This window comes from Nicotiana sylvestris, chromosome 9, assembly GCF_000393655.2.
Source record: "Nicotiana sylvestris chromosome 9, ASM39365v2, whole genome shotgun sequence".
Lineage (NCBI taxonomy): Eukaryota > Viridiplantae > Streptophyta > Magnoliopsida > Solanales > Solanaceae > Nicotiana > Nicotiana sylvestris.
The window spans coordinates 66,655,633-66,727,721 of NC_091065.1; the positions used below are offsets into that span (position 1 = coordinate 66,655,633).

General features: G+C 39.3%; 3 protein-coding genes across 4 annotated transcripts; all 3 read right to left on the reverse strand.

Moving 5' to 3' along the window:
- Positions 1–19,481: 19,481 nt before the first annotated feature.
- Positions 19,482–29,304, reverse strand: LOC104225283 (epoxide hydrolase 1-like). Its single transcript, XM_009777051.2, is given in 5 exon segments — positions 19,482–19,903; positions 19,906–19,979; positions 20,176–20,225; positions 20,227–20,421; positions 21,553–29,304. Coding segments are annotated over 5 exon segments (954 nt in total). The 5' UTR covers positions 22,018–29,304; the 3' UTR covers positions 19,482–19,733.
- On the reverse strand, positions 20,334–31,292 carry LOC104225282 (large ribosomal subunit protein eL18y). 2 transcript variants are annotated; one of them, XM_070155782.1, is made up of 6 exons: positions 31,205–31,292; positions 31,025–31,114; positions 30,797–30,925; positions 30,127–30,267; positions 29,614–29,817; positions 20,334–20,421 (listed from the first exon to the last, which is right to left on the reverse strand). In XM_070155782.1, exons 1-5 carry the CDS (start codon positions 31,205–31,207, stop codon positions 29,659–29,661), a joined length of 522 nt encoding a protein of 173 aa, XP_070011883.1. In that variant the 5' UTR covers positions 31,208–31,292; the 3' UTR covers positions 20,334–20,421; positions 29,614–29,658. The 2 variants fall into 2 exon arrangements, with proteins under 2 accessions (XP_070011883.1, XP_009775352.1); XM_009777050.2 differs by lacking the exon at positions 20,334–20,421 and having other exon boundaries at positions 29,407–29,817.
- A 24,066-nt stretch (positions 31,293–55,358) lies between these two features.
- Positions 55,359–56,587, reverse strand: LOC138877699 (uncharacterized). The gene is made up of 4 exons (XM_070157327.1): positions 56,423–56,587; positions 56,144–56,300; positions 55,929–56,059; positions 55,359–55,790 (listed from the first exon to the last, which is right to left on the reverse strand). The coding sequence occupies exons 1-4, from the start codon at positions 56,585–56,587 to the stop codon at positions 55,359–55,361; spliced, it is 885 nt and encodes a 294-aa protein (XP_070013428.1).
- Positions 56,588–72,089: the final 15,502 nt, after the last annotated feature.

The following is a 72,089-nucleotide window of genomic DNA, read 5'->3' on the forward strand; positions in this document are numbered from 1 at the left end:
ATGACATCAATGTCAGGCTAGCCAACACTAATTAGTTAATTAAATTCTCTTTTTATATATTTTTAAATGATAAAGTTTTCTTCAATTCCACTAGTAACAGATGAACTTTATCAAATAAATAATAATATTTTTCGATTTCAACACTGAATAACCCATAATCACCCCAGAACCCGGTGTCACAAGTGCATGAGCAATCACTAGAAAATAAAATGAAGTACAATAACTGTCTGAAATACAAATTTGGACAAAAAAGGAAAATACAATACTCTAAAGGAGACTCTGTTGGTTGCGGGTCGTCTCGAGAGATGCAACTCACCTAAGTCTTCGTATCAACTATGTCACTGCGTCCACTAGGCCACTAGACATACATGTGCCTGTGCAATAAAAATGCACAGCAAGTATAGTATGAGTACGAAAACAACGCGTACTCAGTAAGTATCCAGTCTAAGCTCGAAAAAGTAGTGACAAGAGGTCGACTTCGACACTTACTAGTGGTCCACTAATATCAAATATAGTAAAGAAGTGAATAAATATGAAACAAAGTAAATATATGAAGTAAGCATGCATAAAATATATGGTACAATTCTCCTATTTACAATTTTAATCAAGCTCTCAACTAGCAAGTTCCCTCCGTAATCAGAGCATATATATACATATATATATATATATATATATATATATATATATATATATCATCAAGAGGTTGTCATAATTCAAATCAGGGAAAAACCCTCAGATATACTAGCTTCTAGCCAAATATTACGCACGATTCCATGAGAATTATATATATATAGGAACTGCCGAGGCGTACGACCCGATCCAACATAAAAGCAAACTGCGCACTGCCGAGGGTCGAATGACGCGAACCATAGATGCATTTATTAACTTGCCGAGGCGAATGACCCGCTCCCATGAGAGTGTGGCACATAAATCCTGCCGAGGCGAATGACCCGATCCCATAAGAGTAGTAGAAGGAAATACCCCGCTAGCAAATCATACGTATGATGCGGTCAAATATAAATTTAAGAAATCGCCCCGCTCGTGGATCATACTTGCGACGCGGTCAAATATAAATTTAACATTTAAAATCATATCTCTTTCTTGATTCTTTTCAAAATAAGGGAAATTCAGTTTGTAGCTTTTTAAGGAAATTACCCCGCTCGCGAAATATACATGCGACGCGGTTACACGTAGATTTCTTAAACTATTATAATATTTCTCAATTCCTATCGAAATTACGAAATTCAAATGAAACCTTTTAAATCTTATATCTTTCAATTTCACTCCTTCAAAACATTTAATAATCAAACTCAATTTCGCTCCCTCTCAAGGCAAGCAATAAACATAAATCAATAACAACATCAACCAGACATGATATGAGCCTAAAACTACCAGAACATAGGCATAACTAGTAGCTATATACGGACTCTCGTCACCTCGTGCGTAGTAGCCCCCACAAATAGAAGCACATAATAATTTAGTTCACATATGGGGTAATTTCCTCTTACAAGGTTAGAAAGGAGACTTACCTCGCTCCGAAGTTCCATAACTGGCTCCAACGCCACTCTAACACATCAAACCAATTCCCAACGCTCCAAAGCTAACCAAAATATGTGCAAACCAATGAAAATATACTCTAATACTCATAACAATTCAATTTACAACAATTCCCAACTCCGCTTGAAAAGTCGATAAAAATCACCCTCGGGCCCATGTGGCCGGATTTCGAAATTTTTTGAAGATAAACTTTACCCATAATCTCACGAGCTCAATTATTCCCAATTCAGTGCCCAAATTCGTGGCCAAAATCCAAAAATATCAATTTCTAGGTTTTCTTCCAAATCCCATAATTTCTACAAATTTTCACGTCTAAATCCATATATAGACTACGTAATTAACTCACAATGAGAAGAAATCACTTACCCCATAGAAGATGCTGGAAATGACACTCCAAAATTACTCAAAAATCACCTCCCATGGAAGAAATGAAGTGAAAATGAGCCAAATCCCCGATTTTAAAAGAACACTGCCCAGGCGACCCTCCTTCGCGAACGCAGAAAACCCTCGCATTTGCGAAGGCCAAACTTGCACTACCTTTAATTTTCCTCTTCGCGTTTGCGAAGGCTACAGGATCTACTGCTTCGCATTTGCGGCCGGAGCTCCGCGTTCACGAAGGCTAAATGACTCCAGGCCCAGCTCCTCCTTTCCTTCTACGCGTTCGCGATTGGCCCTTTGCGTTCGCATAGGTCCCTCAGGCAACCTATTCGCGTTTGCGACCTCCACATCTCGTTCGCAAAGACCAGAACTCAGCAGCCTCAAACTTTCCTCTTCGCAAACGCGGGACACCCTTCGCGTTCGCGATGAAGGAAACTAGATACCAGTAACAGCAATCCAAAACAGCCCGAAATGATCTGGCACCATCCCGAAACACACCCGAGACCCTCGGGACCCCGTCCAATCACACAAACCAGTCCTACAACATAACATGGACATGCTCGAGGCCTCAAATTGCATCAAAAAACATCAAAAACATGAATCACACCCCGATTCGAACTTAATGAACTTTAGAACTTCAAACTTCTACATTCGATGCCGAAACTTATCAAATCACGTCCGATTGACCTCAAATTTTGCACACAAGTCACATTCGACATTACAGATCTACTCCAATTTTCGAAATCGAAATCCGACCCCGATATCATAAAGTCCACTCCCAGACAAACTTCTCAAAAACCTTCAAATTTCTAACTTTTGACAAACGGTTCCGAAATGACCTATGAACCTCCAAACCCACATCCGGACATGCTTCCAACACCAAAATCACCATACGGAGCTATTCTCAGACTCAGAATCTTAAACGAACATCGATAACATTGAAATGCACTTCAACCTAAATTTATGAATTTCTTCCCAAATGCCAACTTCCACAATAGACATCGAAATGCTCTCGGTTCATCCAAAACCCGATCCAAATATACGCCCAAGTCCAAAATCATCATACGAACCTACTGGAACCTTCAAATCTCGATTTCGAGGTTATTTACTCAAAAATCCAACCTTAGTCAATTCTTCCAACTTAAAGCTTTCGAAATGAGAATTCTCTTCCAAATCAACTCTGAACTTCCGAAATTCCAACTCCGATCACGCGCATAAGTCACGATGCCTGAAGTGAAGTTACTCAAGGCCTCAAACCACCGAACGACACGCTAGAGCTTAAAATGACCGGTCGAATCATTATATTCTCTCCCACTTAAATATACATTCGTCCTCGAACGTGCTAAGAACTGCTCTAGAGATGTCTGAAATCATTGTTTAACACCTTGTGCACCTACTCGTGCTACCACAACTCAGCTGAGCGCATTTGCTCGAGTAAATCTAAAGATTCCACTTTTTTTAGTCTATTTAGCCTTAGAGAAATATTCTAACATCTGAAATTCTCTACCAGACCTGTTTCCAACATACGAACACCGCATCAATCACTACATGGTGCACCAATACATGACTGCATACCTTTGCTGAATCCGCACTATGTGCTGCATAACCCACATGATCATAATAACATCATCTGATAATAATAGCCAAAATTCCACGAATCTGATGCTCACAACACATCTCATGAAACATATAAGTCTCGTTCCCACTCTTGCAATACTGTCGCGACGTAAAAGGTGTGTAGAAACTCATAACCAACTGCCGAGTCAACAAATCATGGAGTCATTTCTCCTGACAAGAACCATTACTTCATTCTGAACCACACAACGATAATTGTTCTTTAATATTCTTCATATAAACCCGATTGCACTAATCCCATGTCTGATAATCTCGTTTTCACCCAGTATAAGCTACCCAATCTCATATAATGCTGCAATGTGCCAACAAGCTACAAACTCGAATGTGATCCATAATGAAATGAACTCTGGAAAGGACTACTTAATCCGCGTAACTAATTAGACAACAGAAAATATATTATGGACCTTCCTTAGAATATGGGAAACAAAACACATAAGAATAGATATGGGAAATTGTTAACTAACATCACACTGTTGTAGCGTGCAACCTGATCCAACCATGATACTCATGGCGGCGTGCCACCCGATCCACACATAATAATCTATAAAGGAATTACTTATCGAGCTAAAATGCTCATACCTATGAAATACTCTAATCTCAACCACAAGCACGCAAAATGCATAATGAAATTCCTTGGGAGACAGATAGCATCGTACGCTACAAAACTCAAGCACGACTAAGGTGCAATAAACGACCTGCATCTCGAGAGTCATCATGCTCACATAACATCATCGCTTCGCAGAACCTCAATACATATGAAATTTATTAAGTTGTTTCACAACTCACACGTCACCATATAGTATTACATGAAATAGCCGACGATAAAGTATCGTCTAACGTCCGAATACTTCTCCATAAGGAGCGCTATGCTGAGATACACACCCGGCTTGATATAGAGCCCATATTCACATTTAGATCCATCCACGAACCTCAAGTTGATTCTAAACATACCACACTGGGCTAACCACCTTTCAAGGATTCACAATAACCCTTTTTCCCCATAACACACAAGAACAACCATCATAATCGGAACAAACTTCCACAATCCACAACCAAATGAACTGAGCACCCTCCAGGCACAAATTCCCAACTTAGCGATATTACCACAATCTTCATACTTTGTTTCAATTCTTCAATCAATCAAGCAACTACATATCACACTTATACAATCTTCCCGTGGGATACACTCCCATGACCTTCCGTACCAGGTAACAAGTCTGTACATTCATACCATAGGTCGCACTAATGTTGTAAAGCGAATCAAGAATCCACAAATCAATACACAAAGCCTCTTATACAAGACACCAATCTTGGTAACGCTGAAGATAACACCAGCTTACTCTAAATATCTAAATCCTTTTCCTGCTCATCCGAGCTCGTGACATACTTGCCAATATCGAACCACAACCTTGATCCTCAACTTCTAATTCCCATGCTACTCACTGCACCTAATCATGCCAATACACAAGAGTACAAAAATTTCATCTTAACTCTTGAGCCACTAATAGGGAAAACACTTCATCTTATAGAAACCTTTCGCTTAACTCCTTTCAAAAGAATCATTGCAATACATGACAGGATTCCCACAACTACAGAAAAATAGAATCCTCTAGTAGTGACCTAAGCCACCATAACTCTCCCAGAATCCATCTACACTTAACCATCCATAATACTCAAGTGTCTCTAATAACTACAGATTCTAGCCTATCTTATGCTCTCTTTTGCTTAGGTTTTAGATAAAAAATGTGTAAAAGTATTTCCAAAACTAACTTATTGTGCTTGTTGCAGGGTTTGGTCAAAATGAGGCAAGAAAGCCATAACCAACTCATAAAGGAGTTAAAATTGCACAAGTTCAAAGTTGAGACAAAAGCGCTGACAGTGAAGGAAAAGGGCGGCCGCAGAAGGTCCACCACTGAAGCGATCACAATTACGCGGTCCGCAGAATCAAGATTCAGAGAAGGTGTTTTGGGATGCAACAGAGACCGCTGACCGCGATGAAATAGCGCGGCAGGGAATACTTCACGCGGCCGCGATGCAAATTCCGCTGAGGGCGAAATAGAGAATCAGAGGCCTGGAAATTTGAGCTCAAATGAAGAGCACGGTCCGCGAACATTTTATGCGGCCATGGTTGAAGACAACACTAAGGCGGTCTCATTTACGCTCCCAGCGAAATCAAGCCCAGTCCCAGTACAAAATGGAAGAAACGTGGTCCGCGCTTGCTTTTGCGCGGTCTTGAAAGTCCAAGCGTTGAGGCGCTCAATATTGCGCTGACAACGGAACCTCCATAGGGGTATTTTTGTCCAGTAATTTCAGCTGTGTATAAATAGATCTTTTTCAGATTTTTAGGTCATCTTTTGTATCAAGGAGCTCGTGAACAGTCGTATTTTACTACTTTGAGTAATCTTAGAGTAGCTTTAGCTTAATTTCTTAGATTTTATTCTTGTAATCAACTTTTATGGCTTATATTTCATCTCCATCTTTGATTTCTACCTTTATTATGAGTAGCTAACTCCATTAGCTAGGGTTGTGACCCAACCCTAGTGTGGGTATTTAATGGCTCTTCTATTTTAGGGCTTAATTGTTTATGGGTTAGTGATATTTAGCTTGATTCATGTTTTAATTTTAGAATTGGTGGTTGAAAATACTGATTCACGCCTTTATAACTTAAACTCTTCTTGAGAAAGATGAACTAAGTCTAGGAAAATTAGGCTAACAAGAAATTGGGGTGCACTCAAGAGATTGATAGCCCCAATTAAAGAGTTAAACCTAGAGATAGTAATATCCGACTTGAGCCAATTTTACTTATCTTGTTTGAACACTCAATTGGGCTTGAGAAAGCCAATTAGGGCAAAGTCGCTCAAACTACCGAGAGGTATAGAGTGAGTAATTATGTGTAATGGTTATATCACGACCCCAAATATAACAAGCTTGTCCTAAATTTTAGATCTCATTAGATACTCGCCTAGGTGTAAATCACTTCCCTAATGCTTTTTATTACTTGAGAAAACTTTACAAAAATATTGTACTTAGTTATTTTCAGCAATCAATAGCATTAAAAGTAGTATAGAACAAATTCAAATATGGTTAGAAGTGCAATTAAAAGCAACACGCATAGCTAGATTAGATAGAAACCCAACTTCTAACCAATATTAACTCCTTGTGGAAATCAATCCCGACCTTAAGGGTAAAAGCTGCATCGACCACTCCTTGCCATTATATAGTGGTGTAGGGTTGGAGCCGATCAGCCTCCAAATATAAATCAATTTCGGCGGCCGTCAAGCCTCGCACGTACCGCCACAAATCATATGCATAACTCAACGCGCTGAAGGAACTAATCATTGTCACCATCATGCCTATTCAACCATTTCTAGCCGATTCGACTTCTTCTAATTTACTCTGGACTTGCATCAGGAATAATAATAGCTCCATTCAAAACATAACGAACCCAAATCCGCACTCATTTTGAGTGACCTTATTCCACGAGACCACGTTGTCTCAAAACCCACGAACCATCTCATACCCTCCTTGTGCGCATATTCGCGCCTTTAACTAATACACCTATTCTGATAATTTCTTCATGCATCTGAAATCATTTTCCCTCATTCCTCCAAATGCCACACTACAAACCGAAGATAACGTAGGACACTCCAAGCCCCTTCTTCATAATCCACTGCAAAATCTCAATACTCAACCATATTATGGACTCGAATTCCCCAGGCACCACACTTCAACTTTTGAATCCACTAGGACCGTTGTTGAGAGTCACCCACTCTGACTTGGTCCTGAATAGAATCAAACTCCAAGGCTCTTCTAGCACATAAACACCCTCTCAAAGAGGCACTTGGCTGAATCACTTCCCTTGTAAATCACCTCTACACGAAGCATAAATCCTAAATCTTCCCAAAGCCTGAACATGAATTGATTAAGGATTCCTCAAATCCTTTGCTCAAATCACCATTGATATTCTCTTTTCTTAGTCGTAATAACCCATCAATGTGCCTATCACCAGAAACCTCACAAGTAGATAACCATAAAATCCAATCGTAGGCAGTGTGACGCTCCCACTTAGCTTGAAACTACCATTGCATAAACCTGGAACCCACCAAGATTCTTCCTTAGTCGTTGCACTAGGTACAATTACTGCAAAATTAGTAACCATCCTGAGCCCGCACTTATTCGCCAGTCATATGAGTCCATTCACTTCTAATGGACATCAACTAAAAGGTGTGACAGTACACTTCAATCCAAAGTCATGTTGTACCCTTCTTCATATCAAGCAGCTTTTTTATGTAGTATCCAACATCTCCTGTATAATAGTCACTATTCTAAATCAAGTCCGTATACCTAGTCACTGTCCACCATGAATTCCAAATTGCTCTAACCTCTTCTCAAGGCGTATAGTCATCCTACCACAAAATCCATATGCTACTCTGCCAGAAAGGCGAATTGAAGAAAACCATAATATCAACGAACTTAACGTATTCAACAAGGACAATGACATCACATCACGAATGAAAATTCCACCACGCTCAAAAATACCAATCTCGTTACTCCATCAACCCAAACCTGAACATTTATAGCCCGACTACCTTTCTTCCAGAAGTTGAATACTGAATCTTTGAATCATGCACTGAGTATACCTCCTTTGAAGTCATTCACTACCTCGACACATAGACAAACATCCTACCATCACCAATACTATGCGATAGCAATGCACGAATCGTCATAACAATCAATACCAAATCTCAAAGCCTTAAGTAATTCTGATACTAAGCTGAAATGACAGAACGACCTTCCGCAAGGCGACAACAGTAGCCTAATCAAGTACGCCGGGAGAAACATCATGCACCACATCTATAGTACCATTACAATTCCTCAATTCGATCGATATCAAGTGTTTCACGTCGCATAAGATTGAGTAGGAAGGAAACACAGGCATAAGCCTCAAAGGAATCAAACCGCACGACGAGGAATCAAGAAGGGAAGTGCTCCTAACACCCATGTAGCCTCTCGAAGGTAAGTACAGACATCTCCGTACCGATATGCATGACTCTACTAGACTCGCTCATGACTCGTGAGACGTAAGTGAACCTGGCTCTGATACCATGTTGTCACTACCCAAAATTCATTAAGGGTCGTGATGGCACTGGACACCACTGTCACGCTAGCCAACACTAATTAGTTAATTAAATTCTTTTTTTATATTTTTGAAATCATAACGTTTTATTCAAATCCACCAGTAACAGATGAACTTTATAAAATAAATAATAATATTTTCTGATTTCAATACTGAATATCCCATAATCACCCCAAAACCCGGTGTCACAAGTGCATGAGAAATAACTAGGAAATAAAATGAAGTACAATAACTGTTCGGAATATAAATTTGGATAAAAAAGAAAAATACAATACTCTGAAGGATACTCTGTTGGCTGCGGGTTGTCTCGAGAGATGTAGCTCACCTAAGTCTCCGTATCAACGATGCAGCTGCATCCACTAGGCCATTAGACATACATGTGCAACAAATATACACAACAAGTGTAGTATGAGTACAAAAATAATGCGTACCCAGTAAGTATCCAGTCTAACCTCGAAGAAGTAGTGACGAGAGCTCGACTTCGAACTTACAAGTGGCCCAATAGTATCAGATACAGTAAAGAAGTGAATAAATATGAAACAAAGTAAATATATGAAGTAAACATGTATAAAATACGTGGTACAATTCCTCTCTTTATAATTTTACTCAAGCTCTCAACTAGCAAGTTCCCTCCGTAACCGGAGCATATATATATATATATAGTAGATGTCATCAAGAGGTTGTCAAAATTCAAATCAGGGAAAAATCCTCAGATACACTGGCTTCTAGCCAAATGTAATACATGATTCCATGAGAATAATATATATATATATATATATATATATATAGGAAATGCCGAGGCGTACGGCCCGATCCAACATAAAAGTAAATTGTGCATTGCCGAGGGTCGAACGACGCGAACCAAAGATGCATCTATTAACTTGCTGAGGCGAACGACCCGCTCCCATGAGAGTGTGGTACATAAATCTTACCGAGGAGAACGGCCCGATCCCATAAGAGTAGTAGAAGAAAATACCCCGCTCGCGAATCATACGTGCGATGCAGTCAAATATAAATTTAAGGAATTGCCCCCCTTGCGGATCATACTTGTGACGTGGTCAAATATAAATTTAACATTTAAAATCATATCTCTTTCTTGATTCTTTTCAAAATAAGGAAAATTCAGCTTGTAGCTTTTTAAGAAAATTACCCCGCTCGCGAAACATACATGCGATGCGGTTACACGTAGATTTCTTAAACTATTATAATATTCCTCAATTCCTATCGAAATTACGAAGTTCAAATGAAACCTTTTAAATCTTATATCCTTCAATTTCTCTCCTTTCAAAACATTTAATAAGCAAACTCAATCTCTCTCCCTCTCAAGGCAAACAATAAACATAAATCAATAACAACATCAACCAGACATGATGCGAGCCTAAAACTACCCGGACATAGGCATAACTAGTAGCTACATACGGACTCTTGTCACCTCGTGCGTACGTATCCCCCACAAATAGAAGCACATAATAATTTAGTTCACCTATGAGGTAATTCCCTCTTACAAGGTTAGAAAGAAGACTTACCTCGCTCCGAAGTTCCATAACCGGCTCCAACGCTACTCTAACACCTCAAACCGATGCCCAACGCTCCAAAGCTAACCAAACAATGCACAAACCAATGAAAATATACTCTAATACTCATAACAATTCAATTTGCAACAATTCCCAACTCCGCTTGAAAAGTCGATAAAATCACCCTCGGGCCCACGTGCCCGGATTCGAATGTTTTTAAGATAAAATTTACCCATAACCCCATGAGCTCAAATATATAATTTATTCCCAATTCCATGCCCAAATTCGTGGCCAAAATCAAAAATATCAATTTCTAGGTTTTCTTCTAAATCTCACAATTTCTACAAATTTTCACGTCTAAATTCATATATAGACCATGTATTTAACTCACAATGAGAAGAAATCACTTATCCCGTAAAAGATGCTGGAAATGACACACCAAAATTGCTCTAAAATTGCCTCTCATGGAAGAAATAAAGAGAAAATGAGTCAAATCCTCGATTTTAAAAGAACACTGCCCAGACGACCCTCCTTCGCGAACGAGGAAAACCCCTCGCGTTCGCGGAGGCCAAACTTGCATTGCCTTCAATTTTCCTCTTCGCGTTCGCGATCAAAGCCTCACGTTCGCGAAGACTCCACTTCTTCGCGTTCGCGAAGGCTAAATGACTCCAGGCCCAACTCCCCCTTTCCTTCTACGCGTTTGCGATTGGCCCTTTGCGTTCGCATAGGTCCTCAGGCAACCCCTTCGCGTTCACGACCTCCACGTCAGAATTCTGCAGCCTCAAACTTTGCTCTTCGTGTACGCGGGACACCATTCGCGTTAGCGATAAAGGAAACCAGATACCAGCAACAGTAGTCCAAAATAGCCCGAAATGATCCGGCACCATCCCAAAACACACTCGAGGCCCTCGGGACCCCGTCCAATTACACAAACCGGTTTCACAACATAACACGGACCTGCTCGAGGCCTCAAATCGCATCAAATAACATCAAAATCATGAATCACACCCCGTTTCAAACTTAATGAACTTTAGAACTTCAAACTTCTACATTCCATGCCTAAACCTATCAAACCACGTCCGATTTACCTCAAATTTTGCACACAAGTCACATTCGACATTACAGACCTACTTCAATTTCCGGTATCAGAATCAGACCCCGCTATCAAAAAGTCTACTCTCGGTCAAACTTCTCAAAAACTTTTAAATTTCTAACTTTTGACAAACGACTCCAAAATGACCTACGAACCTCCAAATCCACATCCGGACGCGTTCCCAATGCCAGAATCACCATACGGAGCTATTCCCAGACTCAAAATCCCAAACGGACTTCGATAACATTGAAATGCACTTCAACCCAAATTTATGAATTTCTTTCAAAATGCCAACTTCTACAATAGACGCCGAAACACTCTATGTCATCCAAAATTCGAACATACGCCCAAGTTCGAAATCATCATACGAACCTGCTGGAATCTTCAAATCCCGATTCTGAGGTTATTTACTAAAAAATCCAACCTTAGTCAATTCTTCCAACTTAAAGCTTCCGAAATGAGAATTCTCTTTCCAAATCAACTCTGAACTTCCGAAATTCCGGTTCCGACCATGCGCATAAGTCATAATGTCTGAAGTGAAGCTGCTCAAGGCCTTAAATCACCGAACGACGTGCTAGAGCTCAAAACGATGCGCTAATTTTATTCACACTAGGTTAGCTTAGACCAGTGAAAAATATTGGTTTTTAAGGAGAGAGAATTTTGTAAAAAGAAAGAACTAATCCAAATAAAGAAAGAGATGGATTTAACGAAAAGTTATAAATTGCACTAATATAATGAAGTTAAGGAGAGTGAAAAAGGTAACGGAAATGGGTCTGGAGTTACGGGTATGTATACTAGGTTAAAAAAGAAAAATGGGCCTGGACACTTAAAAGCTACCACGTGTAAGCAGGGCACGACGCCATTAGATGTGGGGGCAGAAATATCAAAATGGGAACGACAGGGGTAGATCATGAAAGGATAATATAACAGGGGATACTGATAACTAATTTTCAATAGTACATGGACATATCTAGCCCTTTTCCATAAATAATATATGATACTTATATTTATAATAGTAAACCAAATATTTCATTTTCGGCCAAAGGAAATTTACGTTCAATAATTAACTATCCAAGAATTACGTCCAATTATTGTTCCAAGAATCTCTCTGAAGAATCATGAATTGAGTAAAAATACACTCCCAAGAATTCCTTTCCTTCTAGGGAGTCTCTATTTTTTTAAGGCAAGAAAATAAAGATTTCTCTCAAAAACTCTACAAAACTCTAAAAATATTAGTAGTATGTATGTATGTATGTATGTATGTATGTATGTATGTATGTATGTATGTATGTATGTATGTATGTATGTATTTTATGTGCATTACATGTATATTTATATATTATTCCAAAAATATATGTAGTATATAATGTGTATCTTAAGCACATTACATGTATTTTTATATACTATACTTAAAATATTTAGTAATATATAATGTGTATAAAGAACTAAAGTATTTAGTATCCAGAGATTTAAAATATTCGAAAAAGAATAATAAGAAGATGAATCCTCAAAGAGTTTTTTTTTGGTTTTCTACTCAGTATCCCCTACCCGCATTCGAGCCCGATTATATCCGGATTAATACCGCGTAGGACCCCATTCGGGGGGAAGTGTTCCTTACCAAGGATTTTTCCATACCCAGGGCTCGAACTCGAGACCTTTGGTTAAGGGAGGATAGGGGCAGAGCCACAATACTGTTTGTGGGTTCGGCCGAACCCAATAGCTTTTGTTCAAACCCTGTATTTGTATTAAGAAATCTAATGAATATGTACAAATTATTAATTAAGAACCCAATAACTTAAAAGGATTATTATATCGAACCCATAAGGTTCAAATTCTAGCTCCGCCTCTGAGGAAGGAGCAGTCCCATCCACGCACCACATCCTTTGGTGGTAATCCTGAAAGAGTTGAGAGATGGTAGAATTGGAATTGTTTTTGAAAAATTACGATAACTTTACGAAGGAGAGAAGGTACCAAATTAATAACATTGACATAAGAGAGAACTTCATTTATAGCCCATCGGGCAAAACAAATATCATCCGGTAGCCCACAGATTGACCCATACAAGTCATAGCCTAAAAATAATGACAAGTGCTGGCCGGAAACTTCACTGAACGAATTCCCTCGCTGGAAAATCTTAGATCTCAGAAGATCTGAACTTTTACCCGTTAAAACAACAGCAAAACGCCGAAAAATCCTAGAATCGACCAGATCTAAGAAGATCTGAACTTTTACCCGTTAAATCAACATCAAAACAAAAGGAAAAGGGGTGTGTGCAAGCATCTGTTACCAGCAGCTAAAAAACAAAAAGCAAAAAGCAAAATAATTGTAAAAATGGAGAAAGAAAAGGTGTCCTTGGAGTTGAATAGGTTCCTGTACATCAACATATTTCAGTAGCAGCAACATATAGGGAAGAGGAGGAAAGCGAGAGGAGCAGTGTGTAGCAACGAGAGAGACAACCTTGTCTTTTTTCTCTAATTTTCTCTTATAGTTTCTGTAAATATGTAGATAATATTTTGAAGATGTTTGACTAAAAATTTAAAACTCCGGCGATCTTGTTACCATTTTCAGCAACTGTAAGGCCATGGACGTCGGTGGCTGGTTTCTCAATAAGAGGAAGAACAGAGGAGATGACTATGAAAAAAGTTAAAATATCTACAAAATAGACTGGTATTATACAAAAATTATACAAAATAGACTGTCACTATACAATTTATATACAAATAGACTGTCACTATACAATTTATATACAAATAGAGTGTTACTATACAAAATATATACAATAATAGAATGTCATTATACAAAAAATATACTAAATAGACTGCCATTATACAAAATATGTATAAAATAGACTATCACTATATAAAAATATACTAAATAGACTACCACTATACAATTTATATACAATTAGCTCTCACTATACAAAATATATACAAAATAGACTGTCACTATACAAAATAGACTGTTACTATACAAAAAATATACAAAATAGGCTGTCACTATACAAATAGACTATTAATATACAAAAAATATACAAAATAGACTATCACTATGCAAAAAATATAGTACAAAAATAGTCTGTTATTATACAAAAAATATACAAAAATAGACTGTTATTATACAAAAAATATACAAAAATAGACATTTCGTATATGACCTGCATTACATATTTCATTCAACTGTTAGCTAATACTTATCAGATCCAGAAGTACATTCAAAAAGGCAAAAAAGGGTTGCTCTATCGCGCCAGGTGAGGGTCAAACCTGTGACCTTCAACTTAGGAAACAAGCGCTCTAACCACTGAGCTACAGGCGCTTGTGTTGTCATGTTTATTCCTTTCGGCTACTATATGCAATACGTTTGGGCCGAAGGGCCATCTTTTGTAAGTAGGACAAAACATGGGCTATTAAAATTTTGAGGGACTATAGAGGGTAGTTTTCTCTTGACATAATTAATGCAAGGAAAGAAACAGATTGCTTATTTTGTGGGGCAGTAAATTTTTTAAATAACCACATAATCTTTCAATTCTGCTAAAAAGGTTTTTTTTTTTAAAAAAAAAACTTTCAAATTTAAAATAAACAAAGAGTACTTTTATTTATGAAAATAATCTTTAAATAGGAACAATCGTGTAAAAATCTCTTTTAAAAAAGAAAGGGCCTGCTTTATTTGCAATTGATATATAGGCTGTTAGTCCTTGGACTTTCTAAGGTCCATGTGCTTTGTTATATTTTCCCTTTTCAAAAGATTCATGTGATTTGTTGGGAGATCTGCACAGATAGGATTATTTCAGACTTTTATTTAAACGTTGTCCTGGTTTAAGTAAGTTTTTGCAAAAATATATTGACGTGGCATAACTTGCTCAAAGTTGTGTGTGTGTGGGGGGGGGGGGGGGGGGATAGCTTGGAACAAGCGCTGGGCATAATTTGCTTGCCACTTTGGTCTAATATCTGCAAACTTTTAAAAACAAAGACGAGGTTTAAATACCAAATCTCAAAATATCTTTTTGTGCAAAGTTTTGTAATTTGTTTACCGTAAAAAAAGAACATGCAAAAGACAATTGCAGTTTGGCTCTTCGCTAAACTGAAAGGTCTTATTTTAAGTCTTTTTTTTCTTTAAAATATATGGTATCTTCAAATTGATGAAATTTTTAGAATTCTCTCTTGCTATTTAAAATTTATTTTCTTTTTAGGTTAATCAATACAATATGTTATTCAAAATACTAAAAAGGCAGAAAAAAATAATTCTAAGCGCCAGAATTGCGACGTGGCTGACAACATGTTTTGTAATGGACAAGCATTTTTAAATGGAAAAATATATAAATGACCCATTTAAGTTGTCTCCAATGACCTACTGAACACCTCAACTATCTCCGACCAAAAAAAGGTACAAAATAACTCCTCACAAGGGATTATGTTGCGGAAGAAATCATCTTGTGGTTTGTATTTGAGTCCTGGTCTCTAAGGTTTGCGCCCACTTTTGATCACTAGGCCAGACCCTTGGATGCAAAAATTTGTAACTGTGGGAATTGATTTAGTAGGCTATTCTGAGTTGATGATAAAGCTACTCCTTCCACTAAACAACCTCCTACAACTTATAACCATCTTCTTGAACCCACCATGGCATATACTCCATGCGATGTAAGCTCCCAGTTTCTACATCTTTTAGGATTTGATGAGAAAGTTATGACTACTAATTTATCTTATCGTCCAATGTTCTGACCTGATTCATCAATCAATGGCTAAAACCAAAAAAAATCAGTAAAACTAGCACGAGTGCAACTTATTAGCAATTCCTGAATATTCCAACTGATACCCACAATATACGGAAGTTAACAAACATAAATATTTAGTGGTCTAGATTGCAAATCGCGAGCGCTTCAGTTCTCCAGCGAGCCTCTGCTAGAATTCCTCAGCATCAGTAGTATCTGAACAACCAAAGACTGAAACCTTACAAGGAGGAAATGGATCGCCATTCTTATTAGGAAATCCTTTCAAAATTCTGGCTGTCTACATGCAATGTAATCCCATTTCTACTTCCCCAGATTTCGTAGTGGAAAAGAGCTATTGCCACATACTCTGATACAAGGTAAAAAAAGTTTACATTTGCAAAGCAAGACATAATACTAGGTCGACATTCCACATTATATAATCTTCACATAATATACAAGTGCCATGTAATGTGGCTGTAGCTAGCAGAGAAGAAGGGAAAATCTTAAAATTGTCTCAAAGGGTTTATAGGCTGAGAGGGTAATACATGGATTTGTTGTATACTATCAGACACGTCTGATATATGTGAACCAGTTACACTATGGATTGAGTGACTACCTTATTTAACGCCTCAAACTTTTAGACAAGGTACATTTTTATTTACCTAATTATACCTTCAATGCACCCCTCATTGTCATTTGACGCATACTGATTCTTTTTCATAGGTCAAGCACGTGAATGACGGTAAGACTTTGAACTCACAACTTCTGCTTGCTCTGATACTGTGTTAAATTGTGTAAAGATGTGTCTAGAGCCATGTTAATGACTCAACACACTAAATTGAGAGATAGACCAAAAGCAGCTCAATAAACTAACTTGCGAGAGGAAGCCGACTTTCCTACGAGCACGAGAATGGTTGTACCAAAAGTTGTCTTGATACCATGTTGAACTCCATGTACCACCTAAAAGTTTTAAGTCTTTAAAGAAGCACACTTTTATTTACTTTCTTGTATCTTCAACATAGACTTCCTTATATATATTTCTCAAGGAGCAGCAAAGGGAGAAGCAAGGTACAATGCCTAAAGAACTGCACTAAATCACAAGAGTTTGTAACAACAGTATTTAGGTCCATTTTTCATATTTGAAATAACTGATGGATTTTATGGTCAAATGTCCATAAATGATTGGTTCTCTTTCAAAGGCTAAATAAGTTGATCTCTCATTTGATAAAATTTCTGTCTTCTTATCCAATGGACAAACTATTTCAAGGCAAAGAATACAAAGGAAGAGCAAAGCAACAAAATTTGAAAGAAAAAAAGAAGAAGAAGAAGAGAGTGAAATTCGGTTAATCCCAGTATTGGGCAGAGCACTGGTAATAGAGCTAGCCATGATTTTTCATTAATAGGAGGATTCCGATACAAGCAGCAAGAGAAATACAATTACCATCTTCACAAGCCTTCAAGAGTGTACTGCATTTTCAAGAATGAAGAAAATAAAAAGAACAAAAAAGCAGCTGAAAGAAAATGAATCCATCTTTTATGAGGATTTGGAAATGAGGGACATGAATTCTATCATGGGTTTTAAGTTATTAGGGCAGAAGAGGGAAGGAAATGTACCTGATCTACAAACACAATATTTGTCGCCAAATAATATCTCTGACATGGAATCCAGAGGTTTTTTGTGAGGGACTTATTGGACTCAAGACCATGCTGAGGTTGATCCAGTCGGAATGGAAGCAGAAAGACCAAGTAATGGTGGCTGCCTGATCATGCTCGTCCAAGGACTACCACTCCAGACCTAGTTATGTGGAAGATCGTGTAGCTGGTGGCACCTGGTGACAGGCTGGTGAATCCCTGGTTTATGGAGGTCCTGGGTGATGGCTCGGAACCCTTTATAGGAAAGTTACAGCACTAGGCAGTGCCAGAACTAAAGGAACCAACGTAGAAATAGATCCACAGAGCCTTCACCAATTTATAATTGCTTATCAAAAAAGACTGCGATTAGTATTTTTGGGGCTACTAACATCTTAGTAGCCAGAGCAAAAGAGAGTAATAATATCGCAAGTAATAAGCCAAACATACGAAGGACGGGCTAATCTACCTTCATGCAGACATAGCTCCATTCCTTGTCACAAACTAAAAACTTAGTGTAAAATGTGGTTTTCCCACACATGAAAGCAGGATATTCTTGGAAATACATTTTGGTGAGCAACAGGTTTCCTGCTGTAGATTTGTGTTCAACTAAGAGAATAGTGACCTCCAAGCAAGAGGAAAGTCATGAACAATCCACTGCTTTCACTTCCATCAATTTATAAGTCCTGAACTGTAATCTTGTGCACCTCTATTCGATTTCTCACCAATACCATTTTAACCTTTTGCTAAATTCAAACACATTTTCTCTCCTTGCCAAAAAAGTCGGATTGTTAAATAAAATACTCATCATATTACTTGAATTCTTACATTGTATTGTATCGCTCCTCCTGATCTATTTATGTATATCAAAATCCAACTTAGCAGGCAACAGCTTTTGGATTCTCCATTCTAATCCCAAGCCGGTCCTGGATCTCACATCAAATCATGCTTTACATGCTTACATCTAGGTAAAAATTGAGCAATCTCATCAGTCGTTACTTTACTACTCAGACAAGTATACAGCACATTCTAGGAAAGGTCTAAACATTTCAAGCCTTAGATAAAGGCTGGCAGTGTTTGTAGATTTTGTTGATTTACCATTGAGAGGAAACAGTAATCAATATGGTACTCTGCCAGGACTGCAGGTAGAAATCATGGCCACCTCGGCCAAGGTGGCATACATATTAGAGAGAAACCAGCAGTGTAACGTAGTACTGAAGAAAGCAATGATAACTCAAGAGGAAAAAAGAATGAGAACAGAGATAAGCAACAGCTTTAAACTCAGTAGATATCGTGGGGGATCACAAAACTATTTCCACTGCCCCACCCAAGTCCTATACTAAATGAGTTTTCATCCATCTTGATGACAGATTCAAAAAAACTAAAAGAAGGATTTAATGGTATTGGGAGGGAATGCTTGTGAGTATTGGATAAAAAATGTATATTTTAACCAGTCAAGATCGATACTGCAGTGTACCAATGACATTAGCACTTCTTCGCCATAATCTGTTGGAGCTAACTCATATTTTATCGATAAGGGATTCTTTCTTCCCTCAAATTGGAAAAGAAATCAAGGAAATAAAGATTTTCTTTGGATTATCATGGTTTTGCTTGCCACTTTTTCTAATCTGTTGGATAACATGACAAAGACCAGGCAATAATTTTTCATATTCTTTTAGTCTGTATTTCTTCTGCTGGTGTGTGGGGGAGTGAAAAAGGCAGAGAACATCCCAAATAAAGAAAGTATTGTGAGAAGAGAAACAAACCCCTCTAATTTCCATTATCTTCTTTATAGTGAAAAAATGCATGTCATAGCAGGACTTATAAACAGAGTGGAAAATACCATCTCTCCACCAATCAAGTTTTCAATTCAGGCACATAATCTGATTGGATATCTTATTTTGTCACAAACTTCAACAAGTACGCCTCAAATTCTGCCAAAAACTCCAGTAATTTATAGAAAGGTAAAATGCAGTATCAATCATAGATACATTCAAGTGGTAGCATTACAGTGTATACTGTGTCATTGCGTATTCCAAGTGATGAAGTCGCAGTAACCTGGAAGACAAAGAGGGCATTTGTTGATTAAAACCTCTGAATAAAATCATAAATGTGGGAATTTATTTCATCAGGCTTTTCTTGGTTGATGAAGTGACCTACTCCCTCCATTACAACAACCTCCTGCAAATTAGGCACTTCTTTCTTGAAACCACCATTGTGTATATACTCCTTGGTTCCAGGAACATGATACGTGTGTCCAGATCACCAACCACAAACTTAGTAGGAACTTGAATTTTGCATCCACTAAATGGTGCTGTAAGCTCCCAGTTTCTGCATTTAAAGAACAGATTTAAGAAAATTTGAGCGTACAATTATTTCCACTCTCAATGTACTACGACTAGAATCATTACATAACGGCTAAAATAAGGAAAATCAGTAAAGACACAAGCAGCTGAGTAAGTAATAGGAACACGAGAAATCCATGGATTCTCTGGTTGATCCTAGAACAGTTAAATGGTATACGTACTTGTCCAGATTTCGGTAGTAGTTCAATCCTCCAGTGAAGCCTGTTTCTTTTTAATTTTTCAGCAAAATAATGCACATCTTCTTCTGTTATCCATGAGGGTAATGTCGCTGGTGACTTAGCTAAGGCCTGATGAAAGCCTATCTCCTTAGGAATGCAAGGTGGGCGTGGATCACGTGAAGAAAGAAATCCCTTAACGACTGTTGCAGTATCAACAGAAGCAAACTCCTCTTCCACTTCCCCAGGTTTCTAAATATAATAGCAGCATCAGTAAAACCAGAAAAGCTTACTACTGTGAATTCAAACACAATCTGCGTTGATCGAATTGCATTGCAGTATTTTCACATTAACAAATTACAATTACGTGAAAATTAGTGGCACTTGATGTTATTGTAGGAAATATTAAATCTCTTAAAAAGGGTTTTACTAGCCAAGTGAAGAAATGAAGTTTGATCAAATATATGCAGCCTCTAAATCTTCTAAGTGTGCATCTGTCATATTTCCTTTGTTTAACCACTCTATTCAAGGAAAGGCATAGAAAGAAAAGTAAAGCAGCCATACGAAGGGTAATAGCAATCAGAAAAGGTCCAATAAGCATCAGAGAAATATGCTGAACTCTAGCAAGCACCAACCATAAAATTTAAGAATGAAACTGTATTTTACTTCACCAGGAAACATTGAAAAACCCTCTAATCACAGAAAGACCATCCAAGAGGAAACCAGGAACAAAAGTAAACGTGACTCTTAAAACTAAGATGAGCTTCAAAAATGTCATTCAACTGCTTTCCCTCTTCACTTGGAAAAGATAAAGTGGCCACTATCTTGAAAACGAGAGCTGTCAAAAATCACTAAAGAAGAATTTACAAACTCAGGGTAGAAGAACTCATCAAACAAATCATGTTAAGGAGCCCTAGTATCAATATCATAACTAAAATCCAAATACAATTTTAGGGAATAGGATTCATCTGCTTTCCATAATTGAAATAACTGACCAAATTGACTAGATATAGTTGTTCATCAACGTTCCTATTTCTGGATCCAAGTATTTATTTATGCAAATAATTTACCAGGGAACCACATCACTTATTCCTGTTTGGCTTGTATACCGGATTCAACTTTAGCTACTAAAAGAAAAAGAATTGCACAAGTGACCAAAGATTTTGCAGAACTGAGGAGACCGATAGCATATATCCATCACACTAGCTTAACTTCAACACAAATAAAAGTTCCACTTTTTCTTTCCCGACTAAATAAACTGCCAAGAAGAAGTAACCAAAAAAATAAACCGCTGCTTAATAAATCAACTACGGCTTAACCCTGAACCAATTGAGCTAAAATCTGCAATTACGAAAAAAACAATGAAGAAGAAAGCAATTATACCTGAAATCTGCACACATAATAGTCATCACCAAACAACTCTCGCAAGCTATCCACCGGTTTTCGTGAAGGGTGTCTTGGACGGAACACAACACTTAGATTAACCAAAGCCTTAATTCGATCAGGACGAAACAAGCTGAAATACCAAGCAATTAGAGCACCCCAATCATGTCCTACTAAGAACACTTGGTCTAGACCCAGAACATCCAAAAGAGCAACTAAGTCTCCAACAATATGAAAAGCAGTGTAATGTGTAGCATCTGGTGGAGAATCAGTGTCACCATAGCCACGAAGATCAGGAGCCATGGCTCTGTAACCTTTTTTAGAAAGGTACAACATTTGGTGGCGCCATGAGTACCATAGTTCAGGGAAGCCATGTACAAATACAACTGCTGGGCCTTCACCTATTTCTGCTACGTGCATGTTTATACCATTAACGGATACGTATTTGTGCTGTATTTTCTCCATTTTCTCTTGCTTTCCTTGTTGCTGCTACTTTCCCAATCTTTTTCTCCGAGTATCAGTATATTTAAGCTTTTCAGAATGAGTTTAACTTGCGCACCAGTTAAAAGATGATAGATTGTTATAATCATTGATAAATATAAATATATTTTACTGACAAGCATTAATATGATGCTAGTTATAAATCTTTATCTAGTTATTACTAAATTGCCTTTATGACGATTTATCTATAATTAAGTTATAAGTTGTCTTATGTGTGAATATATTCTATATCATCCTTTAAACTCCTAAAATAATTACACATACGGTTCATAAGATAAATAATTTAAAAAATAAGACAAATAATCTAATATAACCAGTTAAGATATAATGATAGAGAAAAAGTTCATACTCTATCATTATATATAGTTAAAGATACTTCTAGAATTAGTGGTTTCCAATGTTGTAAAGCGATTTTGATTAATATTTTGAGGGTTACTTAACTACAACTATGAATTAAGATATAATGGTATAAAGAGTTACTATTATTTTAGTAAATTCCATTTCCTAGATGCTAGATGCCAAATTAGGAACGAGTTAGTTAGGAACTACATACACGCTATGTTTGTGAAATTGAACAATCGCCATAGTTTTAGGTTCACTCTAGCCACCATTCCCTAGCCGGGCCGAAGGTAGAAGCCTTGTTTGACTCAAAAGGTATTTGAGCCTTTTTGAACAAATCAATTAAAGAAAGTGAAGGGATAAATCTTAGTTAAACATAATAAATTACAGATCAATGAGCTAATTGAACAAATAGTACATAGGATGAAATAGAGGTAACCAATCTTATTGAAACTTTCATTGTGACTCTCATTAATCAATGGGGAAGGTTGTTTTACATGTTTTTCTGGAGATTGCTTCATTCTTCTTCTTATTATGAAGATTGCAGAAGAGAGAAATAAGGAGAGAGGGAGAAGTCCCGAAGCCCCCCTCACAACCGAAGGTTTTCCCTTCCTATATATATTCATGGGACCTTTGCTATTTACTTGGTCTAACTCTCTCTCACACTATCTGTCTTGGTCGTCCCCTGAACGTTGTTTCTTCTGACTCGACGGATGTCGTGAGTGCGAGATGTAGAATGGACCATGTCGTTTTTCGATACCTTGTCGCTTCGACGGGATGTTGGTCAGCTTGACCGCAGTGGTCAGATTTTGACCAATACAGTTAGTCCCTCGGGCCAGACAGACGGATCATGATTGCTACAAATCGGAGAGAAATCTGACTACTTATCCCTTGGTTATGCTCCTTAGGTTTTGAGTGAGGTGACAACGCTCTTTCACTATCGTTGGACCGTTGTGGCAGTTTCGGAATCGAAACGTTGTTTCATGGTTGCCGCCATTATGACACACATTCCTAGGGAATCGAAACGTTTCGTGCCCTATCAAATTCGATTGGCGACTCTTGGGTTTCGTGCTTGGGGAATTTATGTCTCTTATAAATAGAAGGAACACATCATTCGATTGACACACTTCTTTGCCCTTTGCTTGAAAGAGTTTCGTGAATATACTTTCTTCCTGATACTCCGAATTTTTATTCACCCCCCGTTGACTGAAAACTTTCATCCTTCCTTTCCATTGTCTTTTTGCTACACCATCTCGACGAAATGGCTGGTGATTCTTCTCATGCTAATCCCCCTGCCACAATTCCGGCGCTGAAAATGTTGCTCTGGCCACCGGAGGAGTAGAAGTGGTGGAAGATAAGGAGGTCCCGTTGGTAACCGAGATCTTGCCTCGTCCTGGAAGAGAATGGACCGACTTCTGCAGTCGCGCTGAGGTGGAGCCGGAACCTGTCCCCTCTATTATAAAAGAGGAAGACATGGTACAGTTGAAAGCTAGGTGGGGAATCCCCAGTTACGTTGACATGCAGCCGACGGTAGGGAACGACATAGTCCATTTCGACCGCCCTAGGTACTACGTGTTCTATGCCTACCCCTTTCTTATTGGGTACACACTTCCTCCCCTTCTCCTGGTGGTAGATTTCTGCCGTTTTTACGAGGTATGCCCCGCCCAACTTTCGCTGTACCTGTACAAGTTGTTCTTTATGTTGCTCAAGTTTGCGGAACTCGTTGGTCGTGAGATCACTTTGGATCACATGCTTAATATCTTCGCCCCTCAACTCATTCGCGGCACGATGATTCACATATGTCCTCGGGGGTCGAAAAGTCTGGTGGTGAAAATGGAAGACAGGGCCAACCATCGTTTCTACGAGAATTATTTCTATATGTGGATCGAACACATTGTGGCGGATCCAATGGGGTTCCTGAGAAGTGGAACTTTGTGCGTAAGTTTCTTACATTTTTAGTCGGTGAGATACCCGACCGCTTTCTGTTACAGTACTAAACCCTGCTATGTCTCTGCAGCTGAGAAATTGCCCCCTCCATCTGTCGAAGGTATCCGCGAGTGGGTGAGTGCCATCCTTCCCCATAAGCTGGGGGTTCGCACATGGTCGGCCTTTCATGAAAAAATTGGACGTAGGCCCCTTACAGGTGAGGTGTCATTTCTATTTTCTATTTTTCTTCTCTTTTTACTTAGATTCTTATGTGCGGTTTTGTCGATGCCAGGGAGAGTGCGGAGAGCGAGGGCTCCTCCATTAGCTTTTCGTCAGCCGGCATCGTTTGCTCACCCTGCTGCAGCCCTTCTGCTGGGCCTTCGTCGAGGGCTGCTTCAGTTGAGCCTGCGACTCTGGTTACTCCTGCGGAGGCCACTTCTCAGACCGAGGTCTCGACTCGTGTCGCTCGTCTGACGAGTGAATCTCCTCGTGCTGAGGAAGGGTCGTCCAAGAGGCGACGAGTGGAGTTCGAGGCAACCCCTCCAACTGTGATACACTTGGACGACTCTCCCTTGACAAGATCTAGGGCGGGTATCGATACCACTCCGCGCATAGAGATGGAGCCAGCCGTTGTATCTGCCCCGCCGACGGAGATTCCTGCCATTGTCATTGATCAGCAACCTGCCGTGACGGGAGGCCAGATTTCTGAGGCCGCCATTGTGGTTTTGGAGGTACCCTCGTCCTCCGTACTTGGTCGTGCTTCCTCTTCAGCTGCTGAAAGAGGAAAGGGTGTCGTGGTCGACGACTATGAATCCGAGTCAGACCTCGACCCTGATGATGTTAGGATATTTGAGGAGGGTATTACCCATTCGGTGGTTCATGCGGGAGGCCTGGCCCATATTCTGGAGATCTCTTCGGATGTTAATCTCCTGGGGGACACGGAGGATTTGGTATCGCAATTCGACATTTTGTGCTCCGCTACCGAGAACGAGGCTCTCTGGAACGTTCCTAAAAGCGACTTGATGAATGAAGTAGCCGCTATGGGCCTGAGGGTATATTTCGCTTTTCTTTCATGTTTCTTTTATTTTTATGGACGATACGATCTTAACTCTTCTTTTTGTTTTTCAAACGTACATGTTGGAAATTGAGAGTTCCCGTAGGGATGACATTCGGACGAAGATTTTCCTGAAGGCATTGGAGAAATATCGGCGCTATCGCAATAAGTGCTGTGAGTTGCACGAGCGGATGAGGGGGAATCCCGGTGCTCGATCCCTCGGCGAGGAACTAGAGAAGAGAGACCAGCAGTTGATGGAGGCCATTCACAGAAATAGTGTGCTCGAGGAGCAACTTTGTGCGAAGAACGAAGAGCTTGAGTTGGGAAAGGGGGTAGCCGCAGAGTGTGACTATCTGCAGGAGAAACTGAGGTCGATGCAGGCTGGGGTGGATCAAAATCTTATCAAGGTCGAGGCGATGAGTGCGGAGTGGATGGGAAAGTTGGCCGAATTGGAGAGAAAGTTTGTCGGGTTGGAGAGCATCGAGAGTGCTTGGTCTGCAACTTCGGCAAAGGCGGCGGCCCTGGAGAACACTATCCGCGTCCTCCAGTCTGAGTAGGAGTCGGAGAGAGCGACGACCACGCTAATGGAGGAGAGGCTTGAGGAACGTATTGGTGAGATCAACCGGGAAGCTTCGAACTTAGGAGATCGAGTCGCCGCTCTGGAAGCCGAGAAGGAGCAACTATTGGCTCAAATTGAGTCCTCCGCTGCTGTTCCCCGCCGCTTACACGAGCTTTGGGTTCATACTGAAGCTCAGCGGGATATATACAAGAGTTTGTGGGAGGCGGACAATGTTACTAAGGCCGCATATAAAGGAGCACGGGCAAAGGTGCGAGAGGCTCGTGTCAACTGTGGTTATGACTCTGCGACTTCGGAGGCAGATGAAGGTGCGGATGATGAGGGAGGGCTTCCTGGAGATGGTGGCGATGATGATGCCGAGTGAAATAATGTTCTCTTTGTCTATTTTCTGTTTTTTTATACATTCGTTGTCGGTTGTCATTGTTCTTTTTTCCTTTTTTCTTTTCTATTGTTGGCTTGGGCCGTGTGTAATTTGCGACCGTTTGCGCAGTGATTTGTATAAAGAATTTTTCGTTGTTATTTGCCTTGTACTTTGTCTTTGTTTTTGCTTTTCATGACTTTGGTGCGAGGTAGATTCTCGTATGGCGAGTCCCGATTTTCTTTCCCTTTATATTTTCTGTCGGCCCTTGGCCTTAGGGATATTTCGAATTTTCTCTTTGGCGATGGCTCGTGGCCTTGAGGGTGTAATTTCGAACTTTCGTCGAAATGTCAACCCATCGTTGTTCGATCAAGGTCGAATCTTCTTTTTGGCGAAGGCCCTTGGCCTTAAAGGGTGTTATTTCGAACTTATCAAGATAATAACCTGTCGCCATTCGATTGAGGTCGAACTCTTCTTTTTGGCGAAGGCCATTGGCCTTAAAGAGTGTTATTTCGAACTTATCAAATGATAACCCGTTGTCATTCGATCGAGGTCGGAATCTTTTTCTTGGCGAAGGCCCTTGGCCTTAAAGGGTGTTATTTCGAACTTATCGAAATGGTAACCTGTCGTCGTTCGATCGAGGTCGAACTCTTCTTTTTGGCGAAGGCCCTTAGCCTTAAAGGGTGTTATTTCAAACTTATCGAAATAGTAACCCATCGTTAGTCCCAGTTTTTGGAGAATCAGGCATCTTTTGGGAGTGTCCCAGTTCGCTTGATATTGTTTGCATCGGAGAGTGTAATGTCGGAGAATACGAAACGTTGTTGTTTCGCTTATGTTCGTTTTGCGCACATATTGGAGTTTCCCTGTCTGATTCCTGCCTTCCGACCTGGAGGTGTCATCGGCGGGGGATGTTTCAGTTATCTTGTAGTAGTTTCCCATTCTCTGATTGAGATGTTTCTTTGCTCGCTCGCCTACGCGGTACTTGTGTTCTTGCGTGAGCATAGAGCAGAAGGTGAGTTAAAATGGCACTTTCCTTACCCCCATCCGATGAATCGGTGAATGAGAGTAGGTTTGTAACGTTGCTCATTTTATCAGGCATTTTGACGGTTGATGGGGCGATGATTCCTAAATTCGGTGGCTGTTTCCAGCTCTCTTTCCCCTCCTATGCTGCGTCTTTGCCCTGCGTGGGTTGGGCTTTTTCTTAGCGCTCTTTTCGGTGGGTAATCGTGTTTCTTGTCTTTGATCTGGAAGAGACTAGGAAATTTCATTAAGAAATCCCCACAGACGGCGCCAAATTGTTTGACTCAAAAGGTATTGGAGCCTTTTTAACAAATCAATTAAAGAAAGTGAAGGGATAAATCTTAGTTAAACATAATAAATTCCAGATCAATGAGCTAATTGAACAAATAGTACACAGGATGAAATAGAGGTAACCAATCTTATTAAAACTTTCATTGTGACTCCCATTAATCAATGGGGAAGGTTGTTTTACATGTTTTTCTAATGATTGCTTCATTCTTCTTCTTATTATGAAGATTGCAGAAGAGAGAAATAAGGAGAGAGGGAGAAGCCCCCAAGCCCCCCTCACAACCGAAGGTTTTCCCTTCCTATATATAGTCATTGGGACCTTTGCTATTTGCTTGGTCTGACTCTCTCTCACACTATCTATTTTGGTCGTCCCTTGAACGTTGTTCTTCTGACTCGACGGATATCGTGAGTGCGAGATGTAGAATGGACCATGTCGTCTTTCGATACCTTGTCGCTTGGACGGGATATTAGTCAGCTTGACCGCAGTGATCAGATTTTGACCAATACAAGCCTAAGTGTGGGTTCAAACAATAACTTTTGCTCAAACAATATATTTGTATTAAGAAATTCACTAAATATGTGTAAATATTAAATTTAGAATCCAGTTAGTAGCTCTTAAGATTGCCGTTCTAAAATTTGGAACCCATAAAGTTGAAATGTTCGTTCCGTCTGTGCTCCCTAGTCTCTACCTACTTTTCTTTTTATCTATTCTGTTTCATTCGTTTGTCTAACTCCTATTTACTACTTTCTACTTTCGATTATATAGGACATTATAACTCAATTTTAAGAGTTTTAATAACTGCAAAAACTTAGGTTTGTTGAGTATTTGAAGTACTTATTAGTTTCGTATGATTGACCATTGGAATTGAATTTGGCCGGGGATGTCCTTGTACGAACTAAAACCGTATTACCTCAAAAACAGTATAGGCAGCGAATTTGAAGTTGTTAAACAGTCCCTTTCATAAATATTTTTTCAATTACTTTTATACACGTCTGACTATTGAAAAATATGATTTTATTTAGTCTTTAAAATATACAAATATTATTTTTTAAAACTAAGAAACTGACATCCATAAATGTACATTAAAAATTAAATTAATCTTCGTATTTCAAAATCCTTTCAAGAACAAAGGAGTACTTAAATAATTGTATGAGTAACTTCGCCGGCAACAGCGACGACATACTATCTTGCTTTGGATTTTGGTTGCCATTTCACGACAAACTAATGTCGGTATTCTTTTATGACCATTGGTTTCATCATTTTGTCGTCTCTTCAATGAGATAACTCACTGCATAGCAACAAACAAGGAAAACGAGAGAAAAGTCCTGCCCAATCGAATCGGAATTGCAACAATGACAATGTCTTCGAATCAACTTCTTACTAACGTTGTGTTGTTTAAGTTTAGAAGATAGCTATGATAACCAAAGTCCAAGCCATTTAATTTACTCGTTTTGGAAGTGCACTGACAAACTTTTTTGGCCTCTAGATATTCAAATAGAACTTACATTTTTTGGCCAGTCTTAGAACTATAAACCTAACATTTTTCAATGACAATAGTGCCCAAAATAGCTCGCACGAAAATCACCTAGTCCAATCAGATTTTGACATCTCCAGCCAATACAAATACCAAAAAGACTTGAGTAGATGGAAAAAAATCACCATTGTTTTTTTGTTTTTGTTTTTTTGGTCTCTGCTTAGATATAAACCCTAATTTACACCGTTTTCACCCACTTCATGACTGCAAAACGATCATTTAAGCACAGCTATCAGAGCATAAAAGAGCTTGAATGGAAAAAAAAAGGGATCTTCATATTGCATCATTTTCCTGCGTAACCTAGTAAATATTGATTGTCCTCTAAAGGTGGCTTAATTGTGCAAAATAGATAATAAAAGCATTCAAAATCGTCTATAAGTTGGAGTGTCAGAGAAAGAGGGGTGGAAATAAGAATTCCAAGAAGAAAAAGAAGCTAAGATGGGAAAAAGTAGGTCGGGAAAACCTTCTAAAAGAAATTCTCATTGTGCACTCAAACATTTGCAATTCCTCAAACCTTGAAACCTCTGCTCTTTCTTTTCCCTCTTGCTCGCTCAAACTTCCTTCCCTTTGCCCGAACATAAGGCTTCGTGTGGCTGTGCGAGACACCGGGAGCTCTACCAAAGTGTTTAACAGCTTCCCGCGAGTTCTTTGGACCCCTAAGCAGTACCTGAGAGAACACAGCCAACAATATCAAGAAAGCATAGAAGCGGTGAGCGCTTCGCCTCGCTTTGGGGGCGCTTCTGTGTCGCATCAAGGCTCTAAGACATAACTTTTCCTTGCCTATGAGTGCAATCCTGAAAAGGAGACACTAAACAACTGATATTTCATTTTATCGTAATTATTTTTCAATTTTTTGTCTGCATATGTGTTATGCTTATAATTATTGGTCTTTGGACTACATATATATATTTTTACTTTTTCTCCCATTGCGCCTAACCCATAAAAGCACGAACTGACAGGGGACATAGTTCCATACCGTGTTCTGCCCAAGAGGGGCTCTAAGAGCAAGCTGATCAAAGGTCAAGCATTCTCCACCAGCCTTCTCAATCCTAGCTCTAGCTGTTTCAGTGAATCTCAGTGCAGTAACAGTCCCTACAACTACAGCAACCTTGTCCTCCTATCATATAGGAAAGAAAATACAAAATAACCATTTAGTACGTCAGTAACAACTAGCTGTTGTTTGCTTTGTTGTATAAGAAGAACTAGTCCCGTATATAACTCTACGTTATTAATCAAACATTTAATTTCTGGCATAAAACTCTGAACGGTTTGAGGAATAAAACTTTGCATTATATAACTAATCTATGAGTTATTTTATACATGATAGAATTAAGGAACAAGAACATGTGTATCAACAATATAAGGATTAAGATTACTCTGACTTTAATATGGAACCTATTACTACTATTCACAGCATATTATTATTCACTGTCTAGCGACCAAATGCTGCATAACTAGTCCTTGAGCCAAAGGGCCCCTTAATGGGCAGCAAGTGTAAGCTTTTCAAGTAACAAAATTAACTCAGACCAGAACAACCACATTAAAATCAATAAGCAAGAACATTCTAACAACTAATCACAGTAAATGAGTTTAAACTCATAGATCAGTAAGGTAAAACAGAGCTAAAAGGGCTGAATAACAATAACCTTTCCTTTCATGTAAGTAATCAAGCGTGATAGAGACAAGGGAGCTTTATTGATCTTGCTCATGAACAGCCTCTTCAGTATCACCGCATTGAACTGGCTCCCAGTCCTCCGCACAAGAAACCGGTACAGCTTTTACATTACCCAATTAGCCATACAATTCTCAGTACACTATCCGAAAAATGCACTATATTTATAAAGACGGAAGATTTAAAAAGTTAAAGGAAAAACCTTAACAAGAAGCTTGAGATAAACATCGTCGGATTGTGGGGTAGTGCGTTTAGTCTTTTTCGACTTACCTCCCGCAACTAGATCGATGCCCTGAAGATAACAGGAAATAACAAAATAAATCAATGGTGTAAGTAGAAAGAGTGTAGAAGCTACTGGAAGAGTCTAGAGAAAGGCATTAACCATGGCTGCTCCACCTGCTGCTTCCGCTTCCCGCCGCAGCTGCTGCTTATCGTTGACGTCTTCAATGGATAGAGAAAAGAGACCAAAGCTTTTGTAATCCCTTTGAATCAAGCCCTAATCCACGAAACGTTAATTGGGCTTGTTGGTTGGTTTCTGACTTTGTGTATTGTTAGTCTAAGCCCAATAGGCCCAAGTCTCTCTATCCTAGGACTAAATTAGTAATGGGATTATTGTATAAGAATTTTTATCTCCTATAGCAACCTTTACACCTTATTTATTATAAATAAATACTTTTTTATAAAATTATATTCTATAGCTATCTTTTAGGTTTTATAGCAAATTATCTATTTATGGTCACTTCCTATTGTTAAGTCATTAAATACGCTCTGAAATATTTTTCTCTCTCTCCCAATAACACCGGCATTGTATACAATTTTGTTAAACCCGCGTTCTCTCTCCACTATCTCTGTCCCAACCTAGTATCTTCTCCACGAATACAACCTCCATTATCAACTGATTCATCTCCATTCTGTCTATTAATTTTCAAAATTGTTTGCCCAAAAAGTTGTGGTAAGTGTTAAACTTGTTAGTTTTTCGCTAGCACTTGTATTATTCTATATATTTGTACTTTTTTTTTCCGTAGAAACAATCACCATTGTTATCCTTTTACAGAAAATTCGGATTTTCTTTTCCAATGGCTGATTCAACTCCTTACAAGAGGGTTATCTGAGGTATACCGACCAAAGCACTCAATTTCGAAGGGCCATATTTCGATTTGCAAATCACTCAAGCGGAACATGTTTTTGCCGGTTCAACAGCAAATACAATTGCGGAAAAGAGAACAAAAACACGCAATGACACATCGAAATTTGAAAGAATCAACACTTTCACTGTTTGTTTTTAGATGTATTTAGATATATTTTGATGTATTTTGATGACTTTCACTGTTGTACTTATGAATATGTTATGTATTTCAAATACATGTATTCATCTGTATTTTACTGATAAATAGTTATTACATTGACTTTCACTATTTGTTTTTAGATGTATTTAGATGTATTTACAAGGCTTTCACTGTTGTACTTATGAATATGTTATGTATTCCAAATACATGTATTCATATAAAATGAGTACATGTTTTGAAATCTACAACACGATAGCAACAGAAAAAAAAGGGATTGAAAATCTAGAGATTGCTCTGTTTTGTGATCTTTTTCGACTGGAAAATCTTTTCTTTAACGTGAAATACAGATTCTGCGTGTTATTATTGAGTTAGTTGAGTTATATTAGGAGTCTATCGCGTTAATTGATTCACTTACCGTTTTAAACAATTGAAAAAGACCATTTTTACGTAGTTTACATTATTGTATTCACAAATACAACTGGCGAATACAGTCGTACAACCGAATATTCGAATACAACCGTTGTTTAACTGGACTCCCCTATTTCACACCGAGTTTTGCTATTGTATTCATTAATACAATGACTTAAATACATCGAATACACTCTATAACAACTGAAAACATAGTTATAGAAAGTAATTTAGTAAATGATAGTTATAGCTAGCTAATAACCACTAAATAATAGTGATTTGTGAAAATTTCTCTATTGTATACTACCCGCCCCAAATAAGGATTGCTTACAATTTATATACAATTCATTATTAGTGCCTTAAATTAGAGGATTCAGTTATACTCTTTTCCTTTTTTCTCTCTTCTCCTCTCCTCTTTCCCTATTCTCTACGCCTTCTATCCATGTACAATCCATTATTAGTGCCTTAAATTATGGGATTCAGTTACACCATTTTTTTTTATCTCCTCTCCTCTTTCAGATAGTGCCTTAACTGTAGAATAACATTTCCAATAATGTCGAACCACAGTAACGTAAAATAGTTCAAGACTTAACTGAGAACCAAATCTTATAAAACTATTTTAATAGCTTAAACCAGAAAGTAACGCCAAACCAAAACAATAGAGACACTGACAATAAAAGTACCTAAACCAGATAAGTTGAAGCGAAAATATTCAAATTTGATACATGTACAACAACATATAAACTAAAAACAAATTTTATACAAACTAATTATATAGTATATAACTTATTTATAACTTATCTATAGCTTTCATACATCATTTTTACCCAGTTAAAAATAACTACAACATCATATAATTTAAAATACAATTTTTATACGAATTTTAAAAAAATATATCTTTTGTATATGATTTGTATATATTTTGTATGTGGTGTGCTCTTTTTTTTCCTCTAAAATTCCAATCAAAACTTCCTCTCTTAATACAATTTTGATACATATCAACAACTTTAGATAAAAAAATATATTTATAACTTAAATACAAATTTCATACAACGATTCATACATAATATAATTATTTTTCAACTTTCATACAATATTCAAATTAAAAATATATAACTACAACAGAATAAAACTAAAATAATATTTACATATGATTATAATACATCTTCGTCATTTTCGAGTTTCAATATGAAATTTCATTCAAAATCAACTCTACTCTTCATCATACACCCTCAAAAGTGAGATATAAACTCCAAAAAATATTTTCGATCATTTGCAACAGCACTCAATCAAAACAAATAATAATATAAAATAAATAAATTCAAAATCAAAGTTTCGAAGCTTTTGATGATTTTCAATGGCTGGCGGGGCAACGGATAATGACTGGTTCGATGGTGATAAGTGACGATATCAAGACTATTATCGAATTTTGTGAAAGAAAAAAAAAAGGGGGAAGAGAATCATAAAGATTCAAAGAAGCCTTTGAGAACATACTCTTTTGCAGCCTTGATTTTCTGAAAAGACTCTCGGTCGAAGAGCAACTGTAGAAGGAGAACAAAAAGGTATCAACTCTTGCACCACTTTAATTTGCTTTTGTTACGAAAAATTAAAGAATGAAATAACATCCTAGCACAAGCTACGCATGGATAGAGCGAAGCAGAAGAATAGGCAATCATAAAATCAGTAGCTAATATGTGAAGTCGGGGGAAAAAAAGAAAATAGAGACAGAGAGGAGAGATATTTGTGGAACCGGTAGATCTGTGAAATTTGATTTTCACATTAAAAGGATACAATCAAGGATACACATTTAAATTTTATTTGCATAGAACTGATAAATTGTATATCAACTTGTAATTAAGTTAAAACCTAAATAGTTAGGGAAAATAAATTTCTAATGTAGTATATATATGTAAAAATCTCATTAGTAATCGTACTAGTATGTAGTTATTAACTTGGTAGAAAATACATGATACTCCATTCGATACAATTTATATGATTTATTGTTTAGTTCATCTGACTTGTCTATCATAGTCCAAGTAAAATTTGGGTGAGTCAATAAATCGCTCAATTATTGATTTACTTCGTGTTAATCAGTTTAAATTTAATTCAATCGTCCATTTCCCACCCTTAAATATTGTGGTGTTATAATTCTTGCAGAACACAATTCTTTTACCTTTACTTTGATTCTATGCATTTTGAATGTCAATCTTGTTGAAAAAAATTAGAGCATTTGAGTTAGCATTATTCAACACCATCTTTGTCCTACCCAACTTGGGCCTTATTTCCTTCGTTACCAATAAAAATGAGATGCTTGTCGAATTCAAGTTTGTTATTTCCCAAAAATTGAGTAGATTTCGTGCATAAGTATTTCTTATTTAAAAAGTATAATGATAAGTTATGTATATGTATGCAAAGTAGATAATATAAGCATGTGCCAATATCAACTCAACAGGGAAAGCGACCAATACTCATTTAGGAATTAGGTTGGTCTCATAGTTTTTGAGTAAAGCATTTTCTTATCTATGCACATTCATGTTAGTGGACCAACATAAATTAATTGTCTTCTAGCCAGGGTCTAATGACCCGACCGGTCGTTTTAAGCATTTGCACTTCGCTCGGTAGTTTGGGACACAAGTAGCTCCATATAATATATTAGGACTTGTATGCAAATTTTGCGTTCATTCCGAGTTGCTTTGATATGTTTCGGCGTCAATTTTGGAAGTCGAAAGTTCGAAAGTTCATTAAGTTTGATTTGAGGTACATTTCGTTGTTTCGATATTGCTATGTGTATTTTGAGGCCTCGAGTAGGTCCGTATTATGATAGGAAGTTTTTGGTATGTTTAGATGGGGTCCCGAGGGGCTCAATTGAGTTTCGGATAGGTTTGGGTTGCGTTGCGCTCGTTTTTCCTATGTTTCGACGTGCCGTTTCTTCAAGCATAAATGGTATCATATTGAACAAATGATCTCCGATTTTTATTTTTATTGAAGCATTAGATCTGTATCGTAATTACGGATCTATAGCAAAAAGAATCGTTAAATTTGGACATCGTATAAGGATTTTATGGTCATTTTACTAAGAATTGGGTTGCCAGATTTTTCAGATTAATTACGAAATTGCCATTGCAGCGTATTTAAAAATCTACACTATTTCCAAATATTGAAACCAATATATCTCCTTCAATATAAGGTCAAATGAAGTGATTCAAGAGCCTAACTTGACTAGAATTTCACAAGGAATCCATTGGAGGTATCAAAGTAAGTTTTGAGATCTTTTGGCAGAAGAAACGAGGCAGAACAATGTTAAACTGGGGGTTTTGTGCATTTAACATATTTTGAGTTGGGGAGCTCGAAATTGGGCAATTTTTCGAGGCACTTTTTAGCATATGAATTGGGGTAAGTGTTCTAAATTCGATTTTGATTATATTTCATGAATCTATCTTTGATTTTAGTTTTTGGTTGATGAATTTTAAAGAAGAAATTGGGGGTTTTGGCCTAAAGTTTCATAATATGAATTTTTGAATTTTGAACACCGATTCGGAGCCGGATTTGAGTGAAACTAGTATGGTTGAACTCATAATTTAATGGATTGACGGATTTTGTGAGTTTTATCGGGTTCCGAGGTGCGGGCCCGGGTTGGGCTTTTTGGCCGATTTTGGGCTTTTGATTAAAGATTCAACCTTTTCGGTTGGGATTCGTTCCTTTAGCATTGTTTGATGTATTTGAGTTATTTTTGATTAGTTTCGAGCCATTCAGAGGTCGGAATGTGTGTGATGGGATTCTTGGAGCATCGCTTGGCTTGCTCGGTGTCGGAATTGGCTTGTTTAATATAAGTAACTCTTCTAAAGTTAGTGCTGAGGGTATACAACCCTGAATTATGTGCTATGTGATTGGTGTTGAGGTAACACACATGCTAGGTGACGGGCGTGTGGGCGTGCACCCTGTGAGTTGTGACCCTGTTATTTTCAAGGCACTGAATAGTGGCCCTATTTTATTAATATCTGTGTTTTCACCATGTGATAAGATAAATGAGTTGTACATCATAATAAATATCATGTTTAGGCTTTATGCTGATAATGTTGGGACCCATAATGGTCGTTTCTTGCTGTCATCTCATTGAATTCATTGATATTTCGTACTCAATCACATTCATGCATTCATATCATATCTCAGTCTCAGTTGTTACTTATTGATACATCGTATCATTGTTCCGGGTCAATTTTTGTGACATTGTGAGCCTGTGGGTGAGACTGGAGAGATTGATGAGTGAGGCCGAGAGCCTGATTAGGAGTGACAGTTATGGGATTGGGCTGCACGCCGCAACAGATTATTGATTATGCCTTCGTTGGCTTGTTATAGCGCTTGGGCTGAAGGATCCCCTCCGGAGTCTACACACCCCTAGTGAGTGCGGACTATATTATTGATGGATGGATTTCCCTGGACATGGATTTGTCCGAAGTACTTGATAACATTCAGGGATGGATCTTCCCTTGGTATGGAGATGGATCTTCTCCATGAGGCTGGATTGGCCTGTTTCCTCGGAACTGGGTGACTTATAGTCAGTGATATGTATATTCCGGAATGGATTATCCCTGGGCCGTATGGGCCATATACATTACCGAGTGGTTGATTATGATGAGTGGAAGGTGTGATACAGTGAGGTTGAGTTCTCTGAGAGTATGCGTACATGATTCATCTATGAGATACATGACATTGGCATGACCATATGACATACATGCATAGAGATACATTTTCCTCATGTTGTACGGTATCCCATTATTCATGATATTTTACACACATTGATATGTGGTCATAGAGAGGTATCTCACACTTGCTATCTGAAAAGAAAATGAAACATCTTATTTATTTTGGAAAAGAAAATATAATTTTTTAAAAACTATCTCATATTTCACGACGTTTTCGGTGAAGAATTTGAGTTTTCATTGATACTCTTGAAAGACGGAACTATTTTGGGAAAACTGTGAAAAAGATGAACACTTTATCTCTGAGTTACTTCCTTATTTATATGCTTTATATTGTTATGAACTATTATTGGATATTGGTATTGGACCCGACCTATGTTCCAGCTCGTCACTGCTTTCAACATGAAGCTAGGTTTGTTACTTTTTGGTACATGGGGTCGGTTGTACTCATACTGCACTTCCTATACATTGCGTGTAGATCCTGAATGCCGATGTTGCTGCGTTCGATGGTTGCTGGATTTGAAGGTGTACCTACGTCCTTGATGTGGCTGCCTCTTATTCATGGTAGCCTTAGCTTTATAAAACTCTGTTTATGTACTTTTCAAACAGAAGATGTATTTTCTTCATATCGGCTTGGTAAACTATATTCTTAGAAGCTCATGATTTGTACTACCAGTCCTTGGGGAATGTATAAAATTCAGTGAACTTATCTATTTAATTAATTGGTTGACTTTAATGGAATTGGATAGTTATTAGTTGGCTTACCTAGCGGGTTGGGTTAGGTGCCATCACGACTAGTAGAATTTGGGTCGTGACAAGGGGTGTGCATAAAAGTCAAAAAACCAAATTCTAATCTGGACCGAATTAATTCGGTATTTCGGTATCGGTATTTTGATACTACTACGATATAGAATTTTAGGTTATTCAGTATTTCGATACAATTCTACGTATTGAGGTTTCGATATTTCGGTATACCGAAATATCTAATTATTTAAGTACACATTCCTTTACTGCCTAGCCCAAGTTATCATCCAGCCCAAAATTTCAACTTGTCAGTTCTTGCCCCTAGCCAGTAGCCCACATAGACTAAGCCCAACGCTCCAACCTAACGATGATCCCCAGGTTTTTCTCTCAAAAATAGTCATTGACGCCTACAAGTTAGCATACTAGGTTTTTGTTATTGGTTTTGCTGTCACAAATTTCATCATCATCAGACTGATTCTTTTCTGCATCTAATAAAAAGAGTGGTCGTACTAACTCTGAATAATACTCTTCTTCACAAAATCAAAATGTTAAACTGGTGTATGAATTATCAATGGATGCTTATAAAAATGAGAAAGGACTTAAACTTATAAAAAATTAAGCCAAAACTAGATGTTAGTCCATGGTTCTTGCTGGCAGAGAGCTTATCAAAATGTATATATTGTGTGTTCAACGACTCTTCGGGATGAAGAATTAAAGTATGGGCTTTCTTGGAATGTAGTAATTGCTTTCAGCATCACACTGAAAGGTACCCTATGCGTTATTGTGATGCAAAATCATCAATGACTAAGTGTCTCGAGAAAATAGATAATGATGTGATTTCTTTTAGAAATTATTAAAAGTAAAGGAACTGCTCACATTCTGTTGCTATGCTCATGTAGTGATTTTTGTTAGAAATTATAAGAAAAAGTGAAGGAATTGCTCATATTCTGTTGCTGCTGCACTCATTTATCACATTACTAGAAATTTTCTAATGAATTAGAGTTCAATAATTCACCACTGGTTAGTTCATGAAGACTTGGTATGATATGGAAATCATACTGAACCAAACAAAAAGATATCAAACAGTATATAATTACTTTAGTATGGTATTTGATATGCATAACTGATATATCGAATACCGAAGTGTTGAACCATAATTTTCAAATATTATATCGAAGTACAAATGCCCACCCCTACTTCTAGCTAGAAACTTTTGTGTGTTTCTTGTAAGTATAATAAAAAAATATATTGTATTTATTTGTGCCTTTTGTTGAGGTGAATCCAACAGGTTTCGCTCACCCACTGCTCGTATGCATAGAAGAAGATCTAGAATTTTTAAAATATGGGTAGAATTTTTAAAATATGGGTGCATCATTAAAGAAAAAAGAAAATAAGTATTAAGTAGGAATTTATCTATGTTCCTTTAGGTAAATAACTCAATATTCAGCTTGTACCATTCAGCCTTTATGGAGCATGGATGCCAACAAATAATATTAGACTAATTTAAAAAAATACAAACATAAAATACCTAATTTGACCGAAAGACCATGGGTTCACGTACCCTATAAACTACTATCACGACCCAAATTTCATTATAGGTCGTGATGGCGCCTAACACCATTGTTAGACAAGCCAATACTGATCAACTAGTGAGTTCTCATTTATTTTATTAAACAATCCCAATATTTTACTTAACTTAAATTTAAAACATTCAATAAATAATAAATTTTTAAGGCAACTGAAACGGAAATAACTAAAAGAAATCATAATTGTAGGGATACAACCCAAAATCAAATCTACTAATAGGTACCAAGGATCTAGTGTCACAAGTATGTGTGCAACTAGTAGAATATACAAAAGAAGACTATCCTACTGTTTGAAATAAGTAGACAGGTACAAGCAAAAGAGAAACTCCGGTATGCTGCTGAACGGCTAAGGTGGGGGCAGCTCACCGTACGTCTCAGTCCGAATCAAGTATGCGCGCCTGGTGGATAACTAGATGCACCTGCCTCAGATCATGTACAATATAGTACAGAAGCGTAGTATGAGTACATAAACAATATGTACCCAGTAAGTATCCAGTCCAACCTCGAAGAAGTAGTAACGAGGGGTCGACTTGACACTTACTATGGCCAATAATAATATAATTTAAGTGTTACGCTAAACATGAATAGCATGAATAATAATGAGAGTTTAAGAATAGGGAGAGGTAAGAGACTCTTTCATAAACAACATGTCAATTTCAATCATATCATATAACAACTTACATTTCAGAGCATTTAAGCAGTATAAATCACTGGAAGTTCCAAATAAATAACATGCGCAAATCATGCCGAGATCGTACGATCCGGTCCAACATAATATTAAACCGTGCACTACCAGAGGATCGAATGACGCAAACCATAGATGCATCTATTTACTACCGAGGTGCTCGGTCCGATCCACAAATAACAATTTATTTTTAAGAAAGCACACATTGCCCATTTACAGTCAATTATTTCATACAAATTCTTAAGTAAGTGAGTATAACCATCTATATTTGTTTTACCAATTTCCAGCATGACTTAAGTAATTATAGTAACAAGTAAGGACGCAAGCATTGCAAGTATAGCATGATACGGGTCCTAAACTACCCAGACAATTAGCATAATAGTAGCTACATACGGATTCTCGTCGCCACGTACGTACGTAGCCCCCACAGATAGGTACATACATTTAGTTAATTCACCTATGGAGTTAATTCCATCTTACAAGTTTAGAAAGGAGATTTACCTTGTCCAAAGCTTACTTCCAAACTCAAGAATGCGCTCAAACCTTCAAATCGGAGCCGAACGATCCAAAACTATTCAAATGGGGTAAAAACTAATCAATATATTGTAACGACCCGACTGGTCATTTTGAGCAATTTTGTCAAGTTTGATAGTTTGAGGTCTCGAGAAGCTTCATAATATCTATATCGACTTACGTGCATGGTTGCATTCAGTTAACGGATGATTCAGAGTCAAATTGGAAGAAAAACTAGTTTTGGAAGTTTAAATGATGAGAATTTGACCAGAATTGGACTTTTGAGTAAACAGCCCCAGAATGGGTCGTAGGTGATCTCAACATCTTTGTATGGTGATTTTGGACTTAGGCGCGCGTTCGGATTCGGATTTGGAGGTCCGTAGGGTAATTTGAGGCGTTTCGGCGAAAGTTGCAAAAGTTAAAGTTTGAAAAATGGAGAGGTTTGACTCATAGTTCACTTTTATGATATCGAGGTCGGAATGCGATTTTGAGAGTTGGAACAACTCCGTTATGTTATTTTGGACTTATCTGCAAAATTTGACGTCATTCCGGGTTGATTTGATAGGTTCGACACGAGTTCTAGAAGTTGGAAGGTTTGAAAGTTCCTATGTTCGATTCTTGGTGTGATTCATCGTTTTGGTGCTGTTTGATATGATTTGTGACCTCGAGCGAGTCCGTGTTAGGTTATATGACTTGTTTGTGTGTTTGGACGAGGTTCTGGGGGCTTCGGGTGGGCTACGGGTCATTTTCCCATTGTTTGGACTGCTGTATTCTGCTTCTGGTATTCCTTCTCCGCGATCGCGAACAGCCTTTCGCGTTCGCGATGTGTTGTTGCTGGTCACCTCATTTTCCTTCTTCGCGTTCGCGTAACATGCCTCACGTTTGCGAAGCTCTGCTTTATCCTTCATCGCGTTCGCATCCCCCTCACGCGTTCGCGTAGTTATGCCGTTCCACTCTTCGCATTTGCGTACTAGTTCACGCTTTCGCGAAGAGCAATCTCTGGGCCATAATATTTTCCTTCTTCGCGTTCGCGTGCGTGCTGTCGCATTCACGAAGCACAACTGGGCAGCCTTCCTTTTTCTTTTTCGTGAATGCGATACTTCCTCATCGCAAACTTCACCTAGAATTGATTATATTCCATGAATTTGTTTTCATTTTTATCATTTAATTAGTGATTTGGGTTGAGGAAAATGTTGTTTTTTTAAAGAAAATTCCTAAAAAATGAAAAATCATGATTTGAGGGGCAAAATGGTATCGGAGTTTAATAAATTTTGTATGGTTGAACTCATATTGGAATGGGTATTCGGATTTTGTAAAATTTGTCGGGTTTCGAGGCGCGGGCCCGGGGGTCGACTTTTGGACCGATTTTTGGATTATGTTAAAGATTGAAACTTTATGATCCGGAATAGTTTCTTATGTGTTTTAGTTGTGCTTTGAAGTTAATTTGGTTAGATTTGAGCTGTTCGGAAGTCTTTTCACCCGAGAAGTGCATTTTAGAATATCGGTTTGTCGTCTTTGAGGTAATTGCCTAACCTTGTGTGGGGGATTCCCCCTTAGGATTTGAGTCTTCTATGCTAATTGTAGTCCGTGCATGTGAGATGACGAGTGTGTGCTCGGACTTATTTGTGGGAAATTTGCTCTAGGGTTCTTAGGTCCTTATGTTCATTATGTGGAAAGTATCCTGTTATGATTGGGTTTAATAATTGCTTAAATTGTCTCTATATGCTCCATATGATGTTGTTAGCTTTCCTCTAATTCTTACGTGTTACATTGACCCTTAATTGCCTTAATTGAAGTGATTGCCTTCCTTATTGTTTTGTTACTTCTTGATTATGAGTTCCTCTATGACTTCGTGCAAATAGGTTACATGTCCAATTGTTGTGGTTACCAGTGTAGTTATCACGTGCTTATTATGTCTTGTTGTTTTGTTGAGGTTATCGTGCTTCTTGTTTTTTCCGTGACCCTTATTATGTACTTGTTGTTTCCTTGCCGGGATGTTATTGCTTATGATATTGTTTCCCTTGCCGGGATATTGTTGTTATACTATTATTCCCTTGCCGGGATATTATTGCTTATGATATTGTTTCCCTTACGGGGATATTGTTGTTATACTATTGTTCCCTTGCCGAGATTCTTAGTGGTTGGTGTTGATTTGTATATTGGGATCCGGTTGCATGTTGCAACAATATTATATGGGATCGGGTTGCACGCCGCAACAAGGAGTAATAAGGGTGGACAAGTGGGGTCAGGTTGCATGCCGCAACAATATTATGTGATTTGGATCGGGTTGCACGCCGCAACATCATTATGTGATTTGGATCGGGTTGCACGCCGCAACAGTACTATATGATTGCTGCAACAAGAAAGAACAAAAGTGAATATTGATTCTTATGGTAAGAACGAGAGTAAAAACACGAAGGGTGATGCCGTGCATTTTCTGCTGCTGTGTTTATTTGTTGTTATCAATTCAAGTGTTTAAACTGTTTAAATTCCTTTATTGTTGTGATCCTTTGTGTTAGAACCTACAATGTTTTCAATACCTCACCGTATTTATATATATACACATTCCAATACTTCAAACTTCAATAATTGTTACATCCTTAATTCAATTAGTTTCTCAATTATATCCCCTTAAACTGTCTGAGGTTTTATTTTACTTAAAAAGAAATTTCTACTAAGTTTTAAGTTATTAACTCTCATGTTAAAGGTAACAATCCATTCGATGTTGTATTTTAAATTAAAAGGGGTACTTTTTTTTACTCGAATGATTTCAAAAGAAACAACTTCATCTTTTCTCGCTGGCTTTCCTAATTAGTTTAGAAATTGTAATTTTACTTATATTAGGTAAATGAGACTTCTTAGACATATTGAGTACATTGTACGGACATTATGTATTGTATATCATGTGGATTTTATTGTTAAAAGTGAGATGGAAAAATATGAGGGCACAAGGTGCCACGTGTGCTGAAGGTTCGGAAGTTGAGATTATGATGTGAGAAATTGATGGTTGAGATGGTCGCGATTGTGTACTAGACATGATGTGATTGATTGAGTTGACATTGCCTTCTTTGTTTGAATACATTCGTACTTGTCTCTGTTCCTATTATGTCAGTGTTGATATACTTGGTTATCTGATTTGCTTAGTTATCGTTCGTTACTACCCGTGTTCTCCCTTTATTGTTCTACTGTTTGTATTTTGATTTCTCTTCGCTGTTGATATTACCTCGTTATCTTTATCTCAATATTTTATAATCATATCCTATTCATTTCATTTGAGCAGTAGGTGCCTTGACTGTTCTTTATCACTACCCCACTGAGGTTAGTCTTGATACTTACTGGGCACCGCCGTGGTGTGTTCATACTACACTTCTGTACATTTTTGTGTACAGATCCAGGTATTGACCGATAGTAGCTGTGCGGGTCATCACGGTGGAGACTCTCGGTAATCTGTTGCTGTGTTCGTAGGCCTCGGAGTCACCTTCGTTTGTATTTATGTTCCATTGATTCCTTCTCATTTTGGGATAGTATTGTAATTATTTTGTATAACTACTCTTAGAAAGGCTTATGACTTGTACTACCAGTTTTGGGAATTGTGATTTATTTAGAGTTATTAAATTTGAAGTCAGTAAATATTAATGTTATCTCAGTAAATGTTAGGCTTACCTAGGTTAGAGACTAGGTGTCATCACGACTCATTCGAAGAGATTTTTAGGTCATGACAAGTTGGTATCATAGCTCTAGGTTCATGGGTGCTACGAGTTATAAGCAGGTTCAATAGAGTCTTGCGGATCGGTACATAGACGTTTGTACTTATCTTCGAGAGGCAACATAATTGTTAGGAAATTCCACTTCTTTCATTCCTTATTGTGTGATATTGATTCAGCTCGAAGTATATAACTTATGTTCCTTTACATCCACTCATGTATAATATTACGCTCTCAGCGTTCTCCATACGCCGGTGGTTCATGATGCTACAGACGGGCTATGAAGGAGTCAGGGATGCTCAGGCATTGTCTCAACATGCTGTCTAGGCTGAAGATACAGAGGTATTGAGAAACTATTCAGTTGTTCATATGGAGGCGCAGTAGTTTCCGACATCTGGTTGATGAGTGCGAGCTTGGAAAGGTTTAATTGATTGACTAGTCGTCGCGATTGTGGCAAGGTCACGAGGTGGGTGTTGATTGGGAATAGTTGGTGGTATTGGAGTACCTTGTGATTTGTGTTGTGCGAGCCGTGAAAGTTAGTTTTGTGGATCATCAAACGTTGTTTTCTATGGCTTTGCACCAAGTGGAGGAGTCCAATAATGACATTCAGATTGCAGAGTCATATTTATATCAGTTTTAGCCTGAGGTATGTGTATATGTGGTATTGGTAGGTTCTTAGATTTGGGGTATGACCAGGGTCTGAGATCTTGCACGAGATGATGTTGGGGCTTATAGTATTTCTATGTCAATAATGGACCCACATTTCAGTATCTAGGGGAGTCGGAGGATAACTTCAGATTCACAAGAGGTATATTTAGCGTGGGTATCGTGGTTGCGGCAGAACGGGGTGCTTTAGAGGTAATGCGGTGGTTTATGAGTTTCTTACTACGTGGTTCATGCTAGAGTCATCTGTATGTGGGGCTTTGATGGGAGCTATTGCATATCGACTATCCGAAGAAATAAGTCAGTTTAGTAGTGTTGGGTCAGCATAGCCATGGAAGTAAATGGTCCTTTTGAGTGGGAATTCTCTACTGGCATTTGTGGCAGCACTCTTGGATTGGACGGTTTGTGTGACTTGGTTGAGTTGGGAAGGTGCAGTCCTGATGGCTTAGTTACGTGCGAACGGATCTCGGAGGTTTCTCGATGGTTTGACTACGGCTTGAGTTGGGTATCTACTATGGACATAAAGAATATATGGTACATTGCGGTTTTCTCCTGAATCGGTATCTGAAATTAATAGAGTGTTGGCATTGTTGGCTATCATATGTGAAGAGTGTGCATTTTTGGAAAGGATCTTGAGGTTTTGTTTGTGGGTGCGTGGCTGGTAGCATGGTGATTACTGGGTTTTGAGGCTTTTGAGGTTCATGTTTTGTTACGCGGCCAGAAACTCTATATAAGTGCTTCAGCAGAATAATAAGGTATAAGTGTTATATCAACCATATTTGCATAGTGGAGTGTGAGTATGGAAATTTTGGCATTCCTGAGGTTTTAGGCTAGATGCCCTCATATGTGGACCATTTCCTATTGGTGGGTTGTGAACGTTGAGGATAAGGTAATTATTAGCATGTATGATTGATAGGTCGCTATGGATTTTTGGAAAGGATATTTACCTATTTGAAAATAATCAGGATTTGGGCTGGGGGCTATTTAAAAGCTCAATGAGAATATGTATCCAGTATCAGATCAAGTTTGAGTGCTCCTATGAGATTATTATGTTATCAGGCAGAATGTATATTATTTGTGCCCCTAGCCTATGTTATGTGCTACTATTTTATGCTGTGTTAGACGGTGAGGTTGTATGATTATTTTCCCCACAGGTAGTAATTCTGTTCAGGCCTTATGGCGATGCGGGCGAGATAGCCCTCGTGATGTTGATTTGCTCATTGCACCGTATTTGTGCTTCCTTTTTTTTAATGTTTAGTACTTTCATTTATTTTCCCATAGTTTTATTTGTGCACTCTGTTGTACTTGATATCAGTATTCATATGTTCAGTGAGCTCGTGCATTTTGGCTTGATGAGTATTTGGGAGCGAGCTGCACGCCGCAACGAATGTTATGTGGGATACCCTTTCCTTGTGTTTATTTGGTGTTGTGTTTTCACTCTATGGGATAATTTGATGAAGAACTACACTTTTGTTGTTATACGTGTTGTACTCGTTAGATAATTCTTATACTCTGCTTTTGTTTACTTGTGCTGCATAATTGAGTTGTTGTTGGTTTGGTGTACGAATTGTGTAATGTGAGAATCCGTGTGGTTCTGGGATGAGCTGTTAGTTGAGTTGCTTGTATTGGCTGAGATGAGATTCTTAGACCTGAGGTTAGTACTATGGTATTGGGTGTGATGAGTGTTTGGAAGTATGAGGGTGTTTCTGCTAAGATTTGGGTAATGGCCCTTGGCGGGAGAGAAAGCTTCTTGACTTGTTGTCTTCATGGGCGGCTATGAGTTCCTGCATATTTCTTTATCATGAGCAGTGATGTGGAGGTCCGAAACAAGGTTATACTCAATGTGAAGTGTATTGCCGGCATCCAGGATGTTATTTGAGCAGCTATGGTGGTCAGAGGTTATTGTTTCAGGCATTTGAGTTTTGTGGAGCAGCATGTGATTGTATTCTGGATTGGAATTTGGATCGATTCCACTTGTTAAGGTTCATACAGTGTGATGCCGTAGAATTCAGATCCTATGATGAAATTTTAGATGTTGAGGTTTGGGTTCTGTTCTAAGGTTATGGGCTAAGGAGGAGATGCGACATTCAATTGAGTTACATTGTCAGTTCTGCTTAGGTTGGGTGATGGGGAATCACCCCCGGATGTATGTATGACGAGCTCATGCAGTGGATCAATGGCTTTGGAACTACTTCGGGCACGTTCCAGGACGAACGTATGTTTAAGTGGAGGAGGATGTAACGACCCGACTGGTCTTTTTGAGCAATTTCATCAAGTTCAGCAGTTTGAGGTCTCGAGCAGCTTCATAATATGTGTATCGACTTGCGTGCATGGTTGAATTCAGTTAACGGATGATTCAGAGTCAAATTGGAAGAAGGAAACTAGTTTTGGAAATTCCAACAGTGAGAATTTGACCGGAATTGGACTTTTGAGTAAACAGCCCCAGAATGGGTCGTGGGTAATCTCAACAGCTTCATATGGTGATTTTGGACTTAGGCGTGCGTCCAGATTCAAATTTGGAGGTCCGTAGGGTAATTTGAGGCGTTTCGGCAAAAGTTGGAAAAGTTAAAGTTTGGAAAATGGAGAGGTTTGACTCATAGTTGACTTTTGTGATATCGGGGTCGGAATGCAATTCCGAGAGTTGGAACAGCTCTATTATGTCATTTTGGACTTGTCTACAAAATTTGACTTCATTCCGGGTTGATTTGGTAGGTTCGACACGAGTTTTGGAAGTTGGAAGGTTTGAAAGTTCCTAAGTTCGATTCTTGGTGTGATTCATCGTTTCAGCGTTGTTTGATGTGATTTGTGACCTCGAGCGAGGCCGTATTAGGTTATATGACTTGTTTGTGTGTTTCGACGGGGTCCCGAGTGTATTGGGAAAAAACTGAGTCTGAATATTGAAGATGACGTATCATGACACGTGGACTGGTCAAAAGGTCAAAACGCAATAAATAGCCAAGAGGTACGGGAGACAACAGATATGGGGAGAAGAAAACAACATAGGTGTGGACCGTTACTCAAATAAGTACGAGTCTCGTACCTATTCGAGTCATTTAAAGACCGAAGATTGGAAGAAGTTGAAGATACGAATCTGATGACGTAAAAGAGTCAAAATACAACATTAAATATCAAATACGTTAGAAAATTTGAATTAAATAGAAATGATTGTATAACGTTTCTTTTAATGTCATTTATTGCTCATAATTGCCTCATTAAGACAAAGACATTACATCTTCTCCTAGAATCAACTATAAAAGGAGAAGGACTCAACATCTATAGAGACACGAAATATTATTGAGATTACACTGAAATACAAAATTACTTATTACTTTATTATTCTCAGAAATCTTCTATTATTTTCGTCTCCAGATTATCAGTAACCCGAATTTCTCTTTATTTCTAGATTTGATCAAAGACTCAGATTTGTGGTTAAACAAATTGGTTTCGTTACCGGGAATCTGATAATCTTTTCTTTTAAGCTACATTCTATCCGTTGTTATCATCATGTCAAACAACAATAACAACAACAATAATAATAGTGTAAACACCTTGGGAAACCATGAAAATCAAATCCATCAAAATCAAGGAGATTTATAGAACATTGACGTGGTTCCCTCCCCTCAAAATTCACCACGTCAATCTCGTGAAGGCACTCCTGCTCCTGAATCTCGTGCTGATCAACAAGAGCAATCTGAACATTTTGAAGGGGCAGATGAAGCTTTACAAAAAGTAATTGATGCACGGGTTAGCAAAGCTCTTCAGGCTCTAGTTAGTCGATTACATGTTGTACCACCCACACCTACGCCTAATAATAATACATTGGAGAATCCTCGTTCTGGCCTTGTTAATTCTGGAAATGGAGGAACCCCCAGTGAACCACAGGAAGGAGAACCAGGTAATTCAAATAATTCTCATTTGCAAAATTTAGTACTAACTTTGCAGAAACAGCTTAAGGAACAGAATGGGCACATCGAGCAAATCCCTGGAGTTCCCCCTGTAATCAAAGGAGTGGATGTGGATAAATACTCACAACAACCTTGGAAACCAAGTGTTGCTCCCCTTCCAATCCCTAAAAAGTTCAAAATGCCTGACATCTCGAAATATGATGGCACAACAGACCCACGTGATCACGTAACTGCATTTACAACAGGTGTAAGAGGCAACGACTTGACCAAGCAAGAAATCGAATCAGTGTTGGTCAAGAAATTTGGAGAAACACTCACCAAGGGTGCATTAACCTGGTATTCTCTTTTACCTGAAAATTCTATAAACTCTTTTGCTGAGCTTGCAGATTCTTTTATTAAAGCACACTCAGGAGCTCAAAAGGTTGAAAAAAGAATGGAAGACATTTTCAAAATTAAACAAGGGGACTCAGAGTTGCTTAGAGATTTTATTGATAGATTCCAACGCGAGAGGATGACTTTGCCTCGTGTACCTGATAACTGGGACTGCAATAGCTTTTGCAAGCAACTTAAATGACAAAAGTTCAGAAGCCACGAGAAGACTTAAAGAAAGCCTTTGAGAGTTCCCTGTGACCACGTGGAATAACGTTTATAACAGGTATAGTACGAAGTTGCGAATTGAGGAAGATACCGTACCTCAGTTTCATCATGAAGAAAGGAGCAAATCCAGGAGATCAGAAACAAAAAAAAGATCAGGTAAAAACAGGTACGATCCATATATGGGACCTGCAGGGAAAGGCTCACGGTTAAAGTAGGATAGTCAACGATATGATAAAAAATCGAGGAACATGGAATCTGGTTCTTCATCAAGGTTCAGAAATGACCGAAACAAACAAGAGTCACGAGATGATGACATAAATTTAAAGGCAAGGTTCGGTGGATATAACTTTAATGTCACTACCTCCGAGCTCATAGCTGTTTTGAGGAGCATGGGAGATAAGGTACGATGGCCAAAAGAGATGCGGTCAAATCCAGATAGGCGCAATCCAGACCATTGGTGCGAATTCCACAATGATCACGGGCATAAAACTTCAGAATGTAGATTCTTACAAAGTGAAGTGGATCATCTATTGAAACAAGGGTATCTCACTGAGTTATTTAGTGAGAAAGGTAAGCAAGCCTATATGAAAAATAGGCAAGAGCCACCAAAGCCCCCTTCACCCAAGAGAACCGTGAATGTTATAAGTGGGGGAGAAGATATTCACGGTGTAACATATATGGCTTCCAACAAGGTTTCTAAGGTAACGATAACACACGGGAAACGGGTACAACAGGTTTTAGAAAACAAAAGTATTTCTTTCGATGATGCAGATACCGAAGGAGTAATGACCCCACATAATGACGCACTGGTAATATCTTTACTTGTACATGATACTAATGTAAAACGAGTTTTGATTGATCCAGGAAGTTCCGTAAATATTATACTATTAAGGGTATTACGTGAAATGAAAGCTGAAGACAAAATGATACCTAAGGCGCATACCTTGTCCGAGTTCGACAATTCAAGTGTGGTAACAAAAGGAGAGGTAATTCTAACAACTTTTGCTACAGGTGTTGTTAAAGAAACTAAATTTCAGGTAGTAGATATGGAAATGGCTTACAATATGATCATGAGGAGACCTTGGATCCATGATATGGATGCTGTTCCATCAACTCTACATCAAGTTATTAAATTCCCATCACCGTGGGGAATTTGCCAAATTCGTGGGGATCAGTAGACAGCCAGGAGTATCAACGCTGTAACAGATACGAGCACCGTAAATAAAGAAAAATAGCAATTACAGGAAACAGTTGAAGGTATCAAGGATCAAACCTCAACTGAACAAGAAAAGACAGATTTAGACTCGAGACCTGATACAATTCAAGAACCTGAAGAGAATGAAAATATCAAAAACAACAATTAAAGAGCTCGAGGCTGTGATATTATTTCAGCAATAGTCTGAACGGAAGGTTTATGTTGGAACCAATTTAAGCTCAGACATGCGAGGTATGTTGATTGAATTTTTAAAAGCTAACGTGGACTGTTTTGCTTGGTCCTATGCTGAAATGACAGGGATACCACCGGATGTGATGACTTACAAACTAAATGAAGACACATCCTTCACACCAGTAAAGCAAAAAAAAGAAAGCAAGGAGCTTTCAAAAATTAGGTGATTCAAGATGAGGTCCAAAAGCTATTGAAAACTGGGTCAATCCGCTAGGTAAAGTATCCTAATTGGTTAGCAAACACAGTTGTTGTACCTAAGAAAAACGGTAAGTGGCGGGTTCGCGTGGATTATACAGATCCTAACAAAGCCTGCCCAAAAGATTCTTTCCCTTTACCGCATATAGATCAGTTAATTAATGCAAATGTAGGACATGAACTTTTGAGTTTTTAGATGCATATTCGAGGTACAACCCAATTAAAATGGACCCTAGTGATGAAGAAAAAACTTCTTTCATCATAGACATGGGGACTTACTGTTATAAAGTAATGCCCTTTGGTCTCAAAAATACTGGAGCAACCTATCAAAGGTTGGTCACCAAAATGTTCCAAGAACATTTAGGAAAAACCATGGAGGTATATATAGACGATATGCTCGTCAAAACCCAACATTCTCATGATCATATTTCTCATTTATCTGTTACATTTGAAATTTTACGAAAATTTAATATGAAACTCAATCCAGAAAAATGTGCATTTGGGGTTGCCTCAAGCAAATTTTTAGGTTTTCTCGTTTCTAACCGTGGTATTGAGGTAAATCCTTCTCAGATCAAAGTAATAGAGGAGATCCCTGATATCCTTACGAGTAAAAAAGAAATCCAAAGGCTAACAGGAAGAATTGCAGCCTTGAGGAGATTTATTCCCAAATCTTCAGAAAAATGTTTTAAATTTTTCTCCGCACTCAAAAAGCAAGGTCATTTTGGATGGAACGAAGATTGCCAAAAAGCCCTTAGAAATTTAAAAGCTTACTTGTCAAATCCACCACTATTGGCAAAACCAAAGGAAGGAGAAAAGCTACTCATCTATTTGGCCGTGTCAGAAGTTACGGTAAGTGCTGTTTTAGTCCGTGAGGACCAAGGTAAACAATCTCCTATCTATTATGTAAGCAAGTCTTTACTAGATGCTGAAACACGATATCCACAACTAGAAAAATTAGCATTAGCTTTTATCATGGCATCTAGAAAATTAAGACCTTATTTTCAATGTCATCCCATTGTTGTAGTTACTGCTTTTCTATTACGAAACATTTTGCATAAACATGAATTGTCAGGGAGGTTAGCAAAATGGGCTATAGAATTAAGTGAATACGAAATCATTTATCAACCTAGGACTGCTATAAAATCTCAAGTATTAGCCGATTTCGTAGCTGATTTTAGCCAGGGGATGCATTTAGAAGCAGAAAAAGAATTACAAGTTTTTAATGGTGCAAACCCGGGGACTTGGATTTTATTCACTGATGGTTCATCTAATGTAAAAGGAGCAGGTCTGGGTATAGTTCTCATACCACCTACGGGTGAGACTATTAGACAGGCTATAAAATGTCACTCTATAACTAACAATGAAGCAGAGTATGAGGCTGTAATTGCAGGTCTAGAATTGGCACGAGAACTCGGCATAACACAGATTATAATCAAGAGTGATTCTCAACTCGTGGTCAATCAAATGCTGGGGACTTATACAGCCAGGGAGACACGAATGCAAGAATATCTCGAAAAGGTACGGGAACTAATAAAGCAATTCCAAACTTGGAAGGTAATGCAGATCCCAAGAGATGAGAATGTGGAGGCAGATGCTTTAGCTAATCTCGCATCTGCAGCTGACGTAGCAAATGACGCAAATGCTTCAGTCGTACATTTATTTCATTCCGTTCTCGAACCTGATAAGAACGAGGTAAATTTAATCATTTAACATGGGATTGGAGAAACGAAATTATTGCTTTTTTATAGCGCGAAACCGTGCCTGATGACAAAAGAAAAGCTCATGCACTTCGCAAAAAAGCTGCTCGTTATTGTTTACATCAAGGAAATCTTTATCGAAAGATATTCGATGGACCATTAGCAAGGTGTCTCGGACCTTCCCAAATAGAATATGTGATGAGGGAAGTACATGAAGGACATTGTGGAAATCACGCAGGAGGAAGGTCGCTAGTAAAAATGCTGATTCGAGCAGGGTATTATTGGCCTAAAATGGAAGAAGAAGCAAATGGTTTTGTGTCCAAGTGTGATAAATGTCAAAGATACGGCAATAATATGCATAGACCAGCTGAGTTACTGCATCCTGTCATAGCTCCGTGGCCCTTTATGAAATGGGGAATGGATATCGTAGGTCCATTACCACAAGCAAAAGGTCAGGTGAAGTTTCTACTTGTACTTAATGATTATTTTACTAAATGGGTAGAAGCAGGAGCATTTAAACAAGTACGAGAGAAAGAAGTTAAAGACTTCATTCGGAGGAATATAATATGCCGCTTTGGAGTACCAAAGGAAATCATGTGTGATAATGGTCCGCAATTCATAGGAGCTCAAATCACAGAATTTTTTCAAAGTTGGCAAATTAAAAGGATAACATCTACACCATACCATCCAGTGGGTAATGGACAAGCGAAATCCACAAACAAGGTCATTATCAACAACTTGAAGAAAAGGTTACAGGATTCAAAAGGTAATTGGCCTGAGGTATTACCTGGAGTATTATGGGCTTATCGTACAACGACAAAAACAAGCACGGGAGAAACACCATTTTCAATGGTTTATGGTGCGGAGGCCTTAATTCCAGTTGAAATAGGAGAACCGAGCACACGGTACATTCAAGCAACGGAGGAATCAAATGATGAAGAGATGCAGGTGAACCTTGACTTGCTCGAAGGAAGAAGAGAAACTGCATTAATAAGGATGGCAGCACAAAAGCAAGTAATAGAACGGTATTATAACAGGAAAGCACGCCTCAGATTCTTTAAAATTGGGGACTTCGTGCTTAAAAAGGTGTTCCAATCTACAAAAACTGCTAATTCAGGAAAGCTAAGTCCAACATGGGAAGGACCCTATAGAGTTCGTGACATTGCGGGAAAAGGAACATACGAGTTGGAGACAATGGATGGCAAGGTTCTACCCTCGCATTGGAATGCTGTCCACCTAAAGAGATATTATTTCTGAGAAAGTACCTACGATTAGGTATCACTATATTAGAATTTTTCTTTGAATTGTTAAAATTTTACTAACGATTTTAGATGCTAGGCAAAAACTCTAACTCGTGCCAAATGATGAGTCACGACCTGCACGACAAAATGGAATATTCTAAAATTCCCACCCCAGGGTTACAAATTAATCTGATGGAAATACACACGGGTTAGGCAGTCTTCATCTTTAATCGCACCTCCGAGTCCCGTATGTTTTTCTGTTTTCAGGAAAAAGGACCAAATTGGGAGAAACAAATAAGTGCTCGAGGCTTCATACTTCAGCGCTCAAACACTTGGGGGACTACATATTATACACAGATACGTGCGGTAAAACGGAGACATAAGTCGAATACGAAAATCAAAAAAATCAAGCCACAAAGAGACAAGTGTCGAGCAGAAGTTACGGAACTTCAGCATTCATCATTGCGTTCTTTCCCATCAAAACACAAGAAGATGCAAAATATTCATCATAGTGCTTTTTCCCATGAGAACAACAGAGTCACCTTTCAAAACTCTTGAAAACAACAAAGTCACCTCTCAAACTCATGAGAACAACGGAGTCACCTCTCAAACCCTTCTTAATACATGAAGATAGGGTCATGACTATGTACTGAAACGGGTTATGAGGAAAAACCTTATTTATTTTGTAAAAATCTGTTACAAGAAAAACAATTACGAGAAAGTTATAGATGTATTTTAATACATGTAATATTCAAAAGCTTGTCCAAGTTCATGAATAAAAACTTGTCAAAGTTGTTTCAAACAAAACATGTGTATTCCTATTTCTTTCATCGTATTGTAACACCATTATGAAGTTGAGACGTCTTCTTCATTAAGTGTCGATATATATAAAAGGGCCCTCTTTTATAAACCTCATGTTAAAAATTCATGAGAAGAATCATAAAGCATTTTCAAAGGATAAAAATGCTAAGCTATTCTATAAGTCCTAAATAAATAAAAAGGCAAGAATAGAACATATAAAAGTACTGAGAAAACTTAGTCAGCAAAATATTTTTACAAGTGCCCCATTATGATAACTGGGGACTTTCACTAAAAAATCCCTTAAAAAATAACTAAGGGATAAAACCATCATCCAACAAAGAAAGTAAAAACAAAGTTTGGAAATTTAACTGGTCACTGAAGGGGTTGGCACATCAGAAGTTGCAATATTAATTTCACTTTCAGAAACAGCCACAGGCACGGTGGCAACTTCTGAAGAAGCAGCAATAGGAGCGGTTTCAACTGGGCTTGAAGTGTTAGGTTCAACGAGGGGAGCAAGAGTCACGGAAGTTTCAGCTTCCATAGATTGAGTCGTAGAAATTTCACCCTTGGGAGTTGGAATTACAACATCTTCAACTTCAACTGCCACAACAACGGCTTCGTCATTTACAGGTTCCTTAGCTATGGGAGCTTCAATTGCCGGAGAAGGAAAGTCAAATGATTGTTGGGTTCTTTCAATGGTTTCTAAAACTTTGGCTAACTCTGAGTTTAAGTCAAAGTTTTCTTGACTGGCCTCCATTAAAGCATCACGACGAGAGTTTAAGAAAGCCCAACTCACCTATAAATCAAACTTCTCCTCAAGAAGTCCATACTCCCTTTCCCACATAGCAAGATCATTCTTTAACACTTGATGTTCAGCTAAATGAGAATCAAGGGAAGCTTCAAGGGAGGCATGGGAACTCTCTAAGGCACGTACTTTGTCATAGGAGATCTTTAAATCAGCTTGAACTTGAGTCAAGTTCTGTACTAATTCTCCTGCATATTCTTCTTTCTTGTCCAAGAGTGCCTTAAGTTCTCTGATTTCTTCACTTGACTTTGATAACTGTTCTGAAAATCAACATTCAAGGCGCTCCTTGTCTTTTTCAAATTGACTTGAAGAAGCTTTGGCAACTACTAACTCATAAGTCAAACCTCGCTTTTGCTGCTCCAGGTGATTTCTACTCTCTTGCAACTCTTCTATAGTTCCCTGAGCATTCTCAAACTGCTCTTTCCAATTAGCTGCTTCTAGCTGGGCTCCGTTGGCTATTTCCTCAGCCTCGTGGATAGACTTTTCAGACTCATGAGTTTTCTTTTCCAGAAGGGAAATTCTTCCCATCAATTCTGTACCAATGAGGTTAGCCTACAGTGACAACTCATAGAAATAAGAATTTAGAGATAAAAAAAACTTGTTAGTAAGTAAAGAAAAAATACCTTCAAAGTAGAATGAACTATGTCATTTATTAGAGTTAAGCAACTGTGACTGCTCATCTTCTTCTTCTCAATATCTCCAATCAAAGGCCTAAGCCAGACATCTGCTCCACCAGACTTCCGTAAAATACTGTTATTAGCAGGAACTTCAAGTGTAACGCTCCTCATAGCCAAGCTTCTGCTACTGGAACCCTCCTCTACATGTTGAACAGAGGAAGGGGAGCTATAGAAGGAGGAACGGTAGAAGAAGTGAAAATAACAGGAGTCAAAGGACTCGAAGCAGGTAAGGGAGCAGAGACAGGCAAGGGAGCAGAAATAGATAAGGGAGCAGGAACAGATAGAATGGGCAAGGAAGCACTTGAAACCAACGGAGGAATAGAAGGAATGGGAACAGAGGAAGAAAAAGGAACTTCATCTAAAACTGGACCTAGTTCTCCACTTTCAAAACCACCAACAAAAAGACGTTGAATAGACTCATTGGTGTCCCTTGGAGTGGTTTCATCATCAGAAGGAATGTGAACAGGTTCGGTAAGAGAGGCACGGACAGGGGTAACTTCAGCTTTATCCTCGGAAACGATGCGTCTCCTAACTCTTGGTCTAGCTATTAAAGAAGTGTCTTCATCTTCATCATTCTCAGAATCCTTTTCTACAACTTTCCTCTTTGATAGCGTAGCTTGAGTTCTCTCCAAAGAGAGTGAAGTACCAGAAGAGGCTCGAAGGCCAATAGCTACTTCAGCTGTCATTCCTCGAATAGCAAATCCTGACAAAAAGAAGGATGAAAAAAGATAGAAACAATAAAGAACTTAACATACGAAAAAGCATAAAGAGATGCATACCGTGAGTTTTCACTTTCCAACCATGTAAATTGGAAATGGATTTCCAAGTTCTTGCCTCCATAGGCACAACTTTCAAGATTGAATCTACCCAACCACGGAAATTAGGAACGGGTTCCACATCTCCCATAGTTGCTACAGAAAAGCAAAAAGAGACGAAATTAGAAAAGAAATTGAAATTCTTAAAGAAAGGTACGGTAAGTAAAAAGAAACTTACGTGCAAAGTTCCACTTCTCAGAGAAGGGGATATTTGTTTCACCCACCAAATAAACTGTGCGTACAACAACATAACGAGTGTACCACCCACGATCCTTGTCATCTTCAGGGCTTACCAAGACCCTTTTACTTCTTGCAGTTAAAGTAAAAACCCCATAGCGGAATAATTTGGGGTGGTAAAGATGAATAAGGTGGGAAAAGGTAAAGCTAACATTGGCTTTTACAGACAAATACCTCAAACAAGCCACTGCTCTCCATACAAGGGGCCCAATTTGTCCCAAACAAATTTTGAAAAAGCGACAGAAATCAAGTATAACTGGGTCAATAGCAGGAATAAATCCCAAAGTGAAGGGGTAAGTATAAACAAAAGAAAATCAAATCCTAAAAGAAGATATTCTTTGGTTTGGATTAGAGATCACTATACGAGATCACTTCTCCAGTTGCAATCTTTTTGAACAATAGAAATCAAAGGTTCAGTGATTAGAGAAGGAAAAGTGTCAGCTTTCTCTAAATTAACAACTTGTTCACGAAGAGATTTTCTATCATTCTCAAAGGATAAGTCATTGAGTACTATTTCCTCAACTAAAGGCTCTTGAAGAGGCTCAGAAAGTTCTTTACCTTTAGAAGAGGATTTCTTAGTGATAGAACCTCTAGAAATAATGCCAAAACTAGAAGAAGGAGTGATGGAACCAGAGGAACCACCACGAACGGATCCTAGGCTACGAAGCCTGCCACCTCTACCCCTTCTATGTCTTACAGGGGCGTTGGGGAAGCTATCAAGAATTGGGATTCTCTTAGGGTTAGGATTCGGAGACGCCATTGTAGAGAAAGGATGAACTAAAGGAAAAAAAGGTTAAATATGTATATAATAGCAACCGTCAAACAAAGAAGTGTAATGATGGAAAGCCTATAATAAAGGCAACTATCACTTCGTGAATAGAGGGGATGAAGAAACCTTGAAAAAAGGCTGCAGAATTACAGAGCCAATCAGAAGGTGACACGTGTGCAGAGCATTAAATAGAAAAGACAACTGAAGCGTCAATACTGACATAGCATTGATTACAGCGAAAATTCTTTTTTCGTGAAGATCCACTTCCCAAATATTTAATTGATAAATAAATGGAAAGTGGGGGGACTATCTGTATTGGGAAAAAACTGAGTCTGAATATTGAAGATGATGTGTCATGATACGTGGACTGGTCAAAAGGTCAAAACGCAATAAATAGCCAAGAGGTACGGGAGACAACAGATATGGGAAGAAGAAAACAACATAGGTGTGGACCGTTACTCAAATAGGTACGAGTCTCGTACCTATTCGAGTCATTTAAAGACCGAAGATTGGAAGAAGCTGAAGATACGAATCTGATGACGTAAAAGAGTCAAAATACAGCACTAAATATCAAATACGTTAGAAAATTTGAATTAAATAGAAATGATTGTGTAACGTTTCTTTTAATGTCATTTATTGCTCATAATCGCCTCATTAAGACAAAGGCATTACATCTTCTCCTAGAATCAACTATAAAAGGAGAATGACTCAACATCTATAGAGATACGAAATATTATTGAGATTACACTGAAATACAAAACTACGTATTACTTTATTATTCTCAGAAATCTTCTATTATTTTCGTCTCCAGATTATCAGTAACCCGAATTTCTCTTTATTTCTAGCTTTGATCAAAGACTCAGATTTTTGGTTAAACACCGAGGGGCCTCGGGTGTGTTTCGGGTGGGCTACGGGTCATTTTTCCATTGTTTGGACTACTGTATTCTTCTTTTGGTATTCCTTCTTCGCGATCGCGAACAGCCTTTCGCGTTCGCGATGTGCTGTTATTGGTCGCCTCGTTTTCCTTCTTCACATTTGCGTAACATGCCTCGCGTTCGCGAAGCTCTGCCTTATCCTTCATCGCGTTCGCATACCCCTCATGCGTTCGCGTACTAGTTCACGCTTTTGCAAAGAGCAATCTCTGGGCCATAATATTTTCCTTCTTCGCGTTCGCGTGCGTGCTGTCGCGTTCGCGAAGCACAACTGGGCAGCCTTCCTTTTTCTTTTTCGCGAACGCGATACTTCCTTTGCATTCGCGATGCTTTAAGACCTGGGCAGAATAAATAGTACTCTATTTCGAGGGTCAACATTTTCACCATTTTAGGAGTTCTAGAGCTCGGTTTTGGGCGATTCGTTGTGGGTTTTTCAAGCAAAACGATTAGGTAAATGTTCTTCACATAGAATTGACTATATTCCATGAATTTGTCTTCATTTTTATCATTTAATTTGTGATTTGGATTGAGAAAAATGTTGCTTTTTGAAGAAAATTCATAAAATGAAAAATTATGATTTGAGGGGTCAAATAGTATCGGAATTTAATAAATTTTGTATTGTTGAACTCATATTGGAATGGGTATTCAGATTTTGTAAAATTTTTTGGGTTCCGAGACGCGGACCCGGGGGTCGACTTTTGGACCGATTTTTGGATTTTGAAAGAACTTCAAAATTCTTAAAGAATCAACTTTCATATTAGGGGCCAAAACGCTCCCGGATCATCCAAAACATGATCCGCACATACGCCCAAGTCAAAAATCATCATACGAACCTGTTGGAACCTTCAAATCCCGATTTCGAGGTCGTTTTCTCAAAATATTGACCGAAGCCAAACTTGGCCTTTTAAGCCAGCTTTAAGGAACCAAGAGTTCCGATTTCAACCCAAAATCTTCCAAATCCCGAACCAACCATCCCTACAAGTCATAAATCAGTAAAAGCAAGCACGAGAAGTTTTATTTAGGGGAAAGGGGTTCTAGAAACTAAAACGACTAGAACTACCGTATAAATCTGCCCCTGCATATGCAACGATATATTCAAATATATAGACTACAACTCTAGATTAGTCGAGACAAAGGAATGACTACACTCACGCGATCACACCTTTGTAAAAAAAGATAGATGTACCTTTTATCATAACTGTTGGATTATGGGTCATGGGCCGCTCTATGCACGCTGACTTGATCCGATTAGGATAAATAAGTAAGAGAGGTTAAGAGAAGTTACCACATGATAAAAAAATTTCCTCTAAAGTAAACATCCAAAAGGGGGTGGTAAATTATCTTCCTTAACTGATTTTAATCTACCTATCTATATATTATTAAAAGGAGAGGAAAAAGCCCTCTCTTTAAGACAAGTAGGAACCTTAAAATTAGCCACATGCTTTTTTTTGTGTGGAGAAAATAAAAATATTAAATTAATTCTAAACTAGTTTTACCATATTACAATTCATAGTGATGTCACTTAGGACATTCGGATTACCTAGACTTGCTAGCATATTACATGCACTATTAGATAAGTGCTTAACAAAAAGAACACCACCAAGTTTATCTTTTTCCAATGCATATTTAACAAAAATGGGAGGCCTTGCAAAGTGGGTAATCTTGTTCAACTTGGATTGATGGGACTGCATTTTCTTGAAGGAAGGTGTGTCTAATTGTCAGGTATTTTAGTTGTAACATTAACAACATGCAGTCATAAATAAGATCGTTAGATACTTCATTACCTTCTTTTATTAATTTAATCACCTCCGTTGAGTCTGTTTCAATCTCTAGTAGCTGTAGTTGCATTTCCAAAGCAATTTGGAGGCCTTGTTTAAGTGCTAGAAATTCTGTCTGAAGTGGAGATGCTGCATAGGTGCAGTTTGTAAAGCCCACAATCCAGTCTCCGTTGTTGTTTCTAATAAGACCACCTAAACTAGATTGAAGGTTTTCCTCCTTGAAGGAACCATCCATATTTTATTTGTAACAGCCATGTGGTGGCTTATGCCATTTGACATAAATAGTACAATTCTTGATACTATTACCATAGTCAGATAGAAATTTATATTTCAAAGCATAATGAAGAATATTTTTTGTAGCCAGTGATAAAGCCATGTTATTGTGATTGTTCTTTTTCCTGTTAATCCATAGACTCCATAGTATAAACGGGAAGAACTCCGACCAGTTAACATGAAAACTAGGTGTGTGTAAATTCAGATCTCTTACCCAATATAGCCAGCGAGTAATGGAAGGAATGTTTATATTGGACACTCCTAACTTAGACCAGAAAGATTTAGCAATAAAACAATAGAAGAAAATATGAGTTATAGTTTCTGTAGAAGCTTTGCACACAGGGCATATTGCGTCAATATTAATACGTATGTGATGAAGATAAGATCTACAGGGAAGCCTTTTATGAAAACACTACCATAAGAAAAACTGAATTTTATTGGGGTATTCTGCATTCCAATCCAAGTGAAGCCTTTGTTCGAAGAGGAGGGGCCATCAATAATTTTATAACAGGACTTCGTACTAAAGAGACCATTATTGTTGCCAGACCAAGTAGGGATATCATTGGTTCTATTTTTAAAGGGTAGTGGAATGGTACACAGATTATCAAAAATATGTTTAGGCACATCGAAGGATATTTTAGATAGGTCCCATTTATTATTCTTACAAAAGTCTTCTATTTTGAGAGAGATATCACTTTTGGTCAAGGGACCTTCAATACAACTTCTAAGGCAAGGAATATTTGAGATCCATCTGGATATCCAAATATACAAATTAGAATTGGCTTTTGGTAGCCAAAGAATCCAAGATTGAAGTAATTCCAACCTTTCAGAACACTACTCCAAATAAAAGACGTATTGATTTTAGTTTTCCTAAATGCATGGTTATTAACAAGGACCTTGACCCACGGTGCATGCGAGTAGTGTAAGAGTCGCCAAGTTAAACCAGTTAGAAGGGCAATTTTTTTAATTTGGCAGACCTTATGCCTAACCCCCGAGCTTCCTTATCTTTTAGAAGCACATTCCAACTAACTATGTAGTCTCTTTTCAGTGTCGGAAGATCCCCAAATAAAATTTCTTTGCACCTTATCAATTTGTTTCAAGATTTTTGAAGGTAAAAAAGCGTATTGCATCACATGGTTTGGAATGGAGTTAAGTGTTGAAGTTGCGAGGGTTGTCCTCCCTGCAATGTTCATGCATTTGGTTTTCCAATTTGATAGACTAGAACGCATATTATCAATAATGAATTGATAGTCTAAGGGCTCTGGCTTCTTGTTCACAATAGGAAACCTAGGTACTTCCCGAAAGTAGAGCTGATTTTGATACCGAAAAGGTTTGCAAAGAAGTCAGCATCATTTGTAGGGCAATTTTTAGAGAAGAGAATTTTTGATTTTGTGTTATTGACTTGTTTCCCAGACAGAGCACAAAAAAGTTTGAGAGCATTCAAGATAGTATGACCTGATTTTCTATTAGCTTTGGCCATTAATGTGAGGTCATATGTGAAAAATAGATGTAATAAGTTTGGCCCCCTATTATGCAGGCTAATGGGATCATATTTATTCACTGTTTACCGTGAAAATGGTAATAACAATTAAATTTGTAAATGAGACTCTAAAAAATACGTGATTTATTTTTATGCCAGTTGTTAGAGCAGTTGATGTTAGATATATGAAGTTTAATGGCAACATACAAACTAAAACGGGGTTGTAATCAAATCGGAGGGCTTGTTATCCGAGCCTCGAACTGACTGGTGAGGGGCCTCGAGATCAATGCCTGGGTTCGAGGTCGATGCCGGGGCTCGGGCTCGAGCTATAGGGGGTAACCGGGAAGGGACTAACATTTAGGATATAATTAAAAGGAGGCTCTTTATGGACAATGTCAAACAATAAACAAAGAACAAATATGAAGATAATAAATGAAGAGAAGTAGCCTCGGGCGAGCAAGTTAGAGAGAAAAGAGAGAGAGTTGTTATTGATCTCATGTAGAATGGTTGGAGCAACAGTAGCCGAGAGTTACAAAGTGATGGGGTTCCCCTTTATATAGGAGGGGAATCCCGTTATAGTACAAAATGCATTAACTGTAAAGGCATGGAGACGAGACGGCTGGATGTGACACCTTGAGACAGGCTCCGGGTAGGTCAGCTTTGTCAGATTTAGCCATGTGCCTTGGGAATTTCCCTCTCTCATACTATAGCCGCTTACGCAATGCCCCCCTCCCGGGTCTGGTACCCGACGACCCCCGAGGGTGGCTCTCGACCTTGGCTCTGAGCCTCGAGGAGCATGACCGCAAGGTGACCTAATGATGGGGAAATCGGGACCCTGAATTTATCGCATACAGATAGTCTCCGCGTTTCTTAGAGTGAAAGCGGTAAGAAACGATCCAGAATTTCTGCTTCCTTCGATGTTCTTTCAATGGGCGATGGCTACGAGGGGCCAAGATGCAACACGCATGCTGCTCCTACAGGTTTCTGCATTGACTGCGGCAGTTGGCCACCTTTTGGCTTCCTTTAATGTGCACACGGTGCTTTTATAAATACTCCCCTTCTTTATTTCTATACCCCATCTCGTGCCCAAACCCCTAATAAGGCTCGTTCTTCCTTTTCTCTTGTTCTCTTTCAGGAACGCAACTCTTTTTCTTCCTTAAGAATCTTCTAAGGATGGCAAATATTTCCACTTCTGCTTCCCAGGAGGTCGCGGGCTCATCCTCTTCGCTTTTCTCTCAAGGTGAAGTGGCTACACCTCCTTGTGCTAAGGAATGCATCCCGAGATCCTTTACGATGACCTCTGATTTCAAGGTCGAGAGACCTTCCTCGAAGCTAGAGCGTTGCGAGCCTGTAACTCGGTATATTAGCTCGATAACGGACGTCGAGAGAGTGAGGGATGACTGTCGCTGGGGGGATACCGTGCTTGTGGAGATTCCTGCTCGGGGAGAAGATATTACGACTCATAAAGCTGGCTTTTTGAGTGTATATACCTATCCATTTAACTTGGGGCCGGTGGGGCCATCCTCGCCCTGGATCAACCCCGTGATTCTCGACTTCTATCGGAGTTATCAAGTGACTCTAGGCCAAATTCATCCTTTGTTCTGGTGCGTGATTTATATGATCAAGCATTACTCGATCATGATAGAGGATATGACCTTCACCCTCAACCATCTGATCCGTGAGGGCTTAATCAAACTTCGCTGCCAGGCCCCGAGATCCCTTTTTACCTGTACCGAGGAGCTCAGGGACGAGGGATGGGTAAACTAATTCGTCCGAGTGAGGATGTCTGACCTGATTCCAGCGGAAAAGATGTCGTTCCCTGAGAAGTGGAATGTTGGGCGTAAGTAAACATGTTGTCGGGTCTTCCTTTGCGTCTTTTTGGCGATATTTCTTCAAGCATCTAACTCTGTTTTTCTTGCTTTTTTAGCCGTAGTGATCTACCCTAGTGCGGTTTCGGATCTCCAGAGTTGGGTCAGCCACTTATACTCGATTTGCCCATATACCGAACGAGTGTGGCAAGATTTATCCCGAGCTCGGTGGGAAGCCAAAGATCATGGTGTGCCCCAAACCTTGTTGCATATGCATACTTTGACGTAGATCACTATTAGTATCATTCTTCATCCTTGTGTTTAACCTCTGCATTCGTGTAGGTCTGGGGGAAATCCCTTTGATGAAGGAGGCATCACCCGTTGGAGGGGACGCCCTAGTGCTTAACGAGAAGAAGAGAAAGCAGGGGAGTTTGCCGGTTGGGCCTCCGGAGCTCAAGAGGGTTAAGACGGAAGATTCCAAGGTTGACCTGGCAGCTCTGACCTCCGAGACGGTGGTAAACCCTCGATCTAAAGGTGAGGGAGAAAGCAACTTCTCAAAGACCCCCGAAGAGCGTATAAACTCGGCCGATCCTCGGGCTGTGGGGATGGATGATCCCGGACCGAAGTCTGATACCGCTATGGCCCGGATTTGCGGTGATAAGGCAATGGATGGAGTATCGAGCACTACCCCCGAGTTGGCTGGTGGCCGGAATTCTTCCCGAGTTGAGACACCCTTGGTGGGCAATTCGGAGGGGCCTGGATCTGGGGTCCAGGGTGAACAAGGGACGGAGATTTTGACTGATCCTGTTAACCCTTTGATCGTTGTTGATTCTCCTCAGGGAGTGATCCTACCATCTCATGGAGTGCAAGACGTCCCGCATGAAGAGCCTCTTGAAGCATGGGCACTAGTCAAAGGTGGAGATGCACTCGAGAGGTCGCCGACCGTTCTCGAGGGAGGTCCCGAGGTTGATGCTTCATTTGTTTTCGGAGAGATGGGTAGACTTTGCGAGCGGGTAATTTTTGTTAACCTTGTCCTCCATTCTGGGCTGCTCCGGTCTTCGTTTTTATAACTTGTCCTTTTACGTGGCTTCAGGCTAAAGTGCTCTACAACCAGGCTTTCACCCAGTATGAGGATGAGGTGAACCACCGCGAGCGTGAGAAATCCTATCTTACCGAGTAGGTTACTCATCCCCCGTTTTGCTATTATTTGAATCCTTGTGAGATTCCACTGCTTTTAACCTCTCAGACCTTATTTGTGCAGTTTGAGAAGGAGAACGCCCTGTTGGGAGCTTCGGGCCAGAGATGCTAAAATTTCCGAGTTTAGCCGGTACATAAACAAAATGGCTTCCGAGAGAAACACCCTCCAAGGGAAGGTAACCTTAATCTAGCGTTAGATCTAGGATGTTAAGGGGGGTAGTGGCAAGTACAAGGGTCTCCATTCCGAACTAGTGGCTGCATTGTCTCGGATCAAAGCCGAGGTCGAGGCGCTTGTATCCTTGCATGGGGAGGGAGCCATTGTTGCAGATTCTTGTATTGGGAAGGCATATGAGGGGGATAGCCCGAATTTACCTCGAGCTGCGAATCATGCCTGGCCGATTTCCCGAAAGTAGACCGTTGGGGGTGCATCGGATGACAGCTCGGGTGGCGCTCAAAATGAGGGTGGATCCCCGGGGAGAGAAGATGCTGTTGAGAAGGGGCCGTTGGGGGACTCGTAGTTGTCAGGGTGCGACCCTTGGGGAGCCATTGAGGATGTAGGCCCGGCAATAGATTAGGATCCTGCTGATTTTCCTGTTTGTATATAGTACTTTCATACTGGCATATGTATAAAGTGAATCCTGCTGCTTTGTTTCCTCTATTCCCCTTTTTTACCTGGAATTCGACAAGAATTGGCAAGAAACTTTAGATTTATGATATGGCCTAGGGGCTCGTTAGGCAAGCTCGGGGGCTTTTACGTGCCTGGTCAATGTGACCTTTAATGTAAACTTGCGCTAGAGCTCTTATACTTTTGCTCAACTGTTTTGGGTTTAGTCTCCGAGTCGGCTTCAACTCGAGCTCAATAAACCCTCAACTTTTACATCTGCATGGGTTGGCGATGATGGCTCTTACGCCTTGGGTCGAAGCGACCTTTTACATTTGTGTCCCTGAGGCTCATAAAGCTGGCAGCGATAGCTCTTACGCTTTTGCCCTTAGGCATGCATAGTTAGCTATTTTAGATCCGATCTCCGAATCGGGCTACGACTCGAGCTCACTTTGACCCTCAAGCTTTCAAATATTTAAGCTGGCAATATTAGCTCTTACGCTTTTGGTCATTGCGACCATTTAGTGTGTGGCCCTGAGGCTCGTTTGGCTGGAGACAATGTCTCTTATGTTTTTGCCCTTAGGAATGTATAGTAAGCTATTTTGGATTCGGTCTCCAAATCGGGTTACGACTTGAGCTCACTTTAACCCTCAAGCTTTCAAATTTTTAAGCTGGTAACAATGGCTCTTACGCCTTTGTCCTTAGGCATGTATAGTTAGCTATTTTCGATCCGATCTCTGAATTGGGTTACGACTCGAGCTCACTTTGATCCTCAAGCTTTCAAATTTTTAAGCTGGTGACAGTGGCTCTTACGCTTTTGGTCGTTGTGACCGTTTAGTTTGTAGCCCTGAGGCTCATTTGGCTGGCAACAATGACTCTTATGCTTTTGCCCTTAGGCATATGTAGGATTTGTTTTCCTCTTGTTAAGGACTTTTTTGAAATAACTTTGCCTGACCTGTCGTCGGTTCGGGAAGAACCTCGATTTCAAGTCGTTAGTGGCGATGTTCGAGCACCTCAGAAGGTTTAGCTGGTAGGCTGAGTATCTCGAAGCCTTGTGATTTGGAGTTGACATGGTCGAAGATCATTTGCCTGTCGAGGGTAGCCTATTTTAACCGGTTCTTTTTGAAGTAGATTCGAAGTAATAACCTGTAATTTTATAGCGACGGTCGGGCGTCCTCGAGTCGCATTAATTTGGCTGGTGCAGTCGTATTGACCGTAGTCATTTGTGTTTGGACGGAGTCATTTTTGATCCCGAGTGTGGTAGTTTAGGCGTCTACATCGAGGGTATGCCCTTTCGGGAGTCTTACAAATGTGACATATAGCCTAAACTTTGGGATCGAGTTTTATGTTGTAGTAAGGTCTTACAAATTTTCATGCCTGTTGAGGTCTTATAGTTTTTTCATGCCTATTGAGGTCTTACAGTTTTTTCATGCCTATTGAGATCTTACAGTTTTTTCATGCCTGTTGAGGTCTTACAAATTTTGTTGCTATGTTAAATAGATCTTGCTAGACCGAGTTTGCCCGCTCGGGGTCTTACGGCCTCGGGTTTTTAACGAATGGCGATTGCTGACAGTCTTTGAATCATCGAGTTTGCTTAGGCTCGGGGGCCGTCACTCGTGAGCTCGGAGTTGCCTCATTGAGGGATTATATTTTTGGAGATTCCGACCCTGGGGTTGCACGGGTGCCGAGTTATTGACATTAGTCTCCGAGTATTTCGGAGCGTTCTCGGCGGGGGAATCCTTGCTGTGAAAATGCTGGACTTTCTTTGGAGTACGAAACACTTTGGCGAAGGGTATTATTTGATTGTTTGGCATAAGTACATGTTGTTCTATTTCCGTGAGCCCGGCTTGTGCGGACACAGCTCTTTTGACCGTTTGGCCCAGTACATTATTTCCTATTGGAACTTAGTCTATCGTTCCCCGGCTCTTCCGAACGGATAGCCTTTCAAAGGGAATGCCCTCCAGTGTTCGGGGTTGATTGCAAACGAAGCCCTAAAAGCTTGTTGGGTCCTCCTTAGGTAGTGTGTGGACGTCGCCTCGTTAAAAACCTTGCCGGCAAAAACCCCTTTTGGGATAAAAACTCGGCCGAAGGAAAAGAGTGCAACGTTTGCTCAAGGATTTTTACGGAATTTTTCGATCGGGTGCCCTAGCAGTAGTACCATTTAAGCATCGATATATTCTAGTTGCTTGAAAGCTGTTCGCCTTCCATGGTGCCAAGCTTATAGGATCCCTTGCCAACTATTCCGAGGACACGGTACAGTCCTTCCCAATTCTGGCCAAGCTTTCCTTCATTAGGGTTTCAAGTGTTGAGGGTAACCTTCCTTAGGACTAAGTCCCCGATCCCAAAATATCTGAGATTTGTTCTCCTGTTGTAGTATCTTTCGATTTTCTGCTCCTAGGCATCCATCCGTATCAGCGAGGCTTCTTGCTTTTCATCGAGTAGCTCGAGGGCCGTTGCCATGGCCTCATTATTCGAGCCCTCGTTAGTGTGCTGGAATCTGGCGCTCAGTTCCCCAACTTCCACTGGTATCAATGCCTTGGCGCCATATACTAGAGAGAAAGGTGTTTCCCCGGTTCTTGATTTTAAAGTTGTTCGATATGCCCATAACACCTCGGGCAGCGTTTCTCTCCATTTTCCCTTGGTGCTCTCCAGTTTCTTTTTTAAGTTCTGAATGATGGTTTTATTTGTGGATTCGGCCTGGCCGTTTGCACAAGGATGGTAAGGCGTCGACAGGATTCTCTTGATTTTGTTATCTTCAAGGAACTGTGTTACCTTGCTCCCGATGAACTGCCTCCCGTTGTCGCACGTTATTTCAGATGGGATTCCGAACCGGCATATGATGTGATCCCATATGAAATTGATGACTTCCTTCTCTTTTATTTTCTCGAAGGCCTGTGCTTCCACCCATTTTGAAAAGTAGTCAGTCATAAATAAAATGAATCTAGCCTTACCTGGTGCCGTCGGCAAAGGGCCGACGAATCCATTCCCCATTTCATGAATGGCCATGGTGATAAAACTGAATGCAGTTTCTCACTGGGTTGGTGGATCATGGGAGAAAATTTGGTACTTGTCACACTTTCGGACGAATTCTCTGGTGTCTTTTTCCATGCTGTCCCAATAGTAGCCTGCTCTGATCACCTTTCGGACCAAGGAATCGGTGCTGGAATGATTTCCATAGGTGCCCTCGTGGATCTCTCGGAATACGTAATCTGTGTCACCTGGTCCCAAGCATACCGCCAGGGGCCATCGAAAATTCTCCTGTACAGAGTCCCATTTTCATCGAGCGAGAATTGGGCTGCTTTGGTTCGCAGGGCTCTCGATTCTTTTGAATCTGCGGGCAACTTCCCGTCTTTTAAATAATCAATATATTTATTTCTCGAGTCCCATGTCAGACCAGTGGATTTAATCTCCACGCGACCTTCCTCAACCACCAATTTAAACAATTGGACAACAGCTCCGGGGAGTAGGTCTTCTTCTTCAGCAGAAGATCCCAGATTTGCGAGGGAATCAGCCTTGTTGTTCTGCTCTCGAGGTACATGGACTAAGGTCCATTCTTTGTAGCGACGTAATGCGACTTGGATTTTGTCCAAGTACCTCTGCATCCTGTCTTCTCGAGCTTCGTAGCTCCCATTCACCTGGCTCACTATGAGGAGCGAATCATATTTTGCCTTGACGGTCTTGGCTCCTAATCTTTTGGACAATTCTAAACCTACAATCATAGCCTTGTACTCAACTTCATTGTTAGTCAATTTTGCTATTTTTATGGATTGTCTGATTACGCCGCCAACGGGTGGCTTTAGGACTATACCGAGGCCGGACCCCCTTATGTTTGTGGCGCCGTCTATGAATAGGGTTCATACCCCGGAGGACATGCCTGATTTTAATAAAAGTTCCTTCGCTACCTCTGGTACGAGGGATAGCGAGAAATCGGCCACGAAGTCCGCTAGAATTTGGGACCTGATGGCCGTTCGAGGTTGATATTAGATATCATACCTTATGAGTTTGATGGCCCATTTGTCCAATCGGCCCAATAGCTCAGGTTTATGCAGTATGCTCCGGAGGGGGTATGTCGACAGAACGCAGATATGATGACATGAAAATAGGGCTTCAGCATACGCGAGGCGCTTATCAGTGTGAGAGCCAACTTTTCTAGATGGGGTATCGGGTTTTGACGTCCCCTAGGGTTCAGCTTACATAATAAACAGGAAATTGTGTAACTTGCTCCTCTCGAACCAGTATGCCACTTACCGCTATTTCAAACACGGCCAGGTACATGTATAATGTTTCATCCTCCTTGGGTGTGTGCAACAAAGGTGGGCTAGTAAGGTATCACTTTAGTTCTTCTAGGGTGTGTTGGCATTCTGGAGTCCATTCGAAGTTGCTCTTTATTTTTAGTAGAGAGAAGAAATGATGACTTTTGTCTGATGACCTTGATATGAATCAGCCTAGGGCCATTATCCGCCCTGTTAGTCGTTGGACGGCCTTCACATTGTTCACCACCGTGATCTCTTCGATGGACTTTATCTTGTCGGAATTGATCTCAATCCCCCTGTTTGAAACCATGAAGCCCAGGAATTTGCCCGAACCCACTCCGAAGGTGCACTTCTCGGGGTTGAGCTTCATGTTGTAACTTTTGAGGATATCGAAAGTTTCCTGCAAATGGGTCAAATGGTCCTCCGCGCGCAGGAACTTGACTAGCATATCATCAATATACACCTTCATCGATTTACCTATTTGATGCTCAAACATTTTTTTAACTAGGCGTTGGTACGTTGCCGCTGCATTTTTAAGCCCAAAGGGCATTACGTTGTAGCAGTATGTACTATACTTTGTGATGAATGAAGTTTTTTCCTTGTCCTCAGGGTTCATCTAGATTTGATTATATCCCGAGTAGGTGTCGAGAAAGGTAAGGGTCTCGTGGCCGGCCGTAGCATCGATCAGACGGTCTATATTAGGCAACAGGAAGGAATCTTTAGGGCACGCCTTATTCAAGTCTTTATAATCTACGCACATTCTTAGCTTGTTTCCCTTTTTGGGCACTACTACTACGTTGGCCAGCCATTCAGGGTACTTTACCTCTCTAATAGATCCAATTTTAAGAAGTTTAGTTACCTTTTCTTTGATGAAGGCATGTTTTACCTCGGACTGTGGTCTTATCTTCTACTTCACGGGTTTAAATTTGGGATCGACGCTCAGCCTGTAGGAGGTTATTTCCAGTGGGATTCCTGTCATATCAAGGTGGGACCATGCGAAACAGTCGATATTGTTACTAAGAAATTGAATGAACCCTGTCCTGAGTTTGGGCGTCAACCTCGTTCCCAGGTATACCTTGCGATTTGGGAAGTGCTAGATTAAAATGGTCTACTTTAGCTCTTCGACTGTTGATTTAGTCGCATTTGATTCTTCAGGGGCGACGAAGGTTTAGGGAGCGAAGAAATCTTCCTCGTCTTCCTCGGGGACCTGTGTGTTTCTATCCTCATTCTAGATCTGGAATATGGGGATCGACGTCTCATGGTAGACTACGAACATTTCTTTCCTGCCTGCTATTCACCATGTATTGTCGTGATGCTGTCCCTCGTGGGAAACTTTATCACCTGATGCAAGGTTGAGGGTACTGCCCTCATGCTGTGTATCCAAGGTTTGCCGAGTAATGCATTGTACCTCATGTCACCATCGATGACTTGGAACTCGGTGTTTTGAATCACGCCGGACATGTCGATTGG

What these genes read in the sequence shown, in the direction of transcription:
- LOC104225282 (XM_070155782.1), bottom strand. An exon ending in ATCTCAAGCTTCTTGTTAAG is followed by an intron (nt 30,926 to 31,024) that starts GTTTTTCCTTTA and finishes GTAATGTAAAAG; the next exon opens with CTGTACCGGTTTCTTGTGCG. An exon ending in TTACTTACATGAAAGGAAAG is followed by an intron (nt 30,268 to 30,796) that starts GTTATTGTTATT and finishes CCTATATGATAG; the next exon opens with GAGGACAAGGTTGCTGTAGT.
- LOC138877699 (XM_070157327.1), bottom strand. Translation starts at nt 56,587, where the DNA reads ATGAGGAGCGTTACACTTGAAGTTCCTGCTAATAACAGTATTTTACGG. An exon ending in TAGTTCATTCTACTTTGAAG is followed by an intron (nt 56,301 to 56,422) that starts GTATTTTTTCTT and finishes CTTCTGGAAAAG; the next exon opens with AAAACTCATGAGTCTGAAAA. An exon ending in CCTGGAGCAGCAAAAGCGAG is followed by an intron (nt 56,060 to 56,143) that starts GTTTGACTTATG and finishes GTTGATTTTCAG; the next exon opens with AACAGTTATCAAAGTCAAGT.